Source organism: Lissotriton helveticus, chromosome 3_1 (genome assembly GCF_964261635.1).
Source record: "Lissotriton helveticus chromosome 3_1, aLisHel1.1, whole genome shotgun sequence".
In the NCBI taxonomy this organism is placed as follows: domain Eukaryota; kingdom Metazoa; phylum Chordata; class Amphibia; order Caudata; family Salamandridae; genus Lissotriton; species Lissotriton helveticus.
Window position 1 is genome coordinate 1,429,002,597 of NC_136061.1, and position 72,089 is coordinate 1,429,074,685.

The 72,089-nt window shown below is 45.8% G+C and overlaps 2 pseudogenes; one reads left to right on the forward strand and one right to left on the reverse strand.

Moving 5' to 3' along the window:
* Positions 1–27,827: 27,827 nt before the first annotated feature.
* LOC144824260 (uncharacterized) lies at positions 27,828–44,595 on the reverse strand (annotated as a pseudogene).
* Positions 44,596–55,782: 11,187 nt separating this feature from the next.
* On the forward strand, positions 55,783–60,381 carry LOC144824261 (uncharacterized; annotated as a pseudogene).
* Positions 60,382–72,089: the final 11,708 nt, after the last annotated feature.

Genomic DNA, 72,089 nt, shown 5'->3' on the forward strand with positions numbered 1-72,089 from the left:
TCATATCCTCCCAGACCGATATGTTTTGTACTGCTACATTGAGTTACCAATCTATGCTTATAGTGTGTTAACATGAAAATGGTAAATAAAGTTTAAAATAAACAACAACAAAACTAGGGCTGTACAGGTGTTGGAGAGAGTGTCCCTCAGTTTCTCAACATTTAGATTTTTCCAGGACCGATACTTAATATTTCAAAGCATATTATTGTCTGTGTTATTGGATGACGGAATCCTGACTGAGAAAAAGATGGCCTTATGATCCGACCATACTACTGGCAGGACCTTCTTTACTGTCAGCTCCTGAAGGTTCGTAAATATTCCATCAAGAGTGTGGTTTGCAGGATGCGTAGATTCATTTCTTAATTGATTTAGGTTAAAACTCTTAAAAATGTCAATCAGAATATTGGTATCTGAGTTATCAGCAATTCCAAATGAAAGTTAAAATCACCTACTAACGTAAAACTAAGGTAACTTATAACAGATTCTATAAATTCCTGAAATTTACAAATAAAATTAGCCTTCGGGCTAGGTGGACGATATATCAGTGTACCCTAAAAGATTAATGTGTTATTCAGTTTCAGAGGCCAAGGGTTCACAATCCAGGCGGAGAATGGGCTGAAAATCTGCTTTAATTGAGCTGCAAAAAACAATCGCAACACCTCCACCTCTCTTGTGGAGTCTGTCTAGTCGTTCCACATTATAGCCCTCTGGGATGGCAATATTAAAATCAGTGTCTGAAGAACTATCTGCCTATGTCTCTGTGATAAAGGCAATGTCTAGACGCTTCTCCGAATTTTTATGAACAGCAGGCATTACGCTGAGATTTTCAAGATTGAACAAGGACCTACTTTGTCCACGACAATAATATTCTTTAGATACCATACCATGCCCTGAGGAAGCCCCAGGCCGGATGGCCATGTAATTGGGCAAAACATGTGTTGGCTGTCTGTTACTTTCTTGTACACCCACTCAGTTTTCCTTTAATGAGGGACAACACCTATAAAAAACATTTTCACAATGAATCGAGCTTATTGGAATTATTCCTGAAATACTACGATTACCTTTACTTGCCCTGACACCCACCTTGGAATGTCTAGATTATGTTGCGCCAAAAAGTCTGCAAATTCATATTAGTTTTTAACAAGAGATCTTGTATTAAGAAGCATACATCGAATCTCCCTCCCTGGGCCTTGCCCCTTGGTTGTCTCCAGCTGGGTTTCAGGGAACTGCCTAGGCAGCTTTTGGTCTCTACCTGTTTCCTTGATGTCAAATTTACATGTTTGTGAAGAAAAGGGACTTAATAGCCCCTATGCCAAATGCACAGCTTTGTGCCGCTGTTTGCGTGCACAATTTATTCAAACTCTTTTTCCATTCTTCATTTTCTCCAATTTTTAACCTTATTTAAATTCATATTTATCCAACGTTTTTACACTCATTTATCCATAAGTCCAACAATCGGGCCACGGTGCTTATTTTCAAGTTTCTTGCATTCAGACATGCCAATCCAGGCTTTTTTGAAAAAATGCGATTGATGCAAGTAGTCCATCACAAGCAGTTCTTTTATTGTCCAAATAAAAAACCCAATGCATTTCGGGCCTCCATGTGCCCTTCTTCAGGGGTCACTATAAATTAATCATAATACAAACAAATCATTAGCATTTCATCTCCTCAACAACAGAGTTATAGCATACTGTCCTGAAACATTTCGTCATGTGTAAAACATTGCCATAAAATACATTATCACCATGCAATCCCCACTGTTTTCACTGAGTCATCACGCCTCTTAATCCTTCAGCCCGGGAAGTAAACTCACTTCTCTCAACCACGTTAGTACTCCTACTGTTGCTCCTCCCTCCCTTCCATTATATCCTCTCTTCATCCCGCTCACCCTCTGTAATCTAGGTACCGCCGTCTTTTCTCCAAACTGTTTGTATCAAAATGTTTGAGCTTTTAAAAATGCGTGTCGCTTTATCGTTCTCACTCCATCACATTCACATTAAAAGCTAGAAATGTCTCAATCCCTCCCAAACATTTCACAAACCGGTACAGAAACATAATCTCCCGCCATACTGCGTACCTGCTGTGTTAGTGAACGAGCGTCTGCCGCCCTCATCCTGATTACTTCAAACGGTCAGACGAGTCGCGTCCCTCCCATTTCTTAAATGGCACTCCCCCCTAACCTTCTCCCTTCCAATTGGTCCACAACCCAAGACATCCATTTACATCCCAGCTGAATCTCCACGTGAACTACCATACCCATAATGCATAGTCACAGCACATTGTATAGACCATCTCTTGTGACATTGTAAAAAAGTCATATTCTCCCATGTATGCTTATGCTGTACCCTGCTCATCATCTGAATTAGTGCCAATAGTTTGATTCAGTCTCTTGTGGTGGACTACGATGTTTTCTCCGATTGTATAGATTCTCATGCACTCTTCGTTATCTTGTTTCTGTGTTTCCTGTTTATGCGGGTGCAATCCCTTGGTAGGGCTATAGTTATGAACATTTTTTTGAAAAGTGAAGGGATGCACACCTTTTTTTTAACCCACATTAATGTTTATATTTAGTTTCATCTTTCCTTTCGCGCAATTGCGTGCAGATCGGCTTGAAGCATGCCCTGCTGCCACTAGTTAAGAAGACTTGTGAAGAAAAGGGACTTAATAGCCCCTATGCCAAATGCACAGCTTTGTGCCGCTGTTTGCGTGCACAATTTATTCAAACTCTTTTTCCATTCTTCATTTTCTCCAATTTTTAACCTTATTTAAATTCATATTTATCCAACGTTTTTGCCAATCCAGGCTTTTTTGAAAAATGCCGATCTGCACGCAATTGCGCGAAAGGAAAGATGAAACTAAATATAAACATTAATGTGGGTTAAAAATAAGGTGTGCATCCCTTCACTTTTCAAAAAATTTACATGTTTGACACTTATCATTCTTCAGGGTAGGGAGTAACTCATAAGGTCTACAGCGAGTTTGCTTGCCTGCTTTCCCTATTGTCTGCAGTACCTCACTTGTATAGGGTATTATTTGGCTAGGAGTCCTGGCGTCTGACGCTGTAGAATGCCTTCTCATAGTCGAAGAAATTGACATAGAGGGGGTATTCTTTTCCACTGACTGCTCAATGATGATGCTCATTGTTGCAATCTGGTCTGAGCAGGAGCTATCCCCGCAGAAGCCAGCTTGCTGGTCTCACAGATGAGCGTCAAATATTTCCTTCATTCTGTTCAGGATGACTCAGTTGAACATTTTGCCTGGGGTTGATAGAAGAATTATCCCTCTGTAGTTTGCGCAGTTACTCGGATCACTTTTCTTAGGAATCTTGATGAGATATCCCTCCTTCCATTCTGATGGCACCTTTCCCTCTTCCCAGATCCTTCCATACATGGGGTAGAGCAAGTCTACTGGTGTTTCAAAGTCTGCCTTCAGTGCCTCCTCAGGAATGTTGTCAGGTCCTGCTGTCTTCCCATTTCTAAAATGTTTGATGGCTTGATTATTTCTTCCTTAGTTGGTTTGCTGCAGTTGATTGGCAAGTCCTTGTTGGCCGGCTGTATGTCTGGTGGATACTGCAGCACAAGCTGGTTCAGCTGTTCTTCAAAATGTTCCAACCATCTTCATTGTTGGTCTTTGTTATCCATGCTGTATCGGCCAGAGTTTCCTAGTTATGTCGTAGAGATCTTTCAAATTTCCATGGCTTGCTACTTTCTGAGCCTTTGTAGGAAGTGCTATGAAGGGACACGCACAACCTGGGGTGTTCAATATAAACTTGAGTTGAATGAGTGTCGCGTGCTACCGGGGCTTGACTTTCTGTTCCTTGAAGTGTTATGTAAATGTCAAACTGATGCAACTCCTGAATAGGAGTTGTCCCCCTGTGCACAGCGTGAGAAGACCAAAGGTTTGGTTTAATCTTGACTGAAGACAATGAAAAGGTTACGCTGGATTGTTGATTAATTTAATGACCAACAGTCTTTTATCAAAGTTTACTCCATTCAATGGATCATCATTGCATCATCATGATGTTCACATGTAAGCATTTAGAATATTTAAATTCATATTCATCCCCGTGTTTTGATGAAATCCAATGCATTTCGGGCATGAGTTCTGCCCTTCGTCAGGGGAGCATTCTGAAAATAAAGGTGACATATATACTAGGTCTTAGATAGAAGAAATCGCACATGGTATCACGTAAAAAGTAAAACAATGTAAGATCGATGGTGAACGTGCAAAACATACTCAGTTTCATGAGTGTGTACCAGTATTAAACCACGATAGATTGGGAAAGGGTGCCGAAACGGTACGCAATAGTGACCAAGAGTGAAGCAGACATCAATATTTCGTAAAAGTAAGTTCAAGTGGTGTGGAGACATAAGGCATGGACCACGACGTGAAGCTTTATAGCAGTGAAAAGTTGAAAATCGGTAAAAGTGCTAAAAAACAATGTAGCGTGCATACGAGCATGAAGTTACTGACTGCTAAAGAGGTGTCGGTGAGGGTGAAAACATGCGGGACTGGGTGCTAGGAGGTTAAAGAAAATAAGAACATCTCACTTGTAAACCGCGGATAAGAACACTAGTCGTGCTACGGGAAACAGTAAACAAATATTAAAACAAAAAAAGTTGATGCGCTGGAATAATCAAAAGGCGAGTCCTTGTAAAGAGGTACTTACTGTTGGGAGGTTACAATGGCTAGTAAACGCAGATGGTAACGCAGCACATCAAACAGCCGGACCAGGGTGAACGGTATAAGAAACGCTCAACTGGTAATGAGGGAGGCATTTACGGGGGCGAACACGCCGCGGATAAGTGTCAACATAGAAAGCGGACTGGTGAAAAGAAGAAGTGTGACCGCCATCTTAGAATGGAGTATGTGATAGAAACGCGAGTCGGTGCAAGTTAGGAACATGTGATAATTAAAGGGTCACGTGCACTAAGGAGACCTTTATAGAAATGCAAGAACCAACGAACAGTCACTATATACATGTACATGAATGTAATAATAAACAGGAAAAATTGAATGAATATTAAAGATGCAAAAATGTCTGAAAATGAAAACCATATGTATCACTAGATTAAAGGATGGGAAATACATTAAAGACAACACAGAAACTCCAGTCTGTCATTCAGCCCGTTAGGCTGCATCGTGCACAAATAACGTATCCAAAAGTTCTCTCTTTGACGGAGTCTATTCTTGTTGTAGGAAGACCATTGATGAATCTTAGCTTGCCAGCTCTTAAACGTCTGTTTGGTTCCTTGTTAGTTTCAGATACTCACTCTAAGCTTTAGCTTTTTGCAGAGAATCTCGGGGGATATCCATTGGAGCAAAATGGGACCCCAATATTTAGACACCCCACAATTTTACCTAAGTCAAATCTCCACCATGTACTGGATTGGAGATGGTGTTAAACCTTAATTTCATGAGGCAATGTGTTCCAACGTTAAGGCACCTCCCCAAACATCAAATGATCAAAGTAAAACAGCTCATTAAAGAATGGGGTCCACTCAAAAACGAGATCAATGAAAAGTTAAAAGTTTATATCAAAAAAATTAAAATAAGTGGCTCTCAGATGCAAATTTATACAGAGTAGCCAAAAACAGAAAAATCATTAGAAGATTGGGCAGCATCCCTAGAGGGAAAGGAAATAATTTCTTCAGCAAATCAAATCACATAAAAAACTACATGCCAGATGGCCTTAGCAGCTAAACGCTAACCCATTTCTTATTGGTTACTTAACACCCACTATGCTAATGTCATCCAGCGATGTTCAAACAAAGTATGAAACATTTGACAATAATACTTCCTTCAAGCGAATAGGTCCGGTGTAGAAATAGAATATGTGGTTACAAGTAAACTTTTTACAACTGCACCACAGAAAGTTCATCATGAGAAGAACAATCCAGCAATGAAAATAAACTAATATGACCTCAGCTTTACTGTGTTCTGCCTGCAAAGCCTATGGGGAGAGGGTGTGCTGGGAGGAGGAGTTGCAGGAGGAGTGGGGGGGACTACAAATGAGTGACAGGGATGGCATCCACCTTGTCCAAGAAAGCCTTTTACATAGAAATGTGACATAACTAAAACACATTATTAAACACACTTCTACACCTCACAGTAAATTAGTTTGAAAGGCAATTACAATACAGTCTGTAGATATAAAGTTGTGTGAAAATGCATATTGCACAATGTTAATGATACAAAAAAATATAAATCTTTAAAACACTTTATCAGTACCACCAGGGTAAAAACACAGTTACTAATTAAAGACAATATAAACCTAACCAATGTGTTAAGGCGTAAATAGTTTAGTCAGGACAAACAACTTAAAGTAAGTTATTGCAATCTAGCATACTGACCAGTAATTGCGAAAATGATAACGATACAATAGAGATAATTTAGTTGGTCCTAGTGAACGTAAATTCATATATTATTAATAGATTTGTATTGAAGAAGCCAGAGCCAACATTTTCTAAGGATCAGAGTGCTGATGAAGACCTCAACAAAACTATTGCTCTATACTGTGAGGTCGAAGTATAACACATCAACAACTGGTTCTGGAAGTGTCCTTCTTAACTTTGGAGAAATTAATATCTTCCAGAAATATAAATACCAGCATAAAAAAATAACTGACTCTTTGAAAGAACTGTAACTTTTGTACCCAGAAGGGGATTAATTTATTTGTATATTTTTTTGTGAAGACATACTAGAGCTAGTTTTAATATTTATGGGCATATGTACAAGATCCTATCGCCACAGGAACGTTACTTTTTGTGACATTTCCGTGGCGATAGAGACTTTGCCTTATTTACAAGGCAGCGTTAGGCCACTTAACGCTGCCTTGTAAATAAGGCCCCCTTTCACGCTATGCTTAGTGTGAAAGGAGAAAGTAGTGGGTGTTGCGGTGGGCGTTCCAATGCCACACCCATTGATTTTGACGCTGCCCCCTATTTACAAGGGCAGTGTAAATAGGAGACTTGGTCCTAAGTTGGCGAAACGAGGAGAAATGCTATATGTCTCCTTGTTTTTGCTTTTTCCATTTGTGGTGCCTTGTGCAGCACACATTGAAAAAGCGAAAAGCCTTTTATTGTTTATGTACTGGAAGGTACCTCTTCCTGCACATAAACATTCTTTAAAAAAAATGACATTTTGTGACTTCCATGTGTTCTGCATTAAGCTGCACACATAAAAGGGACACAATGGCATTTCAAGATTGCTTATGTACAGGATGGGGGACCTTCCTGTACATAAAAAATCTTTCCCCTGAACGCAGGCACCCTTGCACTTCTGTTGTTCATATCCCCCTGAGTGCCTGATTCTGATTCGGTTAGGAAATCATTCCAACCGAATCGGTTTGGGAATGGTTTCCGACCGACTTGGATCGGGAGAGTCCGACCAACCGAGTATGATGCGTATGGATGCTTCCAGATACGATTTAGTTGGACTTCCATTGATTTCAATGGAAGCCTATGTTCCGACCGAATGCATAGGCTCCCATTGAAGAAAGTGGTGGCTGGGAAAAATCAGGCACCCTGTGACGCGCTCCCCCTAGCGCCTGCCACACTGTGCATGGCTAAGGGGGAACCATGGATACTCTCACGGGCCCGATTGGGAATGCTCTGTGTGCAAGGGGCCCCACTATGGACCTCCAAAGTCTGATTCCGACTGCTGATTTGAGTCGGAGGGCACGATTCAGAAAGGCTGTCTGAAACCAGCTTCGTAATTGGCCGTTCGGAAATGTAGCCCGTAGAGACGTATGATTGTACTCCGTACAGCCTGGTCACTCCAAAAGCCGTCGGGTTCGGATTGGGATGTTCTTAACACCTAACTTGCCTCGTAATCGGTCTGTCGGAAACCTTTACGATTTGGCTGGTAAGACTCGTTCCCGATCTGATTCCGAGGGAGCAAATGCCATTAGGAGGCCTTCCTAACCGCATTGTAATCGGGCCCTCGGTCAGAAAGAAACATTCCCGATTTGATTTGGACGTAGAAAATGCCTTTAGCAGGCCTTCCTAACCGCATCGGAATCGGGCCATTAGTGTCTGCAGTATCTGCTGTGGATTCATTTGTGTCTATCAGTCTATACATTATTATTATTATTATTATTATTATTATTATTATTATTTTGAGATACTTATTGTGAGTGCATGATGATACCCTTGATACTTAAGGGCATTAGGTCGGGTGATGGAATGTCTTTTCCATTTTTACTTTGAATATTGTCTATTTTGGATATCTTTTTGATTTGCTTTTGAAATGCCATGCAATTTAGAAGATAATTCATTAATCTATGAATAGTGACCAGCCTGATTCAATTAACAGGTATTAAGTGCTTATATTCCAAATTATACTGTAATGAAAATTGACTGAGGGAATATGTCTATGCTCCGGAGCTATTAATGGCATAGCCTCCAGCGACAATATAAGGGCTGCTCTCCGCTTTTCTGTTTCGCATGGACTAATAAGTCACTGGTCAGAAGCTTCCCATGGTGGAACTAGCTGACGCTCTGCTGTTTGAAAGTTGGTGGTTCCTCTGCATCTGAATGAGGCAAAGACACCTGAGTTAAGTGGGGAGATTGAACTGTTCTGACAAATTCCAGCATTTCTTCTTTTCAGCCAAAACCTAAATGACCCACATAAATTAGAAAATATAGGTGACTAACATTTGAAATAAATATCCTGGAAAAAGTTTCACTGGTAGTTTAATGTTCAAATTCACCCAAAGTCAATTTACACATATTCTAGATTTGGGTTAATTTGCTATTCGAACTCCATTCCTAGAATATTAGAGAGGATTGCATGAAGGTGGGAGTGGGCTCAAGTCGAAATTTCTGTGGTGTTCTTTGTTTGGGAATCCATGTTTTTGTGCAAGACATTTTTACAATGTATTTACCAATGAAAGGGGAGTTCTCTTCCAATTCCATTTTGAGGAGACAAACTGCCACTTAGCCACTTTGTGCTACGTTGTTAACCTTTAAACTGTAAATTCCTTAAGTTAAGAATTGTTGAAAAGTCATCCAGAGTGAAAAACTGCAGGAGACTACACGTCACGAGAAAGCACTTTACAAAACAATGAAATACATGCAGTATACGTGGGAGAAAATGGCATATACAGAAGGCGCCATGCAATCAGTTACAACTATTTGCTTTAGAGATGTCGTGTTCACTAAAAGGATGTAAAAGCTGGAAGCTGTCACTACGGTTTAATATCAATGCCATGGGACATAAAACACCAGAAGGTAAATATAGAATTAAATCATAAAGACGTGGAAAGTCTTTTCAGGATGTGGAAACAACGCCTCTTTAGTCACTTGCAGGTCGGGTACATTTACCATCTGCTGTATAGGAATGTGTCACTAACCATACATCTGACTTTTCAGCTAGTGACATCTTCAAGCGGGCAACAAGTCTTCTTAACACGGCTGTGCACACACTGAGAGACAGCCGTGCCACTTGGTTTAAATTTGGAAAATCTGTTTATCGAGCTTAAAGTGTATGGAACAAACCAAAGGCCACTCAAAGAATATACCCAACTACATTTTGAACTATACACAGTATGAAGGCGCTTTACCGCTGGCTCATTGGGATTTGGGGGGCAGTCGACTGCGGGGATGTCTGGCTCAGGGGCGGTCCTAGGACTTTTGGGGCCCCGGGCGAAAGGGAAGATGTGACGCCCCTCTAATTTGCGACATCCAAGGCCGGCGTTAGGGCGGTGCGACAATGTTTGTTGGTGCCTCACCAGTGAGCTCCTTCGCTATGAATTCCCTCACTATCACCCTTTAACAGTGCTCCTCAAGTTATTCTATGTGGATTTATGCTATGCAGATTTATAAAGTACATAGCTGCCGAGGACTTCCCAGTGCTGCGTGAGTCATCGTGTCCACTAGCGGGATTCAGGAGGGGGACATTTCTAGGACTAGTGGTGGTAAAGCCTTGTTTTATGCATTTTTCTGAATCGGGTCTTGTTTATTTAGTTTCTGAGCTCAGCGGGAATATCATTCCAAAGCTTAGGGGTCAAATGTGAGAAGGATACATGCACCCCAATCTGATCCTTTGGACCTTTAGCAATCAAGCACTGGAGGATCTTAAGGTCCTGCTAGGAGTGTAAGGTACCCGAAGAGCCATTATCAAGGAGGGTCCATTATGGTTGATTTCCATATGCGCCAAGTAAAGTGCCTCAAATATTATCCTTTCCTCCACTCAAGCCAGTCCAAGGAAGCCACTGCAATTTTTGCTGAGCTATGTTTGGGAAGCTTGATGATAGTCCTTGCTGCCACACTTTCAACTAACTGGAGTCTCTTTTTTTTTTTTAAACGTTTTTTATTGCAGAATTAGATGTGCAGTACATTTATCATTATAGGATCTTAACAGTGCATATTTCTCGTCCTCACATTCCCGCACCCGTTCAGCATACACAGCCATTCAGCCCACATCCCGAAGGCCGGGCGGCGTCATTTGCGTTTTTGGTGCTTATTACATTTTAATATTGGTAGTCCCCACACGAGGCAATCCGCTGTCTGCTTTTCAACTTATACTCCCCATCCCCTTTGAGCATCAAGCAAGTGTCCTCCAGTTTTGTACCCCTGAACTTGCCCCCACTCCCCCCCCCTCAGTGTCTTTGCCTACGCTTAGCTCTGAAAAGCACGATCCTGTGGTGGTAGACAGAAGCATCTTATCACTTACTGGGTGTGTGTGTCTGGTGAGGGTACTGGCACCGCGGCCATCCCGGTTGGGTCCTCAGGGTCCTCTGGCTCCTCCTCCCCTTCCTCCCCCTCTGAACTATCCCTTAGTGTCTGCACCAACATTTCCCACTCCATCGCTGCCTCCTGGGCCCACTCATCGGATCTACGCCGGGCCAGTTGGTATCTGACCGTACTCTCTCCCGCTGCCCATTTTAGAAATTCGTTCAGCCATCTACGGTGCGTCGGCCCCGTTTTCGACTTCCATCTCTTGGTCAACTCCCTTTTAGCTAAGAGTAGGCCCATGTCAATGAATTTGCTCGATAATTTATTTTTGGGTGTGTGTGGGAACCAATGGAGTATGCTGACCGCTCTATCGTACTGCAGGTCTCTATCCGCTACCTCGTTCAACGTGTTGCCTACGTCCCTCCAATAGTCCTGCAGGTGAGGGCAGTCCCTCAGCATATGCACTAAATCCGCCCCTATCCTATTACATCTTGGGCATGCCGCGTCCTCTACTCCGAAGTAGTGTGCAATTTTTCTCGGTGTGAGGTAGGCCCTATGAATAATATAGAAGTGTATTAGCTGAAAGCGCGCATTTCTAGTGCTCTTCCTAGCCCTCCGTACCAGTTGGGACCACGGGGTGTCTGGGATTTCCATCTGCAGGTCCGTTTCCCATTTGGCCTTCAACGCCGCAAGCGGCTGCAAGGACTCACTCAGCATTCTCGAATAAAGGCACGTTACTGCTTTGAAGGTGCCCGCCGACATCATTGTGTACTGGCAGGCCTGTGTCGTCTGCGGTTCGATCAGCCCTTCCCCCCAATGTGCCTGTACTGCTCTTACCACAGCCGCGTGCAGAAGGTAATCTCCCCTCGGGAGATCGTAGCGCTCCTGCAGCGTCTGGTATGGGGTCATCACGCCATCGTCATACAGATCCCCCACCATCTGCAACCCCGCTTCCTCCCATAGCTGTAGCCTCGACCAATCTCCACCGTGCGGGAGTGCTGTCACCATGCCCAGTGGTATTTCGGGCGCATAAGGGTGCTTGACTCCCGCTCGTTTGTGCGAGCGGTTCCAACACAATCGGAACGTCCGTTCTTCCTGGGATAAGTCTCTGAGCACCAGCTTTTGTTGCAGGGCGATATAAGCCAACACATGGCGGGGGGTGCCCTCGTCCCTCTCCAGGTCTGGCCCGCGGTAAGCTCTCGCAATTTCTTGCGTAAAGGTTTGTAGCTGGGCGGCCAAGTAATAGAGTTCGAAATCTGGGACCGCTAGGCCTCCGTCGTCTTTGGGGCGGGTCAGCGTCGCTAACGCAATTCTGCGTCTGCCCTTTCCCCATATGAACGATGTAATCATCGATCTCAACCGCCGAAAGACCGCCCCAGGCACCCAAATGGGGAGAGTTCTGAAGTAGTACAGCAAGCGCGGTAAGGCTACCATCTTTAAAAGAGATATCCGACCGGCCACCGACAGAGGCAGGGTGGTCCAAAAGGTCATGCTGCTCTGCAAGGCGCGGACACAGCGTCCCACATTGCCATCCAGCATGTCTGCTGACTCGTGGTATATGTGTACTCCCAGGTAGGTCAGGCAGTCAGGTTCCCATCTAAGTAGTGGGCGGGCGGGGGGCTGCTCCTCCCCTTTCCGTAGGGGGAAGAGACAGGTTTTAGCCCAGTTCACATTCAGGCCTGACAAGGCGCCAAAGCGCGCCAGCAGTCTCTCTGCACCCTCCACAGCTCCCTCGGCATCCTCCAAGTAAAGGATAATATCATCTGCGTATAGTGAGATGAAGTTCCGTGTCCCTCGGAATTCCAGTCCTTCATAATAGACACCCCACCTGGCCATTGCTGCAAGAGGTTCCACCGCTAGCGCAAATAGTAGGGGCGAAAGTGCACACCCCTGTCTAGTACCTCGGTTCACCTCATATTGGTGGGAGACCAGAGCGCCAACCCTTACTCTTGCTCTTGCTGATGCGTACAATACTCTCGTCCAGGCTATGTATCCATCTCCCAGGCCAAAATTCTGCATCACTCTAAATAAATACTCCCATTCTAGGCTATCAAAGGCCTTCTCTATGTCAACAGCCAATACTAGGGGAGTCTCTGCCTCCGGAGGTGGGTCGTTCATCAGTCTAAGCAGTCTTCGGATGTTGTGCGTCGTGTTACGGGTGGGTATAAACCTGGATTGGTCCTTATGGATCAGTTCTTGCATGTGAGTTAACAATCTAGAGGCTAGCACTGTGCTCAGGATCTTGTAATCAGTCGTTAACATGGATAGTGGACGGTAGGACGCTGGGTTCGCACTCTCCCTACGTGGCTTCAGTAATGGAATCATTATGGCTTCACACATTGATTGGGGGAGTCGGCCTCTATTCTTATCCTCATTGTATATTATTTGGAGCTTTGGGGCCAATTGTTCCAGATATCGTTCATAGAATTCAATGGGTAGTCCGTCTATGCCAGGAGTTTTGTTACGTGCCATCCTCTTCACTGCTCCCCTTATTTCTGTCAGCTCTATTTGGCCCCCTAGGGCTTCTGCCTGTTCCTGTGCGAGCCGCGGTAACTGTAATTCACTTTAAAAAAGCGGCTATCGCCTCTCCCTGGTCCCCTAGCGTACTCTTATATAATTCCTCATAGTACGATCGAAAGCCGTCTAATATATCTGGTTGCGTGCTATAAGTGTGGCCTCCTTCCCCCTTCAGGGCCAAGATCGGGTGGCTGCATCTAGTGGGGTTCGCTAACCATGCTAGGAGTGTTCCAATTTTATCCCCCTCTGCGTGCGCTTTCGTTAGGTACGTTCTGTAATCAAAACTGCGGAGGCGCTCCACCTCCACTGCTACCGCCTCTCTCGCCTCGCTAACCCTCTCCTGAAGCTCGGGCCGGTTAGGGCGCGCTAGTTTGGCCTCTCTCAGTGTGCGCTCTGCCTTTTCAAGGTCGTCCAGCAGGGTCCTGCGCACTCCCGCATATTTCCCTATGCAGTGCCCTCTGACCACGGTCTTAAAGGCGTCCCATTCCACTGCTCTGGTAGTAGCGGAACCCTCATTCTCTACAAAGTATTGTGAGATCCTCCCGTCCAACTCTTCGCGGAATGGTGGGTCATCCAGCGTGTCCGGCCGCAGCCGCCACGTCGGAATCCGCGATATCTCATTCATCCAGTCCAGTGTCAGGAGTAGCGGGTTATGGTCGGATATCGTGCGCGCCAGATACTCAGTCCTGGCCAGTGCTGGAAGCACCGACTGAGAGCTCAGGAAAGTGTCAATGCGGACATGGAGGTCATGCAGGTTGGAGTAAAACGAGTAGTCTCTCTCCGCTGGGTGTTGTGTACGCCAAGTGTCCGCTAGGTCCCATTGTTTCTGCCATTCCGATCTGCATCTCGCCAGTCTATGTATCGGGGATGCATGCAGTGGGGGATGTGATCTATCTAGTACTGTGTCTGCTATGGAATTGAAGTCCCCCCCCCCATCAACACAGGACCTGTGAGATAATTCGCCAGTTCCCCGGATAGCTTTGCAAAGTAGTGCGCCTGGTCTACGTTGGGTGCGTATATACTACTGAGTACGATGTGTCGGCCCCTCAGTTTGCCCTCCACTGCTACAAATCTCCCCTCTGGGTCCACTATGTGTCTGGACACTTGAAAAGGAGTACCCGCCCTTATCCATATTAACACCCCCCTAGCAAAGGCAGAATATGTGGTGTTGAATAAGTGCCCTCTCCATCTACGCTGTAGCGCGATTCCCTCTTTCTTTGTCAGGTGGGTTTCCTGCAGGAACGCTATGTGTACCCCTCTTCGAACCAGGTAGGCATGAATCTTGTGGCTCCTTGCCATAGTGTGCAGCCCCCTCACATTCCAAGACACACATTTTAACGATCCCGCATTAGCCATTGTCCCACAGTGTTCGGTGCAGTTCCATGATGTATCGCCTCCTGGCGTCAGGCGAGACACAGTGCCCACCCCCCCTCAAAACCCCCCTATCCCCCCTCCCTGTGTAACGCCTCGAGTCACCCCAACATCTCCAGGCCCCCCCCCCCCAGAACAGGACCTAACCTCAAAAGAGCTGCTCCCATCCAAACCGTGTACGAGCAAACGTGCTCACAAGTCCCCCTATTCCGCAGTCTGCACTACGGAGGCCTTACGGGCCCTACGGAGCGTGGACTAGGCTCAAGCGCTTTAATCATAGTCCCCATTCCCCCCGCCCCGCAATACGCATCATAACTCACCATTATCCAGTTTTACAGCTGCCTGTTCAGGTGGCCAAGACGGCAGCCCCAACAGCCCTCCTTCCAGTTAGAGCACCATAACCCTCCCTCAGTATCCAATTATTCAATTATTTCTTCTGACGTCTGTGGCATAACCTCTGGTCCCCTCGTACTGCCAGCCTCCGATAATTCTGTCTCTGAGCCGGTTCCCTGCTCCTCCGAGCCCGAAATCCTCCCTGATTGGGCGAGCGCCGAGCCCGAGACATCCATTACTGCCTGCAGCGCCGCTCTCCTCTCGTCCTCCGTCTGGGTCTCTGTAGGTCTCCTGGACCCCCGCCCGCGCCCCCGGAGCCTCTGCGATTTCCTCACCGGATGTTTCTGCCGCTCCGCCTCCTCCCTGAACCGGGCCCCGTCCGTGCCCGCTTTGTAGGTGTCCCACCAGGCCCATGCCTCCGCCGCCGTAGGGAAGAACAGCGGCTTCTCGTCCACCACTATTCGAAGCCTGGCCGGGAAAAGGAGTGAATATTGGATGCCTTCAGTTCGCAGTTCTTTCTTGATGGAAAGGAAAGAGGCCCGCAGCTTTTGAGTCTCGAATGTATAGTCTGGGAACAGCGTGACTTTACTATTGTCCACTTGGAAGGGTCCGCTTCCCTGGCTCTTTGCAGGAGCCAGTCTCTATCCTTGTAGTGTAGCAGTTTGATGACCACAGGGCGAGGTGGCAGGCTCGGTTTTGGGGGTCTGGCCGGAACTCGGTGCGCCCGCTCCAGTGTGAAGAAGGGCGAAAGGCCCTCCGGGGCCACTGCGGTCATCAGCCAGTCGCTCAGGTAACCCACCATGTCCGATCCCTCTTTTTTCTCCGGAAGGCCCACTAGGCGCACGTTGTTCCTCCGACTACGGTTTTCGGCATCCTCCGCTCGTCTCTCCAGGGTTCATATGCGGTCAAGAGCCTCCGTGAGTCGCCCCTCCATGGTCTTGTGAGCCGGCACCATATCCTTCAAAGTATCTTCCGCAGATTTGACCCTGTCCACCAGCTTCCCGTGATCCGCTCGCAGGAGCCCCAACCCCATCGACACCTGCACAATGTCCTGATGTAGAGCGTCCCTTGTGGCTGCTATAGCCTCCAGGATACGGTCTTGCATCAGTTGTAGTTCCGTTGGGGCGTGCAGAACGTCTTCCGGTGGGTCAGTGGCCGGGCCTCCATCACCTTTCGCCCCCCTGGGTTTACCCATCTTGAGTCGGGGCGGTTGGTCTGGAGCTCCAACGAGGTTCGCCGGTGTCAGGTGCCCCTCACAGTAAGCTATCAGGAGGGCAACGGTCAGGCCGGTCTCCGTTCGTGATTTATCTTGGGATACTCCAGGCCTTTAGGATCATTTATGTACCCGCACCCCCGCGGGGCCCGGCCAGGACGGTGCGTTATCGGCACTAAGTGCAGGCCCTCCGCACCTCAGCTGGCGAATCTCATTTCTTCGCCTCTGGTTCAGTGCAGCGCTCACTCGCCGACGCAGGCCAGGCAGGCATCTAGGGTCCGGGTCCAGTGGCGGCGTATAGGGGCGGATGCGCGTTGGTCATCAAGCGGTCCCCTCTCCCCCGAGGACCCACCGCAGTCACGGCGCACTCACGGCGCACTCACGGCCCCCAGGGGGACAGCGGGCATCAAGGGGGGCCCAAAAGCCGCGCAGGTCGGTGGGACCACGCGGCAGTCCAGGCCCGCAATGCTCGATCAGTGTAAATGTCAGTGTCCAGGTGGCGAGTGAGCTCCGCCTCGCACTAATATCCCCCTGAGCATTGAGGTCCCCTCAGGACGCCGCCGCACCTCAGCCCCCGCTCCTCTCCAATATGCTTGAGGGTGAGGCAGGCTTGCCGCCACCACGAAGACCCCCAACTGCCGGCGGCGATGATCAGGGCCAGCGGGACAGAGATCTGAATTCCGAGGCGAGGGCTGGGGCTCCAACGGCGACTCCCCGGTCCCGACAGGAGGTGTATCTGGGTCCCCGCAGACCTCCGGTGGCCGGTAGGGCCCGGGTCCGCTGTAGGCCCCAAGCCGGGGCGTCGCGTAGTCAAGCGTCCCGGTGGTAGGGCACCCAGCTAGGCCAGGGCGTCACGCACCCGCCGGTCCCCCACTCAGCTTCCTCCCCGATGCAGCACGCAGGGCAAGTTCCCCTTGCAGTAGGGCGCAGCCCGATGTGGTCCCGCTGAATGCACCGGAGGTTGCCGTACCCGGGGGTCAGGTCTCCGCTCGGGCCCAGAAGCCAGGGAGCCCTGTATGGATTCCGCACCGGCGAGGGGCTGCACAGAGGCTCACCCGGAGCAGGGAGCCAGACCCGGAGCCCCTGGGTCAGGATGTACTCTCGCCGAGCCGATCCTCATCGGACAGGGGAAAGCGCCACCGCAACGCCGCTTCCGTGTCCTCAGGCTGCGGGTGACTTCGGCCGCATAGGCAGGGCTACTATGCGGGCGCCATGTTGCTCGCTTCTGGGCGCTTGTCCCATTGCCGGTTTCCAGCCGTTGTTCGGTGGCCACCAGGGCGCCGCTGGCCCCAAAGCAGGCACTGGGGTCTGCGGACGGAACTCCCCCCCCGGGCGTCAGGGGAAAGTCCACTCATGCAGCGGATATTAGTCAGGATTAGCGGGCGGAGGACAGTAGCCGCTTCAGGCAGTGACCATCACCGTCGGCTGCTAGCCACGCCCCCCCCTCTAACTGGAGTCTCTTGATAATATATTTGGGTGAGCCCATATACAGGGAATTCCCATATTCCAAGCGGGAAAGAATCAGCACTTGGATCACTATTCTCCTATATTGTGTAGGTAGGAGGTCTAGGATTTTCCGTAGGGTTCTGATAAGACCACAGTAAGATGCTGTAAATATTTTTACTTGGGCCTCCATAGATAGAGAGCTATCCAACGACATACCTAAGCTCGTAATGGGGGAGGAAGGGATTGGCGGTGGCCCCAGGAACTCTGGCAATCCGAGGGTTGTTTGCGGTATTGGCTTTTTTCCTAAAATCATCAGCTTGGCTTTGTTTCCCTTCAATTTAAGTGGGCAGCTAGCCATCCATCATGCAACATTCTCTAGACAAGGGGCAAGTTGTTGTAAACCTGTTCCCGGGTAAAGGGAGACTACCAGTTGGGAGTCGTCAACATAGGAGACCATCAACACCCAAAATTTCTTGACGATGTCTGCCAATAGACTCAAATAAATGTTGAAAAGTGTCGGCCTTAATGCAAAGCCCTGCGGAACCCCAAACTTCAAAGGGAAGACATCTGAATAGCAGGGAGGTTCCCAAATTGAAAAGGACTTTTCTTTTAGGAACGAGAAAAGCCAGGTCAGAACACAACTTTTTATTCCTATTGCACTCATCCTGAGCACCAGAGTCTCGTGGTCAACTGTATTGAACGCAGCGCTCAGGTAGAGAAGGATAATGACCGTGGAACCTCCTTTGTCCAGCAATATTTTCATCTCCCCTGATATTGCTCATAATGCAGTTTCCATCCTCTGTCACCTCTCTGCAAGACTTACACTTTTTTCCACCCACAGCTTTCTGAAATCTTCCATCTACATATTTCAGCTCTCCTCTTTCTTTTCTGAACCCTCTTTTCACTTTCTCCTTCTGCACATATTCTCTTGCATCTGCTTCATTTTACCATTCTCCACCACAAACCCACAACACAGCCATTCACTTATGAGTACTGTATTTCTATTAGGCCTGTCAATTTTCTACAGGCGCTTTGTACCTCCTTCGCACGCTTCTACACATAATTACAAGTACAATTAGTACATGCCACCATTGCCCTCAACCCTCTACAGAGGACTCAAACAAGATTGGTTGAGCAGGTATTCTAAACACATTTGTGAACCACTGGCAGGCACTGTGAGAACTGCGTACTACCTTTAGACTCAACTCCAGGGCTCTCAATCATGGCCCATTTTACTCACTCACCCACAACCACTGCACAACTAGCACAAACACCTATAAGCGAGTTGATAGTATGCAGAACAATAGGTTGATATGTTGTATAGCAAAAATACATAAATAGAAAATACAGGGAAAAAAAAACAAGCACTCTTAGGGAAGTAAATTAGGCAAGACATGTGAAATTTAAATAGGAGCAACCTCATTGTCATGATTGACATGGGTTATTGTAATGTTTTCTTACAGTCATTGTTTTTTTTTTTTTTTTAAAACCTTTATTTGCATCAATAGGATAGACAAGCATGGGCCCACAACCAATCCGGCCGGCCACAAATCAAAAATGATCAAAAATCAAAATAAGCGACACAAGGCCAGCTGGCAGGCAAACATATTTAAAACAGTGCTAAGGATAGGACAAGCAACATTAACGGCCCAATATCAGGATCAATGAGGTCCATTTTATAATAGGGGGACACGGCTCATGGCAGACTCATAAAATACGGGAAAAACCAATAAACAGAAATATACCCACGCCAAAATGGGAAGAGGAGGGGGGGGAGGAGGACTTGAAGACACGAGTCGATCGTAGCACAAAACAAACGCAAAATATAGTAGATAAGCATACAAGTACTACCAGCATCTCATGCCCCCCACCCAATAACAAGCTAACAAAGGCAAGGGGAGCGGATAAACTGCACGATTGAAACCTACTCGCCATACGAGCCCGGGGAAAAAAAGGGGGGGGGGGAGGGAAGGGGGAGGGGGGAAACAGAGGGGAGGAAACCAATAAGGGCAAGAACAGGAAAAGGGGAAAAAGAAGGAACAAAGAAGAAGAAATATAAAAGGAGAAACACAATCGTGCAAGATGGGCGCCACCCCGGGCCAGGCATCCCGCGGCTAATAATACAGAAGAAAGTAGAGAGCTAGCGAAAAGAAGGGTGTGGCAGTCGCGACGGAGCATCGAAACTGATAAAAGTGGCATAGCAACAGACCCCAACCCACTCATGCCAGAGAAGCGAGGACAGAAGCGGCACCGCTATAAAGGGATAGAAAAGGGCCATAGAACCAAAAAAAAAACATCTGAAAGACCCCGCCCACCCGTCCCACCCCGCACCCCTGCAGAAGGCTACGGCCTACCCTCCAAACAGCGTGCCTGTCGCCCTAATCCGAAACCCGAAATATAGTAAAGAAAGAAAGTAGAATAAGGAGACAAAAAGAAGTAGGAGAGGAAATATGAAACAAAAATAAGATGTGAGGGAGGAGCCAGAGGATATGAACAAACACACTCGGCTACGACCCTTCCTCGACCAGCAAACGAATAATTATCAAATCAGTACTACACCTTCACATACAGCAAAAACCCGCAGGGGGGGGGAGGGGGAATTTTTAACGTTTCACAATGTCGAGAGTACAAGCATCAGCGCAACGGACAGGTAAACCAGCAATCTATCAGTGTTGTGCAACTTACCCCCAGCCCTTCCTAATCACAAAACCAACCCAATAAAGGATGACATGAAGCGGACCACCCAACACAGAATAATCGTAATGTTGACCAGGGTTACGGCAGTGATGTAGATTAGGGAGAGCCACCATACTAATGGAACACAAAAAGTCAATGAAGCAAGTCAATAGTAGCAGCAGCGACAGGGCAAGCAAAAGCAAGCCGGAGTCCAGTTTCGCAATTCGACAATGCAAAGGTACCCCTCCAGGACAAAAGCTCGAGTCCATCGAAGCGGGAGCAAACAGCGGTCCACCATAGTCCCCAGTTGTCCGGGAAGGAGCAGATCTCCACGTCGTGTGCAAGTCCTTGAAGTCCGGGCGGTGAAAAAGCGGAGGTTCAAAAGCCACCGGCCCATCAAGCGGCCGAAGAACAGCGGCAGCAACTCCTGGCGCAGCCGAGGGGGGCGAAGCAATGGAGGCATCAGGACGACAGGGGTGCAGGAAAGAGCGGCGACCCAAAATGGCGGCGGGCCGCATGGGGTCGGTAGAAGCACCGGGGGCCAAGACAGCGTACAAGGACATCAAGGCGTCCAGGACATCTCCGAGCGTGGGCGCACGAGCACACGCCCAGGCCTCCGCGCAATCCGGCCAGCAAGGTTCGTCGGTGCAGAGCGGATCACCCCCCACGTTGTTGGAAGCCATTTTGTGAGGTTCGCCGCCCCGCACTCCACCGTGGGCCCCCAAACAGTTCCCAAATGTAGGACTTTACAGATCTCCGGAGGTTCCCAACAACGGCCTCACCGGCACAGAACGGGCAGGCGCTCGATGGGGGGGGCCCCCTCCGAACCGTGGCGGGCCCCACAAGCAGGTGCTAGGCGCGGGGTCCAAGGCTGCCGGACAGAACAAAGGCGAAGGGACCCCTTCACACAGTCAGCCCCCAACACATCTCGTCCCCCTCCAGCCGCACGGTCCACAAGTCGGGGCCGGTTCAGTATCGCCGGGGCATACACACAACGGCTCCCACCAGTGGCTCACTCTCGCGGCCGGGGCCGGCAATCTCAGCACCGCCGGTCGGGTCCCACAGGCGAGGTCCCGGTCTCGAGCGCCCGGAGGCCCCAATCCCACCGAGGGCACAACCGCGGACCCACAGCACGCAGGAACCTCCGGACCAGACGGTGAGTAAGAGTGGGTCGTTAAATTCCAAAATCTGTAGTGAAGTATCGTCGTAGTACAGGATACATTGCAGGATATTCGAGGTTGGCCGGAGGGCCGACGGAGCCGAGCTAAAAGGCGGCCATTACGCTCTCGAGCTAGGCTCCTCCCCCCTTACAGTCATTGTTGAGCTATCCATCAGTGTTTGGCACTGTAAAAGAAATCAAAATGGAGCAAAATATAGACTCCTTTCAAACCCCTGGGGAAGGTCCCTTTGCCTGGGCTTCTTAGCAATACATTATGACTGTGCGGCCCAAGGATAAACATTCAGTAAAAGGGCTGTTCAAATCCAAAGTTATCAGCATAAACCCAGGGTCAGGGCTTTCAGTGAGTCAGGTCCCCCTGGATTTCAGGCCCCGTAATAATTAAAATCTGACTTTGAAAGAAGGCCCTCTCGCTCTGTATTGATGTCCTTTACAGGTCAAAGCACTAATGCAAATATGGACAAATTATAAGAACCCCTGCAAAGAAGCTGTCCTAGATCAACCGGAGACCTGCCTCAAAATATATAGTGAAGTTAATCAGCATTTCCGAGACTGAGTTAATGGTTAAACTTCATGTGGCTATGGCCCAGAGGACTCCCTCGTAGTGAATCATCAATTACTTTGTACAACCCTCAAAGCTCTTAAGATGCTTTCTCCTAACACCCATAAATCTTTTCCAGGCCCTCATAGCTGCCATGTTTCCCAGGTCCATGCCTAATTTGCTGTTCCAGTCCAGGTTTTTCTTTGATTTGTGGGTCTTGTTATTTTGCTTTATAATGGCATAAACACAACTACAAGTACCAGAAATCAAAATAAAAACTTGGGCTGTAGCAGCACATCTTGCATGGACCTGGGAAATTTGTCAGGTGACCCCTTGGTGACATTTAACCAACCTCCAAGCCAGCCTGTTCTCGCCCAACACCATTTTATATTTAACATTTATAGAGTGTTAGAAAAAAATGACATCCAATAGCCTTTCCTTTTACATCAGAAAGATTGTCACATAGACCAATTTGTAAAGTCCTCTCACAAAGAAAACGATCTCTATGTTAAAAGAATAGGCAGAAATTTGTCAGAACACATCGCCTGACATTTGACGTCTGTCTTTGAAATTTACAGGCATCTTTATTGCTCATTCACCTTCTGAACTCCAGCATTTTAATTTTTGGAGGTACTGCAGCCCCCGTAACCCCCTACACTCCTACTTCTAGCACCTATATCCTTCTTTGTCTCCTATACGGTACTCTCTTTTGCATGTACCTTATTTCTTTACACTTTTCCTCGCCTCCTCCTGGTCTAAGCATACTGTTTGCCCATATTCACCTACACGTGTGTTGCTCTTATTCACTTCTCTCCATTATCTCCTTTGCTCTCCTCTCTCAGCCTCCCTTTAACATCTTGTCTCCTGATCACCTTTCTCCTCTTAACCTATACTGTCTCTCGTTTGAACTCTTCCCATTTCCCCTTCATTGCTATATTTTATCTTCACACTTTTGCTCTGCACTCTCCCATCCACTTATCTCCTTAAAGGGCAGGGTAAAGTGTACCGCAGAGCCAGATGTCAACACACACAACAAATGTGACAACATTAAAGCAATATTTTAACAGTATCTTTATTGCTCCTTCAACTTTATAACAACAGCAGGATTATTTGGGGAGTGCTATAGCACCGCACTCACCCCTATTTCCGGTGCATGTGAAAATTCTCTGGACAGCCCACACAGCAAATGCACCCACAAATTTAAAACTCTGCTGCGTTTCATGGACTGTGAAAGCAAAGTCAGGCATGACTCACAGTTCAAGAGCGTGAGGGGATTTTCAATTTTATATCATGCGAACTAAGCCCTAAGTCATTAGAGAGCTTCACATGATTATCAGTTACATTACAAAAGGTTATATTCATTTTTTAGGGGCATGTGGAAATAGTGATATGCCCAGAATCACAGAATGTTCAGGAGACGCCGAGACTCTAACCTAGTTCCCCAGTTCCATTAAGCTGCTCAATGTGTGCAAAGCCCAGGGGAAAGTGTTTCATCCCATGGCCTTCACAGTCAAACGTAGTGCTCCGAAATTCAGGAGATGGGGGCCCCCTTCCCTGGGCCAAACAGTACTGAATAATGACAGTACGGCCCATGGCAGGGGGCCCCACTTGGACCTTGAGGCCTGATCCAGTGCTACAAGGCAGAGGAGAGGGACCTCTCCTGCTCTGGGCCTCACAGCTCTGGTTATATGGATGCGAGGCCAAGAGAAGGGGGCAGGTCAAACAGGATTACTTTAGAAGCCATCCTAGAGTCATTCGATTGTCAGCCAACTACATTAGAAGTCATTTTCACATCTATGGCAATCAAAAGTGGGAATGGACACTGGTATCTACTATAACCATTGGTTATATTTGAGAACCCTCATAGACGCTTTGATTTTGTCGATGCGGTGTATCTTTTTGTCCGCCCCTTATCTAGCATCATGGCATAGTCATCGGGTAGTCAAATGACGTGCTATATGCCTGCCTCACCCGAGGCAACCTCTGGTAAATGTAGAAGTGTCCAGGAATTTCAGGGACAGCAACAGAGGAATGATGTGTAGAGCAGTCAAAAGAATATGTTAAAAAACAGTGTCACACCAAAAACCAAAATTTATTTTAAAGAGGTGGGCACTGGTAGTTAAAAAATTGTGGTATATTGGATAATCGAGTTACTGGATTATCATATGTCTCTATAGGTAGGTCGACATGTTTCAGCTCTCCTGGGCCCAACAGGGTCTGTGGAGCTTTCGTCAGGACAATACAAAAAAGGAAAAGAGGAGGTAGTACTCACACCACTTGTGTAGTTTTCAAATTTTGTATGAGACTCTCATACTGAAATTCCTGCATTATGGGAACAAAATCAACATTATACTTCTCAATGAAAAAGTTACAGTTGCATATAGTACACATACAAACAGTCTTTGTAATTCGCAAGAAAACAAACAATCTTTGTAATTAGCGAACACTTATTTTTAGTGTGCACAACACTGTGAGCACTGGAGCAAAAGTGGAGCTGAGAAGAGGAGGGTAAATAGGTCCAGGTCTAAACACTGTCAGTCACCATTGGGCAAAATACAAAGCATTCCTTGTGGTCACCGGGACTAAGATCATTTTCTAGAGCGTGCATTGCTCTCTGTGTGTATCTTATTTGCATGTTACTTTATTCCATTGGTTATTCACAGTATATCACATCAACACACACTAAACCCGCAGAGTGCAGTATTCTACAGTAATCGCGCAAGAACTGGTAAACATAATGTATGTAGTATATACAGTGTTAGAAAAACATGTAGTGAACGTAACGAATATTCGTCGTGCATCTTATACTTCATGTATGCTAGGCAGTGAAGAGTTATCTAACATCAAGCAATCAGCATTTATGCTGTGTAAATACCTTCGTTTTAAGTCAATTTCTCCACGTCAGGGTGCAAAGAGTCGCATTTAAAGTAGTGGTCCGTGCTAGGATAATAAAACAAACATTGTGCTAGCTGTAAATACCTTTTACAAACGAGGAATCAAGACGGCAGTTAAGGAGATGGAAAACGCCATTCTTACCCACGTGTAGGAGAACATTAGCTCCTAGTGCTGACTCTGCCCCTGGAAAGAGGGATGGTCTGTCTTCCTCGTCTATAACATCTGGTGTAAAAATATATGAGGGGTTCACAGTGAGTTACAAAAATACCTGAAAGATGGTGGTTCTTAAAGGGCAAGATATGTACACATTAGCGGCCGGTATCTCGCCTTATAGACGAGGAAGACAGACCATCCCCCTTACCAGAGGCAGAGTCAGCACTAGGAGCTAATGTTCTCCTACACGTGGGTAAGAATGGCGTTTTCCATCTCCTTAACTGCCGTCTTGATTCCTCGTTTGTAAAAGGTATTTACAGCTAGCACAATGTTTGTTTTATTATCCTAGCACGGACCACTACTTTAAATGCGACTCTTTGCACCCTGACGTGGAGAAATTGACTTAAAACGAAGGTATTTACACAGCATAAATGCTGATTGCTTGATGTTAGATAACTCTTCACTGCCTAGCATACATGAAGTATAAGATGCACGACGAATATTCGTTACGTTCACTACATGTTTTTCTAACACTGTATATACTACATACATTATGTTTACCAGTTCTTGCGCGATTACTGTAGAATACTGCACTCTGCGCGTTTAGTGTGTGTTGATGTGATATACTGTGAATAACGAATGGAATATAGTAACATTCAAATAAGATACACACAGAGAGCAATGCACGCTCTAGAAAATGATCTTAGTCCCGGTGACCACAAGGAATGCTTTGTATTTTGCCCAATGGTGACTGACAGTGTTTAGACCTGGACCTATTTACTCTCCTCTTCTCAGCTCCACTTTTGCTCCAGTGCTCAGTGTTGTGCACACTAAAAATAAGTGTTCGCTAATTACAAAGATTGTTTGTTTTCTTGCGAATTACAAAGACTGTTTGTATGTGTGCTATATGCAACTGTAACTTTTTCATTGAGAAGTATAATGTTGATTTTGTTCCCATAATGCAGGAATTTCAGTATGAGAGTCTCATACAAAATTTGAAAACTACACAAGTGGTGTGAGTACTACCTCCTCTTTTCCTTTTTTGTATTGTCCTGACGAAAGCTCCACAGACCCTGTTGGGCCCAGGAGAGCTGAAACATGTCGACCTACCTATAGAGACATATGATAATCCAGTAACTCGATTATCCAATATACCACAATTTTTTAACTACCAGTGCCCACCTCTTTAAAATAAATTTTGGTTTTTGGTATGAAACTGTTTTTTAACATATTATTTTGACTGCTCTACACATCATTCCTCTGTTGCTGTCCCTGAAATTCCTGGACACTTCTACATTTACCAGAGGTTGCCTCAGGTGAGGCAGGCATATAGCACGTCATTTGACTACCCGATGACTATGCCATGACGCTAGATAAGGGGCGGACAAAAAGATACACCGCATCGACAAAATCAAAGCGTCTATGAGGGTTCTCAAATATAACCAATGGTTATAGTAGATACCAGTGTCCATTCCCACTTTTGATTGCCATAGAATCTATTCAGGGGAACTGAATGGACTTTAATTCCTCTTCCCTCCTTCCTGATGAATGTCATTTTCACATCATCAGACATCATCAAGCTCTTGAAATCATCAGCAAAGCTGAGAAGCTCAGCCTGATGATTTGAGGATGACTTGAAAATGAGTACCCGATTACTTTAATAGGTGTCATTGTTGGTACTGATTTAAGGATGACTTGAAAATGAGTATCTGATGACTTCAGAAGGTGTCGTTTTTCCTGATGATTTAAGGATGACTTGAAAATGAATATCCGATAACTTTACACGATGAGATTGTTCCTGATGACTTTGGGATGATTTTAAAATAAGCATCTGATTACTTCAAAGGTACTGTTGTGTTTTCAATTAGATGTTTTTGCTTCTGGTGATTTTAACAGTAATTACTGGTCTATTTAGAGGGCATGTCCACCCCTTTTGTTTCCGTTTTTCTAGAAAAATAAAAACTGTTGGATGATTGCATGATTAAATGCGGATAAACGCATAACGACATATACGTTTTCTACTATACACAACTGAGCATAACATGTGCTTTAGCAAACTGTGCAGAGAGTCATAGGTTATTTTTTAACACTTTTTTTTATTTTTGTCACTTTCTCTTTGTACAAAACATGTAAAATAAGCATCCACTGTAAAAGGATCAATGCCTAACATTAATAAAGATGAACATTGGCCATTGTATGCATAGTCACTGAAGTTAAGGGACAATGAAGTATGACAATATGTGGCAGGATAGAGTAAATAACGTAACAAAAAGAAATGCTGCACATTATGCAATCACTGGAGGCACATTATGCAGCAGAATCTTTATTTAGCCATCTGATATTTATTGATTTGCACCGCAAAATAATACACAAAGTGACAGAAGCAAGCATCCATCAAACAAATACACAAATCAATAAATATTCAATTTAATTCACAAAGAAATGCAAAGTTTTAAAAAAAACTTTTAATGGGAAGGTTGAAGCTTTTTTAAACTCAATTGAGACCACCCATTGGCCATACTATATTGTATTTGATGTACTTGCACTGCTTCCAAAAATCAATGTGAGGATACCAAATGAACTATTAGCTGCACATTTATAAAAATGTTTTGATATTTCAGTTGTACATTTTTTAATATTGATATACACTTTATTATTTGGCCAACATTTCTATGTTTTGTGAGCAGTCTAGGACCACTGAGTAGGTGTTGCGGACCCCTAGGTGTCCTTGGAGCACAGGTTAAGAATGCTTATCAAGATGATTTCTAATCAAATGTGCTATAAAAAGAGACATGCATGTAGGAGAACTTTCTATCATTATTTGCCTCAATCTATTTCAAATCGATTTGGCATTTCACTTAAAAATGATTCATTTTCTACCTGAATGTAAAAACAGGCACATTTTATCATTGATATCCTCATAGCTGTGGTGTTGTTATCTACTACTACCAGATGAACTGGTTCCCTGATGTCATAGGATTCACACTTAAGTGGAACCATGAGAGCTAGGTTAACAGACATGTCTGCCTGCTTACACTGAATGAATCTAGTGACTCTTCCATAGGCAAACACTCCAGGTTCTGTTTCATATTTTATTACACTTTGGTCTCTGAGTACGAGTATAATTTGAGCTCTAAACAAGAAGATTGCTTTGTTCTAAAAATATTTTGTTATAGGCTACTACATCCGAGCCTAAAATATGAGTGATCTGAGTTACTGCTATATATTCATTCTCTGTTAAGCTGTAAGGGTATGTAGAACCAAGACTGTAAATGCATTTTTCTAATTTTAAGTATCGCTGTCTCGTTTTATTATATGAACACATCATACTCTGGTAAAATTCAGCCTCAACACTACCAGGAGGCAAATGATTTTCCATTAACACAGGTATTACTTGTATCATATTTACTGCATTTAGAATTTGAGTTTCTATGCCTACTGTGCCATGCACATGTTGTAAAAGAAAACCATTATGATCTTCAAAAACAAAATAATTAGTAGTAAACAGAGGCCCTGTTGCTCTTACACTGTCTACTAAGTGGACCAATTGATGAACATTCATTGTTAAAAATCTTTTTTCATATAAATCATTAAACAGTTGCACAAACAAAAGTAAACACTGTTCTGCTATATAAATCTTTCTGGCTAATGTCATCATTTAATAGCTTATGAATTGCTTTCATAAGTAAACAAAAGTGTAAATAGTGTGATCTATCTAAAACATGTTTTAACACAGGCATTCCTTAAAATAAAAGAAAGTTTCGAAACTCGGAGGCCTTCCAATATGATAGTTCATCAACAGACCTTGGAAATCTACTAATGTCCAGTGTGGGTTTTATCTGTTTCAAATAGTCATTAACTACTTTGACTTTATCATAAAAAGAGTATGAATGATGCTTATATTCTTCAGTGATCCAGATGGTCATCAATAATTTCATAATGCCACTACAGACACCATGCATGTAATTAATCGCAAACTCTCTGGTTACACAAAAATGTTTCAAAAACATGAACCACATGGGACCTTTGATCCCTCTTACACTGTAATCAGAAAGTCCATTCTCAATATTAGCTATTGCACTGTTTACATCAGATGTATTAGTATCGAGTGTCCTTGGAGGGCCTTTTGGGTTTTCAGCATTGTAAGGAAATACTCTACAGTGCACTTTTCCTGAAACAGTCACTTCACCCTCTTGTAGACAATGCCAGCACCCAAACTTCCCATTAAACTGGGTACTGTTTGAAACAAGACAACTAGCTGGTAAATCACATGTGATTGTCAGAAGGGTAGCGTGGCAAGTAAAACTACAATTGTTATGATCTTTAAATGACACTCCACTTTCCAGCTGTGCAAGTTCCTTATATAATGATTTTAAGAAAGACCACATTATTGGCTTTTTTGTGGAAACCCAAATACCATACAGTAATATATTTTCACACAGCTTTCTTTGAGATACAGGCAGCTCATTCACCATTAAGTACACTGGCCACATTGATATTTTAGAACTTTTACATACAGGAACACCATCTGTGTTCATTGCAAATGAAAGGCTGTTAGGGTTTTTCAGGAATCCACTCTTGAATAAATCCAAATACATTTCCCCATCATATACATCTTTCATTGTTTGTTTCTCATTCCCCATATAGTGATCAAATCGATGTTTCCTTACCTTTTCTGTAAAATGTTTTCGCCTAAACATAGTCTGTAACTGGGAAATTAGGCTATGCTGTATGAAATAAGACACTGAGTCACTTTGAATCAAATCTTTCAAACAATGTTGGTTAGGACAGGTCTGAGTGTTTTTATCTCAAACAACTAGGGGGACAAGGAAGGCTTTGTTAACGGGGTCCAGTGTACGTGCCCTTGTAACAGAGTATCAAAAAGAAAGAGTACGCAGTTCCCCTGGATAAAAACCTAATTAGACAGTTGAAAATGAAAGTGAGTGAAGGCACACAGGAGGGGGCCTTTTCAGAACTACAGTCCTCACACACCCAGCAAGCTAGGTGTCATGCTTCATCATATGGGCTCGCCCCTCGTCGGGTCGGCGGTGCAATACCCAATGGGCACCCATAAAGTGGCTCTTTGGTGGGGATCTTTTGTTCCTGCCGTTTGGTGCTGTGGGTCAGTCAGTCAGTGGGAGAGTCAGTCAGTCAGTGAGAGCCAGTCAGTCAGTGAGAGAGTCAGTCAGTCAGTGAGAGAGAAATTAAAGGAGTCATTCAGTCAGTCAGTCAGTGAGAGAGAGAGAGTCAGTTAGTGAGAGAGAGTGAGAGAGTCAGTCAGTTAGTGAGAGAGAGAGAGAGTCAGTTAGTCAGTGAGAGTCAGTCAGTGAGAAAGAGTGAGATTCAGTCAGTCAATCAGTAAATCCGTGAGAGTCAGTCAGTCAGTGAGAGAGTCAGCCAGTGAGTGAGAGATTGAAAGAGTCATTCAGTCAGTCAGTGAGAGAGTCAGTGAGTGAGAGAGTCAGTGAGTGAGAGAGAGATTGAAATTGTCAGTCAGTCGGTGAGAGAGAGAGAGTCAGTCAGGCATTTAAAACTACTTGCCAAGCCTCAAAATCCCTTTTTATTTCATATAAGTCACCCCATGCAACCCTTCGGAGCAGGGTGTCAAATAAAGGTCAAATATGTGTGCTTAATCATTACACGTCCTGTTTCCACAAAGAAGGACTAAATGTGAAGTTAGTGAATATATATGACCCCAACCACGATCATCCGCAGTTTTGCCAGTTTTGCCATTCACTCTGCCGCTTACTTAAAGTGGCTGATCTTCCGCAAATTTGGGGCGGCAACTTTAATTGCATATTGGACCCTACCCGTGACCGCTTCAAGGGCCATCCACATTACCCTTCTGCTGCCGCTGGAGCAACAGTAGATATTATCGACCAGTACAACTGCAACAATCACATTTGAGACCAGGTTACTCAAAGATCCTAGAGGATATTAAACAAGGCCTGCATACACTATAGGTCTTGCCTTTGGGACCTTATGAGTATTTAGCCTGAAGATATTGACTTTGCCTATGTCTTTAAGCTGTGCCTTACAGAAGTTTGCAGCATGCTGAAAAGTTATAATAAAGTGCCAGAAGCATTTTTGTTACCTTATATATTACCAAGAAAGCATTATGTACAACTGAACAACCATATTAAAAAAGTATTAATAATAAATAATTTCTTGAGGTTTTTTTGGCCTTTCCATACTGGCAACTTCTATCTGCCTGTCCCAATGGTTGCCTGGGTGTGTATCACTTACAACGCAACTTTTACGTCGTAATGCTGTTACAACGCAGCTATTACAACGCAGGATCCATTACAACGCATGGCATTACAACGCATGGCATTACATCGCAGATACTATTACAACGCATACCATTACATCGTAAGTATTGGTAAGTATATAATTTATTTTAATTTTATTTAATATTATATAAATGATTTAATTAATATTAATTATAAATAAAAATAAATAAAAATATTTATTTATGTTTTTAAATATTATAAATTAATATTTATTATTTTAAGTATTATAAATTAATATTTATTATTTTAAGTAATTTTTTAAATAAATATGAGTATAGGAGTATATGTATAGGTGTTTGGGGGTACAGGGTGTTTTTAGGTTTCAAGGTAGGGTTTGGGTTTTGGGGTACAGGGGTGTTTTTAGGTTTCAGGGCAGGGTTTGGGTTTTGGGGTACAGGGGTGTTTTTAGTTTTCAGGGTAGGGTTTGGGTTTTGGGGTACAGGGGTGTTTTTAGGTTTCAGGGTAGGGTTTGGGTTTTGGGATACAGGGGTGTTTTTAGGTTTCAGGGCAGGGTTTGGGTTTTGGGGTACAGGGGTGTTTTTAGGTTTCAGGGCAGGGTTTGTGTTTTGGGGTACAGGGGTGTTTTTAGGTTTCAGGGCAGGGTTTGGGTTTTGGGGTACAGGGGTGTTTTTAGGTTTCAGGGCAGGGTTTGGGTTTTGGGGTACAGGGGTGTTTTTAGGTTTCAGGGCAGGGTTTGGGTTTTGGGGTACAGGGGTGTTTTTAGGTTTCAGGGCAGGGTTTGGGTTTTGGGGTACAGGGGTGTTTTTAGGTTTCAGGGCAGGGTTTGGGTTTTGGGGTACAGGGGTGTTTTTAGGTTTCAGGGTAGGGTTTGGGTTTTGGGATACAGGGGTGTTTTTAGGTTTCAGGGCAGGGTTTGGGTTTTGGGGTACAGGGGTGTTTTTAGGTTTCAGGGCAGGGTTTGGGTTTTGGGGTACAGGGGTGTTTTTAGGTTTCAGGGTAGGGTTTGGGTTTTGGGATACAGGGGTGTTTTTAGGTTTCAGGGCAGGGTTTGGGTTTTGGGGTACAGGGGTGTTTTTAGGTTTCAGGGCAGGGTTTGGGTTTTGGGGTACAGGGGTGTTTTTAGGTTTCAGGGCAGGGTTTGGGTTTTGGGGTACAGGGGTATTTTTAGGTTTTAGGACAAGGTTTGGGTTTTGGGGTACAGGGGTGTTTTTAGGTTTTAGGGCAGGGTTTGGCTTTAGGGATAATTAAATTATATTTACCATTTTTAAATTAAATGAAATATATTTAATAAATTAAATTAATTATTTTACATTAATTACATTTTTTAATTAAATTAAATTAATTACAATTTTTATTATATTTACATTTATTAAATAGATATTATTTTATTAAATTAAATTAATGACAATTTTTAAATGTCTTTTAATTAAATTATTTAAAAAAATTTAATTACAATAAACTAAATAACATTTAAAAAAAAAAGTCAACTTACCTATATTTACGATGTAATGCCATGCGTTGTAATAGCACCTGCAATGTAATGCCATGCATTGTAATGACATCCGTTGTAATGGATCCCGCGTTGTAAAATCTGCGTTGTAACGGAACGCGTTGTAAAATAACGCGTTGTAACATCATAGATCCGTTGCCTGTTATGTTTTTTTTGTTATTGGGGGCATACATAACAGGAGGGTGAAGGTTGTGAAATAGTACCTGTATAACAGTTAGTGAGAGAGTCAGTCAGTCAGTGAGTGAAAGAGTCAGTCAGTGAGAGAGTAAGTGAGAGTGAGTCATTCAGTCAGTGAGAGAGAGAGTGAGAGAGAGACTGAGAGAGTAAGTCAGTCAGTGAGAGAGAGAGTCAGTCAACGAGAGAGTCAGTCAGTGAGAGAGTCAGTTACTCAGACAGTGAGATCCAGTCAGTCAGTGAGAGAGTCAGTCAGTCAGTGAGAGTGCGATTGAAATGGTCATTCAGTCATTCAGTCAGTAAGAGAGAGAGAGTCAGTCAGTGAGAAAGAGAGGGGGAGACCAGTCAGTCAGTGAGAGAGTCAGTCAGTCAGTGAGAGCCAGTCAGTCAGTGAGAGAGTCAGTCAGTCAGTGAGAGCCAGTCAGTCAGTGAGAGTCAGTCAGTGCGAGTGCGATTAAAAGAGTCATTCAGTCATTCAGTCAGTAAGAGAGAGAGAGTCAGTCAGTGAGAGAGAGAGGGGGAGACCAGTCAGTCAGTGAGAGAGTCAGTCAGTCAGTGAGAGAGAAATTAAAAAAGTCATTCAGTCAGTCAATCAGTGAGAGAGAGTCAGTCAGTGAGAGAGAGAGTGAGAGAGTCAGTCGGTCAGTGAGAGAGAGAGTCAGTCAGTCAGTGAGAGGGTCAGTCAGTGAGAAAGAGTGAGAGTCAGTCATTCAATCAGTGAGAGTCAGTCAGTCAGTGAGAGACTCAGTCAGTGAGTGAGAGATTGAGAGTCATTCAGTCAGTCAGTGAGAGAGTCAGTCAGTCAGTCAGTGAGAGTCAGTCAGTCAGTGAGAGAGAGAGAGATTGAAATGGTCAGTCAGTCAGTGAGAGAGAGAGTCAGTCAGTGAGAGAGAGTGAGAGTCAGTCAGTCAATAAGTGAGAGTCAGTCAGTCAGTGAGAGAGAGAGAGATTGAAATGGTAAGTCAGTCAGTGAGAGAGAGAGTCAGTCAGTGAGAGAGTGCGAGAGTCAGTCAGTGAGAGAAAGAGTGAGAGAGTTAGTCAGTCATTTATTCAGTCAGTAAGAGAGAGAGTGGAAGAGTCAGTCAGCGAGTCAGTCAGTTAGTCAGTGAGAGAGTCAGTCAGTCAGTGAGAGAATCAGTCAGCCAGTCAGTGACAGGAGAGCCATCCCGATCATTGGGAGAGCGCCAGGTAGGTTTAGGCACCTGCTGCATGGTACGCAGAGAAAATGGGGAAGTGGAGAGAGAAGGGGGGCTGTGCATCCTCAGCAGACAGCCAGGCGGATAAATGCACCTGCTGCATGGTATGCAGCGATTGATGGTGGGATATTACTGCCCTACCCAACTACAACAGTACTTGAGCAGTCAAGGCTCCTGGACAATATTCAAGGCTGAGAATAGATAAAAGCCTGGGTGTAAGGATTAACTTTCTTTTTAGAAGCGTATAGGGTGTGAGCTGGAATTTCTGGGAGGTCAGTGACAGTGATGTGCACTAAGCAGTTGCAAAGCTGTATATGACGGTTTTTAAAGTGTAATTTTAGTAGTGGCACTTGTTGGTATAGCACTGTTCGTACATAATGACATTTCACAATGTAAATTGTATGATTTATTGTCTTGGGTGAGAAAGTGATCAGTGGGAATTTAAACCTATGGTCTTAAGCATAGTGGGGAAGATTTACAATAACTGGCGCATCCCTGCATATCGGCAGGGATGCAGCAGTTATTGTGCGTCACGGCTGCGCCACCATGGATGCGCCGCATTTACAATGCGCCACACCATCGGGCAAAAATGGACAGATGCGTGACGCATCTGCTGCTGGGCAGCACATTGCTGGAGCGACGCAGCTCCAGCAAGGCTCGGGGGTGCCCTCCCTATCTTTAAAATTCTGCATCGATCCTTATGCCTGCTTCAAGCAGGAGCAGGGTTTTGACGCAGCATGGACTCAAAATTGACTTAGTGAAATCTTGTAGATTTCACTCAGCCACTTTTAGGAGGCGTTCCTGCGCCGGAACGCCCCCCCCCTACGCCGGAACACCTACATGTGGAGCAGGGCTTTACAACGTGACGCATCTCCCAGATGCGTCACGTTGTAAATACCCCACAGCATGGCGCTGGCTTTGCGCCGCCGCTGCGTCACAAAAGAGACGCAACGGCAGAGTAAAAGAGGCGCAAGGGGCTTGTAAATCTGCCCCAAAGAATCTTGCCCACAACATAGTAGCAGTTTAGAAGAGGAGTGTTTTAATTATTTGTCTATCAAGCTTAAAATTTAAAGCCCTATTTTTGTACGGAAAGTCATGTAAAAAAGAAAAAGTGCCTTGTAAAAATTGTGGGGAATAAAAGAATTCAAATTAGAAGGAGATACAATCACGCACTCCTTATGAAAGAATGAACCCATGTAATAATAAAAATAATACAAAATGTTCGCAATCTCATGGCTTTAGATGTTAACGTGGCGCAGAAAGAAGGACATTTTAAATGTGCAGAAAATTATGTTTCAAAAACATTTCCACATCAAGCTGTTCAACCTCCTCTTGTCCAATTAGCCAGGCTTTGCCTCCTACCCATGCAAACTTTAAAGGCTAGGAGGATATATTTATTGCATGCTGCTTACTTTTGAAATCAAAGAAAATAATAGGGTGTCCAACAACCAATCGAGATAAGTGATCTTAGTTGGCCAGATGGTTCAAGTAAACTCAAGAGTACTCGGGGCTTATCAGTTTAAGAAACCCTGCATACATCGGAACACCTGATTTCCCACAAGCGCCACGAGATGCCTGCCACCTCTGGGAGCTGTGGTGTCAGCTTACAGCATGAGCCAATCAGATACAACTAGCTGTTTCAATAAGAAAAGCGGCTAAGCTCAGCAAGAGGAATTCAAGGTATCATTCTCATCGTGGTGTCATTGGGGGGCCGACACAGAAGTGCGAGTAGAAGAATGTAAAGGTATATATATACAAAACACTCTGGACTCAAGGATCAAGCAAAGTACTCCCTAAATAGAAAGAAGTTGTATTTACAAAATATACGACTACATGAGCTGATCATTTGGTATACCCGTTCGCCATCTGCTATTCGAGAGGAACCTTTTTCAAATAGTGTAGACGACGATCACATAGACATTTTTGGTCCTCAGACTATTACTGTAGATCCGGTGAGACTCCAGGTGGTGGATTCATACTGCTTTGTCCTACAGTATTAGGCCGAATATATACTGCTTTTCTGGTTTTATGTCCCCTGGGAAGTGTAAGCTAGATATCTGGAAAGGTCCTGAGGAAGGTGGTCCCTACATCTTTAACCCACCGAAACGCGTGTCGACCTTGTGCTGAGTCTTGTGCCCTGCATTGAGATTCTGGTGTTGGCAGGGGCTCTCTCTTGTCACAGATCACTCAACTGTGTACAGATGTTGTATGAGTGTAGTTGGTGTGAGCTTGGATGAGTTGGTGTGACTGAAGTATGACTGTATGTATCAAATTCAATCCAGGGGCGTGTGTTTGTATGTATTCTTTCTAAAATTGGTTTTATATCATGTTAGATTTTGAATAATCACTGTTTAAAAAGAAATACATTTGTGATTTTACAAGTCAAGAATAATATATAAATGTGTTTTTACAGAAAAATATAAGGAAAATAACAATTTTAAAAAAATAAGTTTTTTGATAAAAAAAGCAATGAGATGAAAAAAAGGAAAAGAGACGCTTTGATAAAATAAAATAATAATGAGATTATTGGAGTTGTCACTGTTGTATCCTTGATGCTTATTCAAATGTATATGGACAATGTCTAATGAGAAAGTATAATGGTCGGTGAGGGAAATATATAGTAATGTGTTTATTTCAAGCCCCTCTTTTCCCTGACCTGAAATATTGATAGAGTGGGTCCCTTAATTCTTGCCTTAGAATTCAAGGCCTTGCACACCATATTTATCAGTTACATATTACATCACACAACATTCCCCACAAACAAACGGAAATAACTTACAGACCGCATCCCACTGAAAACTGCCTGCCCGAGCTGGGACTCGAACCCCTCGAACCTGGGTCCTCACAGCAGCTCCCCGCTCCGTTAAATGTAGAATCCAAATACACATATAACCATTAAATACCCAAAATGTTAATATTTACAGCATGTCCTGCTTGCATTCACCCTTAGGCATATACCTGAACTAATCAGGTAGACTTGCAAAGCCTACGCACATCCGGGAGCGCCGCCAGCTTAAACACTCCAGATATAGGCCGAGGTGCATATCGACGCGGTACCAGCACGTATATACGTCCCATGCAGTCAACCGCACCCCCGCGCTAGTGGAGAGCCCACTAGCCAGTGTTAATTACCCGGATTCTGAGCACGGGGCCTCCCTCATGTATAAGCCTCTTCCCTGTATGTAAAATTATATTTTTATATATACAATAAAGAATTTCGGAAATTAAAAAAAAAAAAAGAGCATGCACTCCTAGACCCGGCCCCTGAGCTTAGTGGGCTTGTTCCTGACAGTAATGTTTAGGTACGCAATGCCACAGGGACTAGATTGTGTTTTAGATATAGCGCAGGGTGGGAGCCCAGTAAATCGAGTCACACTAGGCTACAGCGTTTCCCACCAAAAACGAGTGAAATATTTAGTATTGTATATCACAAAGTGCAGGTTGCTGCTTATTTCTCTGAAACACATTACACCCATTGACAAAGCCAATAGTCCTGACTTGTTGTAGGTGTAATGTTACGCGTTTTATGGCACATGAATGGACAGAAGCAGCTTAATTCGAGTGGGGCAGCTCTGTGCAAATGAAAGATCTTTGGCTTCAGTGAAGGCCCGTTTGTTTCCTGTTTTGTAATGAGGGGGGAGCCTGCAGGCCAGAGTCAACCCCACTTCTGAGCCCCTGGCCTCTCATAGAAGACAGAGCAGGCAGTCCTAGACTCCCGGCCCCTGGGATTAGTGGGCTGGTTTCTTCCAGTAATGTTTAGGTGAACAGTGCCACAGGGACTAGATTTTGTTTCAAATATAGCGCAGGATGGGAGCCCAGTAAATAGAGCCACAATTAAAATATAAAAGGGAAAACTTTTTAAAATCACGGGCGGTGCAGGCTCGAACTTGCGTTCATCTTTTGAGAGTCGATTGCGCTAACAGTAGGCTACAGTGCTTCCCACCGAAACCGAGTAAACTATTTAGTATTGTATATCACAAATTGAGGGTTGTTGCTTATTTCTCTGAAACACATTACACCCATTGACAAACCCAATAGTCCTGGCTTGTTGTAGGTGTAATGTTACTTGTGTTTTAGTGCACATGAATGGACAGAAGCAGCTAAATACTAGTGGGACAGCACACTATGCTAAGCACAGATTTTAGGCTTGAGCATTAGTTACTTTATACATGAACCTGTTCATTTTTTTTGTTTTTGGGACACCTTCAACCTCACGTTATGCCCCACTGCGCACATTTACGGTGCCAGATGCATGTATATCTGAATGCATACTGCATAATAGCTTAGTGTATTTGTATAGTGACAGGGGCTGCAAGGCCTGTGTTACACCCACCCGAGTCGGTGTGCCTTCATCACTGCTGCTGCATGAATGTTGATGTGTAGTTTTACTTCAATTAAAGGGGATGTGCTTCGTATGGCCAGGTTCCCGGCAGGTTTTTATGTCCCACTAATTTTCTAATTAGCCAGCTGGTTCTGAGCAAACAGGAGGCTGTTGTGTAACTCAGGTAGAAAGAAGTTCTCAGCGGTCAAATGATGTCAATTGTCACTTAATTAATCCAGGTGTTTAGATCGGGGAGGGTGGGTATTTACAATAAAATGTCTGAATTTCCCAAATTGGTAACTCCACGCTCTGACAGTTTTTTAAACACTTTCTGTCCTCTTCCTGGTTTCTACTTTGCTTCCCAACTTCTCTCTTTGCTCCTGATGCCTGGGTAGGGTGGCTTAGTGTAATAAAGCATCATGGTCAAAGGTTCAGATTATGGTGGGTCTACTCAACCATTCGCCCTTCTGAGGTCGACAACATGAGTAACATTGAGTTGGGCAATGATAAACATGTTGTTCAGCGGCCAGATACCTCTGGGTGAACGTGCACTTTACACATGCATGTTATGTTGAACTTACATGTGGTCGGTATATAATGCTTTGTGCATGAGACCACTAGGAACAACTTATTAAGTATTTCTATGGCATTTACCACACTGGCTACAGTCTCCAAATCTCTCTGTGCTCCTGTTGCCTAGAGGTGCATGTGGTTTGCATATAGTGCAGATATATGTGATCTCCCAGGCCCCAACTGAAGTACCGAAAAACTAAATAACCTATGGAGCTATACTTACCAATAGCCCACCATTACCAAATTACCAATAATCAGTCAGTTGGCAGTGAAGAAAGTTCAATCGTTTATTATACGAAGCACTTCGAAGTGGAGCCTCTCTCAACCTCACCCATCGAGGCTCGCAGAGAAGACTGCCTGCACATAACCAGGAGACAACATATATACTGTTACAGTCTTAAGTCATTACCCTAGAAAGGAAAAATACAAGTTGGTGCAGGTGGTTCATAGGAAAGACCATATATGGCACACAAAGCAGATTCAGAATAGCTCAGTTCATTATAGCAAGGCCAAAGAAGTTGACTCCCTTCTGCCTAACGCTCGGGAGGACTCGCATAGCACCTCCAGGAATGTGCTTATCGGGCTCGCACCCACTTGCAACCTTGAAGGTTTTAACGCAGAGAAGAAGCAACCCATCTTCAGCTGCCTCTCCATTACTCAAAGCCAGGGATTTTGCTTAATTGACAGAAAGTCACGTGTTCCTGTCCTGAAGTCGAGCTAAGGCCACAAAATGGAGTCGGCTCTTCTACTGACTAACCATCATGGAATACACGCAAATAATGTGTATTTTCCTATGCAAAGCTAACTAATCAATATACTCATTATGCGACATACTACTATATAGCTACATCATGCTAACAATATATATATATATATATATATATATATATATATGTACAGGCCTATAATAAGGGGGAAATTCGGACCTTCATCCTTCAAATCCGCGTGATGTAGCTAACTAACTGAAAATTAATCATCAATAATCTCCTCATCGGAGGGAGGAGCCAAGCCGGCGACCGTGATGGCCGCCTAGGATCTCAGCTCCGCCGACCGTCTTATCCTTCACGCTCATCCTGTAATTTATCCTGAACCCGTGCCACAATTTTGCTACGGGGAACTGACGCTGCCCCCGGTGGTGTGCTCCTGTGCTTTCTACCAGCTGTAGACCCGGAGAAATGCCCTCGCTCGGTCTCCGGCCCCGAACAGACATGGAGCCGGGGCTTCGGGTGAGCATGATGGCCGGCCCCTGGCGCAGCCACGGTGGCCATCTGCTGCGGGGCGGAGTCGGCCTGCCGGAATGAGTCGACTTACTTGAAAACACCTTCGCCGCAGCTATCCGGCTCACCGTGTGGACCGAGTACTTGCGTTACACCATTGACCCAGGTGTTCATATTTCATCTTTTCCTGCCCGTGTGCCGCTCGGACACTCTTCTTCTTCCTCCCGGTGTTGTTTTGGGAGACGTCTTGGGCGTCAGGTACGCTGGGCCTGGGTATTGAGAACTCTGGTGTGTGATAGCCGTCCTGGCGTCTGCTGAGTCTGCTTCCACGCTAACGTATATTGCGCCATGGAGTCTGCCGCTCCTTTGGGCACGGCTCGACCGTGCTTATGTGGGCGACGGGATGGAGACCGGCTGAACGCCCTAGAGCGCAACGTCCTGCTTGCTGCATCTCAGCCGATCGGGGAGCTACCTGTGAGGAGGAGTGCTGCGGCTCATGGCTGCGTGGTGCCGCCAGGGATCGGGGATGTTATGGCAGCGCTTGGTGCCCTGCATGTCGCCCTTGATTGCATCGCCCGTGACCTGGGGAGAAGGCTGGACGCCATGACTTCCGCTGCGAGACACGCTGTGCGGGATTGTTCCCGTGTGCGGGGCACTGGGCCACATCTTGCACCCGGGCGGAATATACTGTTTGCTCCAGCGGACATGGCGATACTGAAGTACCGGGATCACACAATACCCTCTGGGCCGTCTGCTGCCGGTAAGGAGGGACCCCGGGGTTTTGGCTCTGCACCCTGGGTGGGGACTCGGCTCCGGATGCTGCTTCCGCCATTTCAACTGTGGATTGATGGGATGCCTCTCCCTCTTCTCCCGGACTTGGTACTATTGAGCCAGTTATCACGCACTGGGGACTTACAGTCGTGCAGGGTGCTTTTTCACACTGACTTTGACTTCACATTCTTGTTCCCGACCGACTGTCGTAGGCAGCCCAACGGATTATCCTGGTCGCCCTGGTCTCCCGAAATGCCCAAAATGGCGGATGGCCAGCTGAACTTTGTATCTTCAATTGATCGTGCGGGCCAGGGCTAAGGGTGCTTTGGTGCCTTCTGGTGTTTGTTTGGCCGGTGACAATGTGGGACACGCTTCTACTGGTATCACGTCTAGCGTCATGTGGCACTGTATGACTTGCATTATTGTATGTTAATTGTTTACTATTCCCAGGATTGAACCGTGTGAAACTCGCGACAACTCATTAGTATTTGAAGGGGTCTTCGTGATGGAAAGTGAGGGTTTGAGCTGCACTGGATTGGACATTGAAGCAATGTTTCTTTTGTCTTTGTTGGGTAATATCTATGGGGGCGAGAGCCAGACGTGGTTCTGAGTATTTGCTTTCTTTGTCTGCTGTCTGCGGGATGGGCTTGATGCTTCTGTGGTGCCGGGAATCGGGCGGGATGTTCCTTTTTCTGATTGCTACTCCCCTACGAAATGTTTCTTGATTTGCTATAACTTGCCTACCGTTCCGGCACGGGGTGTTTGCTCTTTGCCGGGGGATGGGAGTCAGGGAGCTTGTATTGATTTGTTACATTCTCCTCCTCCATCTTTTTTCCCTTCCTTGGGGTGTAGTTTAGGGGGCGACAGGCACGCTGCTAGTGGGGTTAGGTCGTAGCCATCGGCAGGGGTGTAGGGTGGGGGGGGGGGGTTTATTTTTCCTTTGTTATTTTCTATGACCGTTCTATTTCCCCTTTTCCTTCTTCACAAGAGCTGTGTGCGTATTCTCCTGATTCTTCCCTAAAGTGTATTTGGGTGTCCCATGTTTGCTCCGTATATCCTGTACTTCGGGTGGGCGGGTGTTGTTGATGGGTGATAGCTGTTAGTGCTGTCCAATTGCCTGCTTCTGATTCACGCTGCATTTGAATTTCTGTTGCTTATGATTGTACATTATTTCATACCTTAATTTGCCCGTCCACGACTGTGCTGAAATTCGTTTATTGACACCCAACATATCTATGTATGTTATTCCTCTTGTGTTATAATAATAAAAAGATTTATAAAAAAAAATAATAATCTCCTCATCAATCGCCATGAGCTCATGGATCTCCTGTTGTATCATTTGTTGTTTAATTGCTGTGGGGGTGGGAACTAATGCAGATGAGAGTTTAGTAGAGCAATAAGAACAACATGCGGGGCCACAATGCATGCAGAAACAGCAGATAAATATAACTCCTGCTGCTCCAGCCAACATCATCAATAATGTCCATCCCCAAGTAGACACCAATCCCCAGAACCAGCTAGAAAAGGACCAGGACCCATTTTCAACGTGAATTTCAGAGGCCAATCTATGTAGCTTCTGGATCGCCAAATGAACAGAAGGGGCAGAGTCTGGAATATATACACAACAGGAGCTGCCGATCACGCGGCATGCTCCTCCTCGGTCAGCCAAGATGACATCCAAAACCATACGATTTTGAAGCGAGACAAGTCTCGTAGCCTGAATCTCCTCTGTTAAATTTGTCAGAATATCTGTCATGATATTAATAACCCGCTCAACTACTCGGGATACACGCCTTACATCTCTACTTGTGAAAATCGGGCCCCATATTGGAAATGAACCTTTAGCAATGTCATAAAATTGCTGCAACGATGTATCGGTCTGATCGACCTCAGACATTCCAATCTGTCCCCTATTTCTGATGAGAGGCAAGCTAGAATCATATAATTGATGATTCTTATGATAATTGGGGGGAGCTAGATATACTGGAGGATACAAGAATGACAAATACCATTGGCTTGCCCAACCCCGTGGTAACCAAGTATTAGGATTTTCCCTGCATACAAAATACACATTTGAAGGGGTCAGTTAAGGGGGGCTACTAAAAATTTTCATTTGATACGTATAATTACATGTGCTTTCCCCTACTTGCACATGCCCCGCTCCCTGAACACAGAAAACAGATGTACTGTTCAGAATAGGGATTGGCATAATTCGGTCACTGGTCACATTACTTGCAATAAACTGTTGAAAATAGTGGGTATGATTAAATTCTTCAAAATCTAAAAGTTCACTTTTTAACCACGTAATATTTTGATAAGTAGTATATAAATTCATACAAGCTTCGGGTTCAATGATCCTTCACCATCGTTTCCCTTGGGGTCATATCCTTGATGTGTCTCAATATAAGCTAAAATCATCCTGTAGTCTTTCTCTGTGTTTTGCTTAGGGTATTCACACTGGCGTAATGAAAAGTGAGGGGGCCTGCCTGCACGGTATGTAGAGGGGCCCCCTCCGAGCTCAATCAGGAGCTCTCCGGCCAGAGTGCAGTTTCGAGGGGGCCCCTTGGAGCTTGAGGCCCCCCCGCACCGCGGGGGCTGCAGGGGCCTGTGTTACGCCCCTGGGTTTTCAACATAATGCATATACATGGATGATAAGATCTGCAACCATGCCTCACAACTACCCAGGTATGATAATGGTAAAGAGAGGAATAAGTCATGCTTATGCATGACTGACGGCAAAAGGCCACAAACCCAGCAATCTGTTACATTAGTAGTACTATGTGTCTGGTGAAGCATTTCAACAAATACATTCTTAGAGTAGGTTTGGCGATGTCGTTCTTTATGGGGAGCTAACGTGAAAAACAAGTGTTCTGGGGGTGCAACAGTAGTTTTCAACATCGTATGCATCGGGTGTTTATACTCCAAATATATGAATACACTCATTAATATTAAGAATATAACTGCAATCACTATTACGAATGCTAATTTCACACGCATGGTCCAAGCTGAAAACATGGGTACATAAAAAGGCAAATATCGGGGAGCAAAAGGGCGTTCTTCTTCAGGTATATTACGACCAAAGGGATACGTTCCTAACTAAAAGTCCAAAACTAAACTGGGACAGTGCAGTCCGCCCTGCCAGAGGGTTTTTCTTTCCTGTGTCTGTCTAGAGCCTCAGAGGCAGGCTCCTATCGTACATCTCAAAGAAATTGATTGAATCACGTTGAAATCCTTGAAAAGCAAACATACAACCTGGGCCCTTTCTTTCTGAGAGCCCCACCAAAGTTCCAGCTCTCAACGGGTTCAGTCCAGTGTCTCGCTCAGTACCCTCAAAAAAGGATTCTAACAAACCCTAATACTTAAGTCTTTCCCTGTCTCCTACCATCACTTTCTGGGTTACCGTGCTGTTTTCTCGGCTGCAGGTTGTAACGAACATGGCCAGGTGTTTCCTGATCGGCAAACAACACAGAGGAAGGCGGCTCCACAACATCAGAACTACTACTCGCTTTGTGATTGGCGGCAACGACAGAATCAGGGGCAATCACGGATTCAGCTGGTGGTGCCCTGCTTGATCCCATCACTCCTTCTTCTAGCCCCTGCTCAACTTCAAGGGTGTCGGAAAAAAGAACAAAACATGTGGCTCTTTCACCTTCCTGTGTCAAAATTCCATCTGGATGTTGCCGATCATAAGGAAGCAGAAGAGGCAGGCGCTTTATATGAGAAGCATGTATCCAGTGCCGTTTCCCATCCACTTTCACCGCCTTACGCGTGGCCAGGAGGACTTGGTGAGGTTTAGACCACCTCGGAGCCAGGCTGGTGTCTCGCTGATATTTCTTGACCAGTACCCACTGGCCAGGTTCCAATCGATGTCCGGGACCCTCTGGCAGGGGCTGCAACACTGCTGCTACCTGCTGATGAATGAAACGAAGATCGTTAGTCAAGGCATATAAATAATCTATCAACATAGGATATTCAACATCTCTAAATGAACTAGGCCTTGGTACTCCCCAAACATTTGCAGGTCGCGTAAGGAGACAAACCTGAACGGGAATGGGGGGTAACTCTCAATGACATTAGGGCCACAGGCAAGGTATTGGGCCACTTGAGTTTAGTACTTTCCTGTATTTCTGCCATTTTAAGTTTCAGTATTCCGTTATATTTTTCCACTAACCCTGCTGACTGAGGATGCCGGGCTGCATGGAACCTTTGTTTAATCTGTAGTCCATTGCATATATGTCTGACTAGATCTGCATTAAAATGTCCGCCGTTATCTGTCCAAATCAATCGAGGCAAACTAAAGCGAGGCAAGAACTCTTTAAGAAGTGCCTTCGCTGTTGCTAGGGCAGTATTTTCCTTGGTCGGGTAGGCCTCAACCCATTTGCTGAAGGCACATACCACCACCAAGACATACTTCAGATTATTGACGCGCTCCATATGGATATAATCCATTTGGATCACATCAAAAGGCAGAGTCGGAGGTGCAAAATTTCCACTCAAAACAGTTTCCCTCCCTCCAGGATTATGTTGCCGACAAATCATGCAGTACCGAACCAAATGAACAGCTTTTTTCTGAATATTCGGATTATTCCACACAGGGTCCAAAAGTGCACAAATACCTTTCGCTCCAATATGAGCTGGACCATGGGCCATGGTTACAACGGCCTGGACTAAGGCACTCGGTAATAGCCATCTTTGTTTATCTGTCAAGTCGACCCAACAGTTATTCTCATCCAACCTTTCCACTTCCTGTACCCAAGGAGCCAATTCAGTAGGGGTAGCTTCTTTTTGTATTTCTTGAACACTTTCCATGGTATTATTAAACAAATCGGATTCCTCCACCCATCTAGCGGAGGTGGTTACAAACATGGAAGTCAATTTGGACTGTGCTGTTTCCTTTGCAACTTGATCAGCAAAAGCATTTCCTTCACCCATTTCATCCACTACTGCCTTGTGTGTGCTACATTTCACTATTGCCACCATTTTTGGTAATGTCAGAGCAGTTAACAATCGTAAAACTAGGGGGCCATGCTGTATTCTCTGTCCATGAGAGGTGAGGAAACCCCTCTCTTTCCACAGCCGCCCAAAGCTATGGGCCACACCAAAGGCGTATTGGCTGTCTGTATAAATATTAACTTTCAGTCCTTCGCTTAGTTCACAAGTTCGTAATAATGCCACTAATTCAGCTGCCTGGGCTGATTGATAGGGCGCTCGGGAGGTTTCCACTACTGGTTTTAAAGTGGTGATTGCATACGCAGCTGTCGTTGTACCATCTGTTAACTTAAAACAGGAGCCATCCACATACAATTCCTCTTGGGGGTCAGATAGACCTGTGAGGTCAACCCGACCCTTCGTCTCTTCTTCGGTCCGAAATATACAATCATGTACATCATTTTTAGTTTCGTCCGAAGGGAGGGGTAGTAATGTGGCAGGGTTCAGAGTGGCACAACGTTTAATCGTTATATGTGGAGCAAACAAAGTCAATTCATATCCAGTAAGACGCGCACTTGTAAGGTGCTGAGTCTTTGTTTTATTCAATAATGCATCCACAGCGTGCGGTACCATCACTGTGAGGTCAGAATTTAGAACTAGCCCTTCCGACTGTCGGATGGCCACCGCAACAGCGGCGGTGGCCCTCAGGCAGCTAGAAAGTGCTCTGGCAACATTATCCAATACTGCCAAAAAATAAGCACAAGGTCTCTGCTTACCACCAAATCCTTGTGTTAACACTGAAAGAGAACAACCGTCCACCTTGTGCACATAAAGTACAAAAGGTTTTCGGTAATCAGGAGTACCCAAGACGGGTGCAGAACAAAGCGCCGATTTTAAAGAGTAAAAAGATTGCTGACAGCCGTCAGTCCAAGGAAGAGGTTCATGCACATCTTTAGTGGTTAAATACAACAAAGGTTTAGCAAGAAGAGAAAAATTAGGAATCCATTGGCGACAGTAGGAAGTAATGCCAAGAAAAGCACGAACATCACGCTGAGTACGAGTTACAGACATGTTAGAAATAGTAGTGACACGCTCAGGAGTTAAGCGCCTCCCCGCTTTCGACAGTAGATGACCAAGATAGGTCACCTCCTGTCGACAATACTGTAATTTCGAGAGGGACACCTTATTACGTTTGGCCGCCAAATGATGCAATAATTTAACAGTGGCGTCCCTACAACCCTCCTCAGTATCTGAGGCCACAAGCAAATCATCCACATATTGAAGAACATTTCCTGACGGCAAAGTTAAATCATCCAAGACAGCTTTAAGGGCCTGACTGTATATACTCAGACTTTCAGTATAGCCTTGAGGATCACAACAAAATCTAAAGCTTCGGCCAGATAACGAGAAGCCAAAAATCTGACGGCTATCTGGATGAATTGGAATGCTAAAAAAAACATTCTTAAAATCAATTACCGAAAAATACTTTGCCGTCGGAGGGATCATAGTGAGAATAGTAGTAATGTCAGACACCACTGGATATTGGGGTACTACAATCTTATTAACCTCCCTCAAATCAATCACAAAACGATATTTAGCAATGTTTCCTGACTCTCCATTTATAGGGGCTTTTTTCAAAATCAGAAGAATGGGGCTGTTACAAATATTAGCTGCAGTTTCTTCTACTATACCTTTGTCAATCAAATCCTGTATAATGGATAATAATGCAAGTTCGCCAGCCGGCGAAATTTTATACTGTGGTATCCGTGGTAATTTCGCACCTTGTTTCAAAGTTATGTGAACGGGATGGATGTCCAACAAACCGACATCCGTATCTCCCGTAGCCCATAACGAGGAAGGGACAGCTGCCAGTTCTGGAGGAAGAGGTTCATTTTTAGCAAAATACTGCGTGTCATTTTTACTGGGAGAATGTATAGTCAAATAGACACCATCAGGGGAACAATGAATTTTCGCATTTAACTTTTTCAGCATATCCAATCCTAATAAATTTTCTCCACAGTGTGACGTCAATAAAAACGGAGAGTCAATTGTGATTGGCCCTATTGTGAATGGAATTGGCTTGGAAATGGGGCTTACTACCGGAACTCCTGAAAATCCCACTGAAACGTTATTTTGCCCGGACAGAGCAGCCCCTGGGACCAATGAGCGAGCAATAGAACTATTCATTGCGCCCGTGTCAATTAGAAAATCTTCAGAAGTCCCCATCAATTGCCCCTTAATATAAGGTCCTTGCTGATCGACGGGTACAGACACTTGGCCCCCTCTCTGTACTTGGCTGACCTATGCATATGAATACCCGTCTGTTCCCTGGAATTCACAGTCCTCATTATAGTATTGCCTAGCTTGGGGATTGTCAAAACACTTTTTCTCCAAACCTCCATGCGCCACCTCTTCCTTGCGCATGTCACTCCGATCAGTCCCACCACGACCACGACCCCTTCCTCTCACACCTCCGTTCTGCACCAACAATAATGGACACTGAGCTCGCCAATGTCTTTCCTGTTTACAATATGCACACTGATTTATTCCTAAAGCAGGGACCGGACCTCCACCTCTTCCTGTCCCCACTCCCCTTGGGGAGGGCCCTCGGCTGCCTCTATCCCCACCTCGTCCTCTGACAACTTGCTGCAAGAATACTCGAGTTTTAAAGTCTTTTGCCTTCTTTTCCATTTTATCCTTACTCTCATTTTCCCGGTGTTCATAATACTGAGCCATGCTCAGAATCACAGAAGGGGTAGATGTAGACCAAGTACTTTCAGCAGCCTGTAACCGAGCAGAGACCTCAGGTAGCAAATTGGTTACAAAGCGATTTACGAATAATCGAGTCCCACCTTCTGTAGCAAGATCCTGTCCACTAAAATCTATAAATGTTCCTTCAAACCTGGTAAAGAAATCTGACACACTTTCATCCTTCTTTTGCTTACACGCAGTTAACTTAACCCAATCAACCTTACGAGGTGGTATCAGTGTATGCATATAAGCAATGATCTTAGCTGGAAGTGTTCTAATCTCATTCTTTGGCTTATCTCCCGGTTTGTGATCCTTATCCCAATCCTTGAATTGGTCCCAAGTTCCTCCTAACTCAGCAACATGATCTGTATCATGCACTTGGCACCATACATCTACTGGAACTAAGAGTCCGAAAAACAACTCAATATCTGCCAAAGTCATCACGGCTGAAGCAGCCACTTCAGTTAATTCTTTGTAATAGGCGATGGGATTCTTTCGGGGATCAGGAAGTTGTGATTTCAGGGAGAGGACTTCACTCCTTTTTCATGGAGTGTATACCCACTGTTCTGAAATCGAGCCTCCACTCTATCCCTAGTCACTATATTCTGGTCATTACGTATCTCTGGTATTTCAGGATGATAAATAGGATGCAGTTCTCTCATTGGATGCTGAGAATCCCAATTAGGGCATTTCAAAAATATCCTACCTCTATATTTTACTAAAACTTCTACATTCCTATATACTTCTTCAGGACTCAATCGCAACTTATGAACTCGATCTGCAATATCATATAATATTTGAGGAGCTAGTCCATCCTGAAAACACTGTTCCCATACTTTAATGAGATAACGAGACAGTTGATACAATGCGTGTTGCTGCATAACAGGCTCAAAATCCCTCATGGTACTCCAAATATCAGCCACCATGTACAAATTATGTCGCATACATTTAATTACCTGGTCTGCTATTAATTCTTTCTCATCATGTCCTGCTGATGCCCTAGTAAATAGTCTTCGAGCACTTAAATCCCCAAGACCCCTGGAAGGGGTCAGTTCTGCTGATACAGGTGTTGTACCAGCAGATTGAGAAGTCCATACAGGACTTGGGACCGAAAGAATTACACGAGGACTCCCTATATTTGACTGTGTATCAGGAATCAGTGTAGCCATTTCCCTTACTGAGGTCGAAGGGACATTAGGAGTCCCTAAAAGGGCAGGGGAAGCGGCTATTGCAGGGGCTTGGGCCAGGGGAGCAGAAGCCAAATCTAAAGGAACAGCAGGGTACACGCGCTGAGGGGCGTACGGAAGAGGGGGTCGAACATCCAATAACTCTTCTATTTCGTCTTCGGCTTCGTTTCAAGTAACATAACTCTTTTCCGTTTGCAATCTAAATTGCCTATTCATGCAATCGATATTCTGCTCAGTCTGATTTTTATCATAAGCGATAGCTTTCTGGGTAATAGTTTGTCCTGCTTTAATTTTGTTCAGTTTTTCTGCTCTAATACGTCTGCGCTTCGCCTCTTTCTGCCATATGTTCAGTGTGTCAAACATTGCCTGCCTACTACGTTTAGAAAACAGACGGTCTTGTAAATACTGAATCTTTTTCCCATCAAAGGACCCTGTTAGTGGCCATTGTAATTCTACATTATCTTTGGTATACCTATGCCACAAGGTGTTAAACAAAAGTGGAGCAATTCCGTGCTTACAATACATATCATGGCTAGGGTTTCCCTCGGGAGGAGCTGGCTGACTTTCATCCAATCGCGCACCCTTTCAACAAACACATGCAAAACATAATTTAGTAAAGCAAGGCATTGTTCTTAATTTGTACTCGCAACTTCTAAAACATTCACAACAACACTCTTTCATACATGGCCATGTTCATACAAACTTCTTTCATTTACTCACATAGAACACATTAAAGAAACTATTCACAAACATGATTCATGAACAACATAAAATTGACATATTTTCAAAATGACATGTCTTTCCAAACAAAGAGCAGAGCCCGTCGACTCCTGTTCATGGAGAACTTAATTATTTCCAATCTTTACTAACAAGAAGCCAAAGTCAAGTAGTCGCATCCACCGACTACCTAGAGATAGCCACACAGGTTTTCAACCACAGACCATCCTATGGACCATCCAACAGCCCTCTCGGTTCACCTCCCGGACTATTCTGACTCAGCCCGCTATCTTAGCATTGCTCCAGATTTGTCCGGGGGCTACCCAAGCGCAACTGTCGGCGTTTCCGAGAGCAGTCTGGCCGGGTGTGTACTATCACAAGTCACACCAAGGCGTCTGGTCCATATCTCTATTGTTCACCAAACAAATCCAAATAGGAACGTCCACTCGTGCAGTCTCAATACTGCCCCGTTAGACTTCCAAACAAGTTCTCCCCGGCTCTTCAATCACCCAATTCAAACGACCAAAATCACAAAGAAACCAAGAGCACCCCCTTTCAAGGTGTATCCAACACAGGACAAAACAAATCACTCACCTGGTGCACTCAGGTCTAATTGCAAGTTCTCCACTGCCACCTCCTGACGACCAACACGGTCAGCTCCTGGGTTATGCCCGTAGGACTCCGGCGTGGGGCCACTAGCAGCTGAGGCTCTCTGATCGCGAGAGTGGAGTAACTCCAAAAACTCCGGCCAGTCCACCCCCTCGACCAAAGATTCCCCTCTATTGTCCCGTTCTTTCCAGATTACGGGGGGGCGACCCCAACGCGGAGTCGCCAACTGAAGTACCGAAAAACTAAACAACCTATGGAGCTATACTTACCAATAGCCCACCATTAAAAAATTACCAATAATCAGTCAGTTGGCAGTCAAGAAAGTTCAATCGTTTATTATACAAAGCACTTCGAAGTGGAGCCTCTCTCAACCTCACCCCTCGAGGCTCGCAGAGAAGACTGCCTGCACATAATCAGGAGACAACATATATACTGTTACAGTCTTAAGTCATTACCCTAGAAAGGAAAAATACAAGTTGGTGCAGGTGGTTCATAGGAAAGACCATATATGGCACACAAAGCAGATTCAGAAAAGCTCTGTTCATTATAGCAAGGTAAAAGAAGTTGACTCCCTTCTGCCTAACGCTCGGGAGGACTCGCATAGCACCTCCAGGAATGTGCTTATCGGGCTCACACCCACTTGCAACCTTGAAGGTTTTAACGCAGAGAAGAAGCAACCCATCTTCAGCTGCCTCTCCATAACTCAAATTGAAACCCACACAGCCCATAAGTACTGCGTGACCAGGCCATTTATTTAGCAAAACATTTATTTTGAATTTGTAATCAAGTTACAAAATTCATAAGAACATGTCATCAAAAAGGAAAACACTGTCAAAAACAGTAAAGTCAAAGGCAAAAACGAGTAATTGTGTGCACAATAAGTCCAAAATATACAAACATACAAACTGAATGTTAAAACAATTAAATGACACCAAAATGCAACTTGGAATACATTACATACATATCAAATGAATTGAGATCAGAAAACACTCAACACATAAGGAAAAGACCAGTCCTTTGACTAGAATACCAGTGGACAGGCGGAATAGGGGGTGGAAAACAACAGCCTGCCTGTCTCACAAGACCTGTGACTATATGTTCCGTCTGGTTGCACGCAAGGGCCCACACGAGTGGAGTGATTTGATCCCTAGCTGCACACTTCTGTCTTGTCACAGGCTGGGGGTCAACGCGTTTCGAACCAAAATCAGTAAGGGTTCTCCTCAGGACAGGGACTGGGCACAGTCTTCACTGCACCACGAGCAAAAGAGATTGCAGGAGTGGAGGTAGACTGTGAAACGGGACAATTAATCTGGATCAAGATGTGAAGATGTCAATTGGTGGAGCGCCCGCAAAGCGGTGCGCTTTTGGAAGATAGCAAGGTTCACATTCCTTGTATTAACTGCACGCCGTGTACCAATGCAACCGGCTCTGTAGAGACTGAATCAAAAGAGTTCTAGTCGAATGGAATGGATGAGGGCCGCTGTTTCCCCGTTGTCGAGCAGGGATCTGATGTTGTCAGTGGCTGCGATGAGGGCGGTCTCGGTGCTGTGGTTGGCTCGGAAACCGGACAGCGAGTGGTCGAGGGACCTGTTCGTCTCGAGGAAGGCGGCAAGCTGTCTGTTGACGGTCTTCTCAATGACTTTGGCAGGAAAAGGGAGGAGCGAGATGGGGGTGGTAGTTCTTGAGGTCGGTGGGGTCCGCTGTTGGTTTCTTCAGGAGGGCGCTGAGCTCGGCATGCTTCCAGCTCTCCGGGAAGGTGGCGGTGTTGAAGGAGGTGTTGATGATGTCCCGGAGTTGGGGTGCGATGATGGAGTCGGCCTTGTTGAAGACGTGGTGGGGGCAGGGGTCGGTTGGTGATCCGGAGTGGATGGTGTTCATCGTGCGGGTGGTGTCTTTGGTGCTGACCGGGGTCCAGGCGCAGAGGGTGGTGGTGGGGGGCATTGTTTCGGAGGTTGGGTGCGTGGTCTGTGCGCTGAAGCTGTTGTGTATGTCGGCGATCTTGCTGTGAAAGAACGAGGCGAGTGAGTCACAGAGGTCTTGCGAGGGAGTGATGTCGTTGTTTCCGGCGCTGGGGTTGGAGAGCTCTTTGACGATGCTGAAGAGATCCTTGCTGTTGTGGGCGTTGTTGTCCAATCGTTCTTTGAATGCTGTCTTCTTGGTGGTGCGGATCAGCTGGTGGTGTTTGCGGGTGGCGTGCTTGAGGGCAGTCATGTTGACTGGGGTCTGGTCGTTGCGCCAGGCTTTCTCGAGGGTGCGGCAGTTCTTCTTGGAGTTCTTAAGTTCGTCGGTGAACCAAGAGGCTTTCTTGCTGCCGGGTCTGCTGGGAGGGGTTTTCAGTGGTGCGAGGTTGTCTGCGCAGTTGGTGATCCACTGTGTGAGGTTGCTGGCTGCTTCGTTGGGGTCCGTTGTGCTGGCGGGAGGGTTCTGGCTGAGGGAGATGGTGAGCTGGTCAGCGGTGATCTTGTTCCAGCTCCTGCGAGGAACCTGTTGCGGGTGGTAGTGGGTCGTGGTTCTTCTGAAGCTGAAGTGGACGCAGCTGTGGTCAGTCCAATGAAGTCCGGTGGAGTGGCTGAAGGAGATGTATTTGCTGGAGGAGAAGACTGGGTCAAGCGTGTGGCCGGCGTAGTGGGTGGGGGTGTTCACCAGTTGCTTGAGTCCGAGGTTGGCGAGGTTGTCCAGCAGGGTGGTGGTGTTGCTGTCCTTGTTGTTCTCCAGGTGGAAGTTGAGGTCCCCTAGGAGGATGTAGTCAGCGGAGGGGCGGGCGTGCGGGCTGATGAAGTCTGCGATGTCTTCGCTGAATTGTGTGCGTGGTCCCGGGGGTCTGTAGATGAGGGTGCCTCTGAGTGTGGTCTTGGGGTCGGTGTGTATCTGGAAGTGGAGGTGTTCGGCAGTGGTGAGGGTGTCGTCGGAGTGGGTCGTGATGCGGATGGTGTTCTTGTGTACGATGGCGATGCCTCCTCCAGTCTGGTTGACGCGGTCCCTCCAAGTGATCTTGTATCCGTCTGGGATGGCGATGGCGATGTCGAGCACTGAGGAGGCATTCATCCAGGTTTCCGCGAGGAAGGCGACGTCTGGTGAGGTTGTGTCGAGCAGGTTCCAGAGTTCCACGGTGTGTCTGTGGACGGAGCGGGTGTTGAGCAGGATGCACTTGAGGTGGTTGCTGCTGGTGCTCGGCTTGGCGGGTGCGGTGCAGGTCCGGAGGCAGGTGAGTCGGCAGGCTTGGCAGGTGAAGGGTCCGTGGGTGCGTTTTGGAGTGGCTCGGTAGCAGGCGGGGTTCCGGACGGCCTTGAGTGCGTTGAGGGTGGCGGCGTCGTAGGTCCGTCGGGTGGGCTGGCATCGGCGGGGGCCAGGGGTTCTGGCACTGGGCGCGGTCCAGGCACGGACGGGCGCAGACGGGCTTGCCTTTGGCGCGCCTTCGGCGCACAGTCGGCACACCCGCTGCGCGTTCACCGGGCGGCCTCCATATGAGGGGCTCAGGGAGGGAGGAGCAGATGGGAGGTGGGAGCGGGGTGGCGAATGGGAGCGGCGGGGGGCCAGGGCCGCAGGGAGCAGCGGCGTAATCAGAGGGCGAGGCGGGAAGCGGGGGCACAGCGGCAAAAGGGGGAGCGAGGGGGTCACAATACAGGATACAGAAGGCAAAAAGGGGGGAAACAAAACACAGTGTACAGAGGGCGAAGGGAAAAACCAAACACATTAAACAGAAGGCAAAGGGGACCTAAGGGGAAAACGACAAAACGGCACAAGGTTACCACGGAGAAAAAACGAAGGAAAAAAACGAAGGAACAGCAGTCAGAGCGTAGCGGCAGCTCACAGCACGGGGAGGACCACGCGGTGGCTAGGGGGGCGACCTACCTTGTAACAGGGTCAAGGGTCGCTCCCTTTACCACCGGGCGGCCTCCATATGAGGGGCTCAGGGAGGGAGGAGCAGCTGGGAGGCGGGAGCGGGGTGGCGAATGGGAGCGGCGGGGGGGCGGGGCCGCAGGGAGCAGCAGCGGGAATCAGAGGGGAGGCGGGAAGCGGGGGGGCACAGCAGCAAAAGGGGAGCGAGGAGGTCACAATACAGGATACAGAAGGCAAAAAGGGGGGAAACAAAACACAGTGTACAGAGGGCGAAGGGAAAAACCAAACACAGTAAACAGAAGGCAAAGGGGACCTAAGGGGAAAACGACAAAACGGCACAAGGTTACCACAGAGAAAAAAACGAAGGAAAAAAATTAAGGAACAGCAGTCACAGCGTGGCGGCAGCTCACAGCACGGGGAGGACCACGCGGTGGCTAGGGGGGCGACCTACCTGGTAACAGGAAAACTTACTTTGTTATGGATAGATTATACATTTGTCCTTTAATATCAATACCGGTTTATTTATATATTCTGGCTAGCGCTTGAAGATATATTGCAAGTGATCATATCTCCGTTTTGAAGTTCATATATAAATGTTTTTTTCATTTTTTAGTGAAGAAACAGTGTCTTACGATTCAAAATATTTTGAAGACTTAGTTGCAAGCTTCTGGCACAACGGAGGGTCTAAAACAGGTGTTGCTTCAAAGGGCACAGGAGAAAAAGCAGTTGAGGATGGACTGTGGCAATCGGGGAAGTGCTGGTAGATTTAAGAGGGTGTTACGTGAACTCCAAGAGGAAGAAATTGCAGAGAAAAGATGCAAGAACAAAAAAGCCAAGCAGAGTGGTCAGGATTACATAGGAGTTGCTAACCATACTCCAGCCGAAAGCACAGCTTCTCAGTCTGGTGATGTGAGTTCGTGGATGAATTTGCAGAAACTTGAAAACCTGGCCCTTTTAGCAGGGATGGCTAGTGTCCTTCATCCAAAATCTACAAGTAAATATGACGGAGTAGAACGTGAAAAAGAGTTTGTCTTGGAGTCCCCACTTAAATCCAAATATCAAGGACAAAAACATGCCTCCCTTTCACCACCACACCAGTTAATACCCAAAAAACTATTTCCTACACAAGAGCTGGCTGTTTCGAGCAATGGAGTAACACCTACTAGACCCTGCAAACAAGATCCCAAAATTATGGTACACTTTGCACCACATTGTTTGACACCACAAGGTTTTGTGGCTCACAGCTCACAGTCACACAGCCCGGCCTACAGTGACTTTCCATCTGCAGTAACGCCAGTGGATGTGATACTTACCCCTTGCCATGATGACCCCTTTGCAAACAACGGAAGCTGTGACCATATTGTAAGCACAGCTAAATGAGTGCTGCCATTATACACATTTGCATATTGTTAGGCCTGTATGCCAGCCTTTTTTCCTTCGTGAACGTAACATGACTTTTGTTGCCAAAACCACATTCTACCAGTTATCTCTGCAAAATGCCTTCATACTTATTCAAACATTGAATTAATATGGTGCATTCATTTCCTCAACAATAGGGCACGTATACCTACCTATAAAAATGTGATTAAACAAATGGAAAACTGTTTGATATGATCAGTATAAATGATAGACTAATGATTGCTTTCCTTTTTTTCCCCCTCAGGACAATGAAGAATCATTTCATTTGATGACGGAGGAAAGTCCATCATTCAACACTGGGGTAATTTTTTTTTTTTTTTAAAGTTACATAGGAAATGGCATTTCCACTTGCATGACCTAATTATGATCTGCTTTCTCTCTAAGGAAATGGTATATAACTCCTTGTCCGCAATTAATCAAAACAAAAGCTTTTCTGTTGGCCCTGGTTTCTGTCTGAATGAGGAGTGTGTACGGTGCTTGCTTGATATTCTACCTTTCCACTGCAACAAATTCCCATTAATAATCTTTTTTTTCCATCCAAACACATGCATTGCCAAAAAATATGCCTGTTAAGTGTATATTGTATTTATTATCTGCTGCCTTTAACAACTGTATTTATTTGATTATAGCACAGTTGCAAGCCACTTGCAATAGTGAGTTGGCCAAACAGTATTTGCAAGCTGCGCTGTCTGCTTTGACCAATTCAAGGAATTTAAGAGATACAACAGCATCAAAAATATGCAGTCAATCATTCACTGTACAAAAGGTACTTCTTTTCTTTGCCACTCTTTTAACACAGTTAAAGTTTATATAGGACAAACCTTGTAGATTTCCTGCATGAGGACTTTGAAATCTTTCTGCATGCAATGTTTTTAAATATGGCTGCTTTATACTCCTGGAGCTAATCTAGCAAATATTACATTGTTAGCCATGTACAGAAGCCAAATCGAAATCAGCAAACCACTATATGTATACATATTTTTTAGAATGTAACCTAACATAATGGCAAATAGTTAATAGTTGTGTTATTTTGCAGACTGATATGCATCAGTTGGTAAAGGACTCAAACGATTCTTCACGGTTCAGAGATGTACTCGTTCCAAAGAGAAAATTGCACAGACTCTTGGAGAAAGCCAACGGCCGCTCGGGACAGTGCTGGTTTTCTTCTCAATGGTATCAGCGAAATACTTTTTTATCCTAAAGAACTTGCATCTGCAAAAGGTGTAACGAAGGCTCGTGCTGGAACGCTGTCCTTGATGAGAAGAAGGTTGATGCATTGTTTGGTAAGATATTACAAATGTTCAAATTAACATTCAGTCGAGCTGGGATTGTGAAAATGTATTATACATTGTGTTAAGTTATGTTTGCATATGTGGTATGGTATCAAAATTGAACGATGACTCCATCATTACTTAACAGCTGTCTGCAAAAGAACAATAAGAGCAATGGGGGTGGCTTGTAATTTCTTAACAGTTTGTGCTGAGCTTGTGCTACAAATGGCATGCAAATCTGGGGCAAAGCCTTGAGTTGGGATTTAATTTGTAAATCTGTAGGTCCAGGTGTGAGGTGCTCAAACTGGATGAATGGGTGATAGCAAACTGCACTTATAAAATACTAGCAGCCCGTCCCGACGTTGTCCGGGTATGAAATAGAATGTGTGTAATGTGTGTATTTGGCAAGGGCAATTTATTTTAAAATCTCGCGGTAGACAACATTTTTTGTTTCATTAGAATAGGGACGGAGAAGGCCCAGCTACAGCCCTGGTTGATGTTAGCAGGCACGTGTAATTGGTGTAGTGATCCGCCGCCTGAGCCCGGCTACAGCCCTGGTTGATGTTAGCAGGCGCGTGTAATGTCGTTGAATGAGAGAGTTATCAGCTACGGGTAAATCCGTTTAATGAGAGAGTTGAGTGACAGCGAGTAGGAGAGTCTGCAGTAATTGTCCCTGCAGACACGCTCATTTGCGTGTTCCCCCGTTTGAAGCCCAGATGCAGGCCTGTTTGATGTCAGCAGGCGCGTGTTCCCTCACTTGAGGCCCAGCTGCAGCCCTGGTTGATGTTATCAGGCGTGTGTAATTAGTGTACTGATCCGCTGCCTGAGCCCGGCTAGAGCCCTGGTTGATGGTAGCAGGCGCGTGTAATTTCGTTGAATGAGAGAGTTCAGTAACAGCGCGCAGGAGAGGCTGCAGTAACGTTACTTACCAGGTCTCCAGGTGAATGCGTTTGTCACGCCCCCAGCACAAGGCCACAGCAGACGATCTTCTGATTAATGTACGACCTACATGGCATGAAGGCCGGAACATAGCACACGCCCCCAGCGTTTCTCACGCCCCCAGCGTGCCCCTTGATGCGGCGCAATTGCGTTCACATGGCATGAAGGCCAGACACACGCCCCCAGCGTGCCCCTTAATGCTGCGCAGCAACGTAATTGGCGCTTGTATGTACGACTCACATGGCATGAAGGGTGGACACACCCAGTGTTGGTCACGCCCCCAGCACACGCCCACAGCCCACGATGTGATGGCCGTACCACACCCCCCAGCGTTGGTCACGCCCCCAGCCCATGCCCGCAGCACAAAGCAGACATGCCCACAAGGGACTACTTTGCTGGGACGCTTCTTTTACCTTTTAAATGTATAGAGGAGTTGGCCTAACGGCTAAGGCGCTCGACTTTGGACCTGGGGATCTGGATTTGAGTCTTGGTAACGACGCCAAACATCCTGTGATTCTGGGCAAATCACTTAATCTCCCCGTGCCTAACAAAAATGAATATGTGTCCTCATGTAATGTAACTGGTGCTATGTAAAGCGCTCTGATACCTGATTCAGTTCGGGTCAAGTTTGCGCTATATAAAACTCTACAAAAAAATATATATATGGTGGCCGTCTGCATAGCCTATGTCATTCTGCTGCAACTGCCCTTTCCAACGCTGTATTGGGTGTTGTGATTGGTGCTGTGGTTACTGAGATTACCCGCCACAAAGGTTTGGGCTCTCTCTTTATAATATTAGTATGGATACTGTGCTTGCAGCTTTTATTTAGACCTGATCAACTTCCTAATAATTAGATCAGTTGGTCCTGGTCCTAACAATTGGTTGTAAGCTCCTATTTTGATTTCTGGTCACTATCCTAGTTTCTTAGACTGTTTTCCAAATATGATTATTGCAAGTATAGTTCAGACTCACTGTGGCTGCCTCCATGATGGTTTTTGTAAAGAAATCGGGCACTGATTACTTTCTGTTTGCAGAGAAAGCATGACCGGGTCTAGTGAACATGACTATGGCACATGTTTGTTTCAATGCATCTACATTTGTACAGTCTTTCTTCCAAGTACCCCAGCATTTCAAAAGGAAGAAAGAGGCAGAGAAGACAGACTGCTACTCTGGGCTAGAACTGTCATTAGGGACCAGGGGCTCATAGCTCATAAAGGAACTTTTTCTTTCTTCACCTTCTGCCCCACTCTTCATCAATGCTTTGCTCTCACCTGTGCCTCTTTGACCAAGTGGCCTTAATGTTTCACTTAGGAACCCTGTAACCCTGACCATATCTCATCTGGCACACTGTATGAAATAATGGAATTGGAACTTTTTATAGGCAGCCCAGCTGTATTAAAAACCATAGATAATGGTGGTAACATAATACTGATGTTATTTTGTTTTCCCAGAGTTTATGAAGTCTGTGTGCAATGCCAACGGCTGGCCATCACTGGACAACATAAGTATGAGACGGAAGCCGGCTATAAAAATTTGCAATGCCAGAAGAGGATTAAGGAACTCTCCGCATCTAGAATCAAACACGAAGTTGCTGGTTTTCGTTAAGCCATTTGTTCTTGTTGCAGTAGTCTGGCCATTTTTCCCTGGACTTTTTCTCTTGTTTGGTATGTGCTTTAGATAAATAAAATTACATATTGACATATCCCTTTTGATCATTTTTCCTTTATCACTGTTTTGTTTAGTCTTTTGCAAATGGTCACCATGTCAAACAGCGTCAGATAATGCTCTGTACCTCAAAATAAGGCAAATCCCAGTGAGTCAGGAGTATGGGAGTAGCGGCACCCGTTAAGCTTATCTGAATGCAAAGGTATAACATTGCTTCTGGCCACTTCTTTTGTATGAAGGTGCTTGTGGTATTTCTGCAGCACAAACCTAGCCAAAAATAGCAATTTGTATTTTATACAAGTGTCTACCTCTCGCTGTAGAGTTTAAAAAGTAATCTTTCCAATACAGGAGAAAAATATTAGGACCAGATTTATAGACGTTTTGTGTCTGGTTTGCTTGAGATTTATAATGCAGACCTGAATCAAAATTCTTTTCAGGATTTGTAAACAAGAGCAAATTGGTATTTGGTACAACACTCATCCGAAATGGGAAAAGTTTCACGTTTGTTTAGACATAGTATTTTTTTGGTAATGGAAGGGTACCCTTCCATTACAAAACCTAAGCTAGACTCTCGCAGACAACATTGCATTATAGTACCAATGTGTGTGCATGGCTCTCAGCTGCCTAATAGTGCAGTGGTGCTAGTGAAAAAGGGATAGACATGACACTTTCCTACTCTCCTAGTGGGACCCTGCAAGGCAATATTGGCAGTCGGATAACATGCTCCTAACATGGAATTGTCAAGGTGTAATCCAACCCGTAATGATTTATTAGTGATCCACAGGCATTCTATATTAATTAAATCATCTGGGAGTAATCTACACTTAGCCTTCAAGTGCCCTAATATCATCCAAGTGTATTGCACAATCATCTGAAAGTCCTTATGTAGTCATCATTTAGTAATCTACACATTCTGAAGTTGTCCTTAAATAATCCTGAGTAATCAATGCTCATTTTTGAGTTGTCATTAAATCATCCTAGAGTAATCAACACTGAAAATGTCATAGGGTTATTCTAAAGTAATCAATAGCCATCCTGAAGCGGTCATAGGATCGTCCAGGATTAATCCACACTCATCCTGAAAATGTCAGTGGATCATTCCAGAGTAATCAACTTCTATCCTGAAGCGGTTATAGGATCATCCAGGAATAATCAACAGTCATCCTTAAATTTTCTAGAGCCCATCCTGGAGTAATTCTCACTCATCCTGAAGTTGTCAATGAGTATTCGTGGAGTTGTAAAAGGTGATCACTCCCTGCCAGTGGAAGTCATCAGAACACCATCTTAGAGTAGTTTTTGTGATTACAGTAAGAGTCATCGCATTTAAATATTCTGCCTTATGGGCATACTTCAGGATGGCTTGAGATGACTTCCCCTGATAATTACAGGAATAGCCTGGCTGAAGTCATCAGATGACAACAGAATCACTCCAGGATGATCTTCCTTTTTGACTAGGGGCCCCACACTTGGGTCCTGATCCAGTTCTTCGAAGTCCAGTGACGTGGGGACTACCTCCCCTGGCATTTGAAGAAGTGTGGCGCTGTGCCTATAAACATTGCCCAGCTACAGCTTCTCCCTCCTCTACTGAGCCGCCACTCCTCACCCATTAATATTCAGCCGATCCTAAAAACAAAAGGGCCATTTATTGCCTGGAAACACAAATGGCACATTTTCAACAGAGGACAGCCCCTCCCTTTTCCTGCTCACACAAACACAATTATCTTTGCTGCTGTCCCATTACGCCCGGGCATTCTTTCCATCCCCCCACGTCCGTAATCCCAGGAATGACACCACACCTTTAGAACTGCTGAGGTTAAGGGACCTCCTTTGCACAATGTAATGCAGTGATTGGAAGAGGTCAGGGGGGCCCAGGAGGAGCAGGTGGTCTATTATGCAGGCTTCCATATGTTTTTGAGGTGAGCGCGGGCCCTGGGCAGCTGCCTACAATGCCCATGCCCAGTGCCGGCCCTGGTCTGGCTCCCGGGTATTTTGACAAATGGAGAAGTCTAACAACTGCTCAGGGGTTGGGTGGGTTTTGGGCTACTTTTGTAGCCCAAAGGGTTTATAGTCGGGCTTTTTGTGGTGTTTTATTGGTAACATAGTGGCTGGTACCTAGCATTGGTAATTTTTGCGGCTGTTTGTGGCATAGTGTCAGGCATTTGTTAGTTATTATTATTATATTATTATTGTTTATATTTATATGGCGCACAAATCCTCCCCAAGGGGATCTCTAGACGCCGAGGAGACAAACAGACCACTATGCAGGAATCCTCATCTAAAATAGCTAGGTCTTTAAGTGGTTTTTAAAAAGAATCAAGGTAGTGCATGCCCGCAGATATTCCGGCAGTGAATTCCAATACTTAGGAGCTAAGTAAGAGAAGGCGCGGCCTCCCGTTTTTACCTTCTTAATTCTCCGCATTCGAAGGAGCTTTTGCCCACTGGATCTGAGCTGACAGGGCAGGGACATCTCATTCTAGTTTTTTTGTGAGATATCTGGGTCCAAGTCCATGGAGAGCTTTAAATACTAAGCATAAACGTTTAAAAACTGCTCTTTTCTTTATAGGGAGCCAATGTAACTCTCTCAGTAGGGGAAGAGATGGAGTTCGAGCAGGTATATTCAATGCTAACCGTGCCGCCGTATTTTGGATGACTTGTGACCGTGCAAACAAGTCTTCCCTCATACCTATCAGTAGCGCGTTTCCACAATCCAGTCTACTGACTAGTAGTGCCTGTAACAAGGCGCTTCTGGTGGCAAGAGGGACCCAAGGAAAAATCCTTTTCAGCATCCGCAACATTCCGAAGCACTTGCCTGATAGTCTTAACATGCTCTTCCATAGAGAGATTGTTGTCAATAACAATGCCCAGGTTTTTTGCCCACTTTTTTGGGATAGGCGCTTCTCCTAGCTCACCTGGCCACCACTCCTCTGTCCATAGGTCCTCAGCTTTCCCAAACAATAAGATATCAGTTTTGTTGGAATTTAGCTGCAGGAAGTTTTTTCTTATCCATGCAGCTATTTTTGTCATACATGTCTTTTTTTTTTTTTTTTTTAAAAACCTTTATTGAAAAAGAAGGGTAGAAGTACAAGCGCTGGCCTACAACCACAGGGGCCGGCCGCAAAGTCAGGAGAGTCAAAAAAGAAACATAGCAATGTATACGACAGGATGAATACAGGATGAATACAAAAATCACGACATCGCCAGCGCCAGGATATAGAGGTTTCATTTTACATTACTTAAAGGAGGTAGCAACCATATCTACTAGCGCGTCATGCAACATATATCGAAAAGAAAAACGGGGGGGGGCGGGAGGAAGCAGCCCCCCACGCAAGCAGATGACACAGTAGGGCAGAGCCCAAAGACCACACACGCCCACATCAGGAGCAAAATAGACAAAGAATACCAACAAACAAATAAAGTGGACGCCATACGTACAGCCCACCCGCCCCGAAAAGGAGAAGGTGCAGACGCTAACGAATAAAGGAGCGAACAACAAGGGATACAGCCCACCCCCTAAAGAAGGCAAAAAAGGGACCATAGAACAAAACAAACTAAAACAACAAACACCCCCCCCACCCTACATCACTGTAATGGCTACGGTCTACCCCATTGAACAGCGTGCCTGTCGCCCAGATTCACCCGAAATATAGAAAAAGAAAAAGAATAATAACGAGAAGAGAGAGGAATAAGAAAAGGAAGAGAGAGTAGAGATCCAGGAAAGCTGAGCCCATATAATTACATCACAGCGTGAGCAGGCAAGAGCGTATCAGGAAACCAAGCGTTAAAGCAATTCCAGGCAATATGGCGGGTACGAATAAAACAACAAAGTCGCCAGTATAGCAATTCCACGCCATGTACAGAGCAGCCCACTCCCTACACGTCCCTATCCTGGACCAGAGCAGAAATTAGATAAGAAAAGCGCAGAGAAATAATAAAAATAAGGCCCATAGAAACCAACATGAGAACTAAAACCTACCCCCCACCCTACACCATCGCAGAGGCTACGGCCTACCCCCCCCCCCCGCAGTGTGTCTATCGCCCGCTAAAGAACCCGAAATATAGACAAAGAAAAATGAGAGGGAAAACCCTAAGAAAAGAAAAAAGAAAAAGGTCACTTTTTGGAATTAGGGAGAAAGAATAGAAAATCCTAATCTATAACTCCCAAGAAAGAAAAAAGTGTGGGGAGGAGCCCATTAAACACAGAGTCTCTCGGACACCCCATCCATGTAGCAACTCCCATCCTATATATCACCTAAGGAGTATAATTTGTGCAGTATGAAACAAAATAGGGAGAGATCACACGCAACATAGTAGTACGCACATAAAGGGCGTCTCATCCCGAGGCCCCACCCGCCTAACAAGTCTAGTCGTCCCATCCCCCATGTGTACCAACAAGAACAACGCAAGGAGAGTTACAGTCGCATAATGCATGAATCATTGCAAACCGAGATGTAGTCAGCCAGGAAGACAAAGTCCACCAAGAAAGTCCGCTAACCCTGACCAGTACGTATTCGCCCCCACAGCCAAAACCCTCGCATGGCAGTCCAGACGGGCTGAACAAAGGGACAAGATGGCCGCTCTCGGCAGGAAGATGGTGTTCCACAACAAAATGGACGGGTCCGTCCACGATCAGTTCCATATATCCCACTAGACAGCGCCAATGGTTGCTCACTGGTCAGCGAGAGAATGAATAGCAGCAACAGGGCCAGATGAACATGGGCAAGCAGATCTGCTAGCTGCCGCGCCCGCGACGGCATCACCAAAGGTAGCAAAGTCTCGAAGGAAATTGTGAGCACTGGTGGAGGTAGCAACATTGTAGCGCCGGTGAAATAAATAGGCATCAATTTGCGTCCGCCAACACTGCCGGGAAGCTGAAGGAGAGAGCAATTGTTCGGCAACAAAGTAGCCTGGACAGGAGTAACGACAGACACAGCTTCCCAGTGAGAGAGGCAGATCGGTGATGTGCAGGTCACCACGGGCGCAGCAGCCCCAAGCCTCCCATACAGTGATAAAAAGCCTACACGCATCTCTGCCCACAAGTCACGGATAGCAGCAAGAATGGAGCCATAAGTTGGGGCCGCCGGGGGTGCCATATGCGTCTCGATCACAGGCGCCGGACCCCAGACAAGACAGCGTCCAGGGGACCTTAACAGAGTCCAGGGCTTATCCGAGGCAGCGTTAGCAGGAGATGCAGCCAGGTTAGCCAGTGCAAGAGCCCCGCCGGGGGAGCAAAGGGGCGCAGGGGCGCAAGTGCCACAGAGAACACAGGGATGTAGGTCGCCGTCCGAACGCAGACATACAATCAGTGGGCGACCCGCGATGAAAGGCTCACGGTGGTCGGGATCAGGCTTGAGGGAGAGCTGCGGTGATTAAGTGTCCGCCATCATGGGGGTGACGCTGCGTACCTCACTTGCAGAGCTCGGCAGTGGAGGCGCCCGAGGATGTTCCCGGTCGGCAGGCACTCCGTGCATAAGTGAAGGGCAGGCGCAGATAATCGCAGGTAGAGGCGCCAGTCAGGGCGCTATAGGCACTCCGCCTCCATAGCCTCGGCAGCTCCGGCAGCCGCCATGTCAGCGCGTCCGTCTGGGTCTCGGTCTCAGGGTAGAGATGAGCTCCGCAGTTCTCTCGGCCGTGCAGTGGGTTCCAGGCAGGCAGGAACAGCGGGAGAGCACCAGTCAATTCCGCACACCGTCTCCGTCCCCTCGTCAGCGTTTCGCAGCAGGATAACGTCAGGATTTCGGCGAGAGGAACAAAGGATCGGGGAGCCGAGAGACTTCACGTCCGTTCACATCGCCATCTTGGCTCCTCCTCATAAATACAATCTTTTTCTGTCATACATGTCTTAAATTTCTCTCTGGTCATTTTGGGGTCCTTCTCTATGGGGACTATCACCTTAGTGTCATCCGCGTAGGAGATGGTCTGAAACCCACAAGATTTAATAACAGTAGCCAGGGGTGCCACATAGATATTGAACAGGGTGGGGCTTAGGAAAGAGCCCTGTGGCACGCCCTTGTCCACCATTGTAGTCTGGGATGTAAAGGAGTCTCGTTGTACACCTTGCGATCTATCAGATAGAAAGCTTTGCATCCACTCTAATGCCGCACCTCCGACACCAATCTCCCGCAGCCTATCCCGTGGATTCTGTGAGAGATGGTGTCGAAGGCTGCCGACAAATCTAAAAGAACTATCATGGTGGGTGTTCCCTCAACTAACAATAACCTGCCTGAGTCTGTTACCTCTGTCATGGCAGACTCTGTGCTGTATCCCACCCGAAAGCCTGATTGTGAGGGGTCTAGCAGATTATGATGCTCCCGATACTGTGATAGTTGTTGGTTCACTATCTTCTCCATTATCTTTGAGCAGCCCGGTAGAAGAGAGATAGGTCTATAATTTTGCAGAACGGCACAGTCAACTGATGGTTTCTTAGTCAGGGGTTTAATATAAGCCTTCTTCCATTTGGAGGGAAAGGAAGAGGTTGATAGTGACAGGTTGCAAATATCCCTTACTGGGATTACCAACTCTTCTGCCAGGTCCGCCATGATGTAGGGAGGAACAACATCTAACGGGGAGCCTGACTTAATCTGTCTCAACAGGGGTAGAACTTGCTCCCTGGTGATAGTGGCGAAGGTCTCTAATCTTGGTAGAAGAAGATTATCTGAACATGGGCTTGCTTCCTCAGTCTCCACTTCCTGATCGAAGGAATCATAGATTTGATCTATTTTGCTTTTGAAGTAAATAGCTAGTTCATCGCAGAATTCCTGCGTGGGTGGGCATGATTGTTTGTTAGCTCTTGGAGTAGTAAATTCTTTGAGGATCCTAAAAAGCTCCTTTGAGGAGAATTTTGCCTCTTCTATTCGAGTGGCAAGATATGTCCGCCTTGCTATTTTACAGTTTTTAAGGTAAGTCCTGTGTGCTGCATTAAAGGACAGTCTGTCTTCCCCTCGTTTTGATTTTCTCCATTTGCGTTCTTTAGTTCTACAAGAGGCTTTCTCCATTTTTAAGCTTTCTGAGTACCATGGTGCCGGGGCGACCCTATCATGAATTATCGTTGTTTTAATCGGGGCAATGCTATCACAGGCTTTTGTCATCGCTGTCTCCAGTTTACTTAGAGCAGCATTGCTGTCATTGCAGTCATTAAATGACGGAGGGGAGAATATAGTGCCAAAGGTTTTAGCGATTATTTTCCTCCATTGTCTGCGGGTGACTTCCCGCCTTAGAGGCTGATATGGCTGCATTGGGGCGGTAAAGGAAAAACTCATTGCCAAGTGGTCAGCCCAACTTACTACTTGTGGTAATTCAGTTATCAAATTATGCATATTCGTGAAGATGTTATCTAGTACGTGACCCGCTATATGTGTCGGGTTACATACTCTAGGAAGGAGATCTAACATTTCCATTGCTGCTAGCAAGTTTGGCGTGTCAATATTAGTGACCAAATCAAAATGGAAATTAAAATCCCCTAAAAGAAAAAAGTGTTCTGATTGCAGTACATAAGGAGCGAGAGTTCCCAATAGTGAAGCGCAAAATACCTTCTTATTTTCCCTTGGAGGATGATACACTACCGCACCCATAACCTTATGGCTTTTAGCGGACTCTAAAGAAAAGATCATCAGCTCCATACTGGGGGATAGTGTCCAATATTGTTATATTCAAAGAGGGGCGAGTGGCTATAGCCAGCCCTCCTCCCCTCTTGTCTGTCCTATCCAGCCTTGCTATAGTATATTCCGCTGGGAATGCGATAGCTATAGAAGGAGCTGAGTAAGTCTTCTGAGGCATGCTTAGATATGGACCTTGCATTAATATACAGCCCTTGAAATATAGTGTCTAGGTCCTTCTCTTTATTAGTTTCTTCCCTAGGGGTCAAATTCCTGATAGCATTCTCACATATAAAGGAGCTATGCATGAGGCACACTTTCCTATTAGGGTCTGCTGTCACCCAGTTACACTTGTTAAGGTTAGTTAGGTTTATATCGTAGTATTGTTGAGTATGGAGTTATCAAACCTTATTACAATGGCGACGTTGAAAGACAAACATGTAACCAAGGCCATGCAGCAGCTAGAGGCCAAGGGTCACCTCGATCTTATCTCTGAAGGTGTGCCACTGCGTGGCGGCTGCCCCATGAGGAAGGTAGGGGTTGCAGCGTGCTCCTCACCGTGCCAGACCCCCTATCCTTCAAACATCCAGGTAGGTAAAAGGGGTTGCTTCCATGTCAGGAGATTGGCCATGGTGCAGGCAATGCAGGGAGGCAGGCAGCAGGTGGTGGTGCGGCCCGGCCGGAGTTGCTGGCCGATATTGAGCAGGAGTGGGAGGAGGCATGGGGCGGGAGGTGCTCACACAGTATGTGGGGGAGTGGCAAGGAGGTGCAAGGCCTCCCGCTCAGTTACAAAGGGTGGGAAAGCAGTGAATTCCAGTGCGGCTACCGGTAAATGGAGGGGGAAGGGGACGAAAATTGCATTGTGTGTGGTCCAAGCAGGCCTGGTGAATGCCGGAGAGGTTGGGAGGGAAGAGAAGAGATTGGGAGATATCAATTTACCATCGAGGAAGCTAATTTAAGGGCAGGGCAAGGAGGGAGAGGATTTAGAGGTAGATTTTGACCAAGTATACCAGGAGTTAATGTTAGCGAGTAGAGAGGGGTAGGATACAAGCATGGGGTTTCAAGAGGAGGTGTCTGGGGCAGGGGCAGATTCCAGCAAGTGGGTGCCCCAAGATCGTGGCAGCAGGGCCTGGCTTGGCAAAGCATTGGCTGGGTCCAGGGCATTATGGGACAACAGAGAGCAGAGGTCAGGGTGCCACGGGAAGAGGTAAAAGGGAGAAACCCCTTTATTCTAAGGGGCAAGGGATGCTAAAAGGGGGGGAGCGCCCACCCACAAGGGGGCACTGTCTGCACTAGTAGCAGTGGAGCTGAGATGGAGCAAGGGCGATGGGGAGGACCAAGGATGGGGTACAGAGGACTTTCATGGGCCCTGGGATCATTGCTCCGTGGGTAGGGATGACTTGCAGACAGTTTTGATGGTATACGTTAAAGCAGACAAAGAGGGGCAAGCTAGGAGTGTTTCCACATGAGGGAGGGGTATTTGAGATTGGATATGGAGGAGATTACACAGGGGAGGGGTACGGGGGCAGGGAGTAAGTGAGTTTTGGGGTTGCCAGTTATGGTAGCATACCAGCACATCAGGCAGACTTTGTCGCTTGCAGGTCGCCATGCAATCAGGTGTGACAGACTTGGGAGAGCTTCATATGGCTCACAGGCCTCAGGTGAAGGGAAGGCTTGACCCCATGTGGCTAACTGGAGGATGTCAGGGGACCTCACAACCACCACCCTAGGAAGGCCTGCAACAACCTTGGTGGTACAAACGGCAGAAGGGTGGAGTATGACCCATGATAGTGCTAACCTCAAAAGGAATAGATCTTGTCGTTAGAGAGGTTGGGATGGCAGTATCTGGCCCCTCAGCGCTCATGGTCCCAACTTGCAGCCCGATATGATCGTGCTTGACTTCAATGTAGATAGTCTGGAGGAAGGGGAAGTGTATGACGATGAAGAGGTGCAAATAGTTGGGGAGGATAGGCCACAACAGGAAGGGAGGAGGTGCCACTAATTGTTCTGGCTGTAGTGTTTTACAGGCTGCCGGTTCCTGACACACTCAAAGGAGAGGTGGAACTCGGCAGAGACCAGAAGTGGCAAAACGGCGGGTTCAGGAGAGGGCATCGACTTTGGTGCCAGGTAAGATGAGATATAGGTCATACTTGCCTGAGGTTGTATCAGTGGGAGTGGAAGGTACTGCACCCTTGGGTAGCAGGGGATGGCCGCTTGCGTAAAGGCCGTTATGTGACAGCTACAGGTGTGAGGACGCATGACCACCGTTGGGATGCTGGAATCATGGACCCAGGGGATAAAAGCCAGGGACAGGCAGTGCGGGCAGGTTTTGCAGAGCCTGCTGATGACACAGAGGGATGCCTGTCAAAGGGCCCAGCACAAGGGGGCACTGAGAAGGGTTGCCAACAAAGCTAGCATGTCATAAAAGGGGGAGAAGACAAATATGGTAGAAAGTAAGGAGCTGAAAGTGAGGAAACTCCCATATATGGGATGTCAAAACCTTTGGGGGCGCATCTCATGGCGGCCACTAAGGAACAAATATGGAAGGGCGAATATATGAAGGTGAGGAAGTTATTGACCATAGAGCTGAGGTCAAAGGCATGGTCCAAGGAAGAAGAATTTGAGTTATTCAAGCAGCCTAAAGACCCATTTACTATTGAGAATTGAACTGCACCATTCCTCATATACGCTAGTGTATATTCCCAGAGAGGTATATCATAATGTTTAAATACATGGATGTGATTAGGAAAGTGCACATCAATTATGGTGGGTATGCTTGGGTGCAGTATGATGAAGAGTTCAGGGCCCACATGGCGTTTGACACGAAGGCTCAATGGGGTGTAATCGATATGGGTTTGTGGCAACATACAATTGGCCTGGCTAAGTTTGTGGAAACGATTTTTACGGCAAACGGTTTGCCAGTTGTCTATCAGCCCTTTCAGCGGTGCCCCACTTGGTGCGGGTTGAGGGGAGCAGGGAGAGGACCTGCCAACAGTTTTGGCACCTGTTGGGACTACAACAAGGGGAGCTGTACAAGGGAATATTGCAAATTCTGGCACACATGCTCCAAATGTGTTGCGAAACATGCCTTGGTCAATTGCTTTGGTGTGGGGCAGGGCACAACTCATCATGGAAGCGGAAACATGGTTAGGTAGGGGGCAAGAGGAGAGGAAGGGAAGGACAGGGATCTGCAGGAAAGGGCTTGTATTCCCATTAAATTGGACAGGCTAGCTTTTTGGCTTGCGACATATGACAGACAGGACAAGGCTCAGCTTTTGCTGCAGGGGTTTACTGGGGTTTCAGACTAGGGTATCGGGGGCCACAGGTTAGGTGTTGGGCAGACAAATCAGTCAGGGAGCACAGGCAGGTTGTAAGGGAGTAATTGGGGAAAGAAATCCAGGAAGGAAGCATGGCGGGGCATTTTAATGATTGGCCAATGGAGAACTTGATTGCATCTCCTATTGGGGTGGTTCTGAGAGAGCGCCATGTTACTTTGAAAAAATTGTAGTTGTGCATTATAATCCCAAGTAGTCAGCACCCACATATTTAGAGGATTTTATTAATGTAGTTTAGAATTGTAACATTAGGCTGGGAATCAGTGCAATATGTACTGATGTGTTTATTAATTATAGATTAATGTAGTGCCTTAATCAAAATGTAATGTTACATAACGTAGAAATGTAATCATATGTGAAATGTCGCATTAGCAATGATGTGCCTTATTGAAGTATATCTGTGCTTATAAATGAATGGATTAACATAGGCTTTTGATATGAAAGATATATTAATGTTTTAAAGTGATGAAATGTAATGCCCTGCCATGTTAGAAATGCATGTAAATGTGCAAGGGCCTGCGATATGTCGAAGCCGGTAGAGGCCTAACTGTAATTTCTTTGGTTAGCCTTAGTCAAAAAGAAATGATTTCTCTTTCCTGGAAAAGGCTGTCCTCAGCGAATATTGAATTGTAACTTCAAATGTTTGCAAGGATGCTCTTGTGTTTTCCAGCTTGCAGGTGCAAGGCCACAAGGCTGGTTAGGTAGAAGAGTCCATTGTTTAGAAGTTAGGATAGTGGGCGCGAGTGCAGAGGAGCTGCCAAAGAATTTGGGAGTGCAACATTCAGCGAAGAAGGTGCCTGGGACGCAAGGCACTCCAA